Consider the following 57,270-nt stretch of genomic DNA (forward strand, 5'->3'; position numbering starts at 1 on the left):
ATAAAAGCAACCCTTTAGGGTTCATATCATCTTTCGTAGGATACATCGACATGTTATTGGTTGGAAGGTAGCTAGACTTTAGAGACTATATTTGATGATTTTCAAACTTAGTCGAATTCAACAAATTATTATTATCGGATGGAGTATAAGATTCTTAGCAAAAACTTATACTGCAACAAGGTATTTCATTCAAACACAGAAAGATAATGGCCATTTAAAATTCTAAATCCTGTATTTTTTTATAATATGTCTCAGCACAAGAGTTTTTACACTTTTATTTTCTTTGATGCTGCTTTATCATTCTGTTCCTGTTGTAGAACACTCTTTTTATATGGCGAACCTTATTAATTGTCGCTACCCTTTTTTAGATAACTCATGCACTGCAAGCCAACTCACTATGGCTTCTGGGTCATAAAGGTATTTTTATTGATCTACAATATTTTATTAATTTATGCACTCATAGATTACAATCATTGTTTTATGCATATGATTTCTCATTGTAGAGTGATTTTGAACACAAAATTATACAATACTAATAATAATATCTTTTGGTTTTTGTAAATTTTGAAATATTGTTATTCGATGAGCAGGGGGGGGGCAAGCAGTTAATACACAACACTATGTGTATTAACTGCTTTTTGAAATTTTTCAAAAGGACCACTACCCCTTGACACTTAGTACACTGTGTATTAACTGGTTTTTTTGTCCCAATAAATATATACACCACCCCCAAAGTGAGTCTGCAGCAGCCAACAAACCATCCCATGTAGGTCCACTGTGTATTTTCCTGTTAATTTGATGCAATGCAAGGGGTTTTAAACTATTTTGAGACTACTTATGTCACAGATTTCTGTCATTAGAAAATTCAAATTAAGTTTTTGTAAATTGGGGTGCAAATCCCTTGCTAGACCTAAACCATGCAACAGTTAAAAATTTTAGATTTTGAGTAAGCAGAAAAAGATTATTAGGTTTGTTTTCGCATGGTTGCTTAGTTTTAAATTTATAGGAAGTGCCAAATAATAACAAACGTCTTCGAACGTCTGAATTAAATCGAACATTTGATTGAAAGAATGAATTTTACAAAATTTTGATGCTGAGATAAGACATAAAAATTTGGGTTTGGTCTGGGTTGATGCAGCAGCTTGATGTTGAGTTCTAGAGAAAGAGCTAGCAAATTTTAGTTTTACAGTTAGTTGCAGTTAATACACTTTTTGAGTTCTAAAAATTGTCTTAACACCACCCCCTTTAACTTTAATTTGCAAATTTCAGAAAAGGACCCACCACGGTACTAAGTGTCATAGGTCTCATGTATTAACTGCTTGCCCCCCCTGCGATGAGTGTACTTTTTGTACCTTTATAATTATATACCTGAACTAATTTTTTAGGAAAAGGTGTGAAGGTTGCTATATTTGATACTGGTCTTCCCAAATCCCACCCACACTTCAAGACCGTGAAAGATAGAACTGATTGGACTGATGAGAAAAAGTTCAATGATGGTAAGACAATAATAGTTTTGTTTTCTACAATATAATACACCTATCAACAAAATTAAAATTGTGTAAGGGGACATAATAATAATACAAGCGGTTTTCAACCAAGGGTTTAGTATGTTTGTTATGATCAATTATGATTGTGTAACTTTTGGCTTTTTTATTAATTAATTGAAGCTACTATTATAGAACAATGCAGGGTATTTTCTATTTCATACTGCAAAGAAATTTTCTTGTTATTGAATGGGTTAAATTCTTTCAGGAAAACTTTTGTGATTTCTCCCTTTACTTTTCATTTTCTCTTTTAGTATTCTGTATACATTATCCTATTTTTTACTAGATGTTGGTCATGGTACATTTGTTTCTGGTGTGATCGCTAGTGATAGAGATTGTAAAGGATTTGCACCTGAAGCTGACCTGTTCATCTTTAGAGTATTCACCAGTAAACAGGTTTGTCAGTAACAGGATGTAAATCGAAAATATTGAAATATTGATTTGATGCCATTTTTAAGAAGTATTATCTAAATTTGACCACAACTAGACCACTCGCGTAATACCATACCAAGATGGGTCCAATTCCCAGGTACCTTAAATCGCTTAAGAAGTCACATTCAAGCCCAATTGACTAAGGGGCCATCCACATAGTACGTATGCAGTGAAGGGGGGAGAGGGGGACAAAAGCGTACGTCTATTGTTTAAATGACGTCATTTCTATTGTTCTTTGCGTACAAGGGGGGAGGGGGTATCCAATATTTGGGAAAGATTTTGCGTACATACTATATGGATGACCCCTAAATAAAACAATGATTTTGACAATACTTTTTCGATCATTGATCAAAATTTGATTTATCAATTCTTCTCTTCCAGGTGTCATATACGTCATGGTTTTTAGATGCCTTTAATTATGCAATTTTGAAGAAGATTAACGTCCTTAATCTTAGTATAGGAGGTCCAGATTTCATGGATAAACCTTTTGTTGAAAAGGTGAGATTTATGTTGTATCTGCTGATCATGCAAGCTATCTTGATGAAACATAAAGACTGGAAGTGTGGGATGAGTCGCAAGTCGCCTAAAGTTATCAAACAACCTTTTTAACAGATATCTTAAAGCACTGGCTTACTATAAAAAATTCAATCATGTTTTCTGGCCATCCAAACAAACAAACAAAAAGTACTTGATTTAAATTTATATTTTCTTTTTACTTGACATAATAGGTCTGGGAGTTGACCGCGAATAATGTGATCATGGTTTCTGCCATTGGTAATGATGGCCCACTTTATGGGTATGTTATTTCGACATTCTGCCTCAAATCTATTGCTTGGCTTGTATTTTTAAAGGAAAATCTATCCACCGATTTTAAGCCTTTGTATTTTCGAGGAAAATACCATTACTTCATAGAATATATTTATAATGAAATGCATGGTATTAAAATGTATATAAACTGATTCACAGAAAGAATAACATTACTTTTTCAAAACTCGATTGACTTTTTATATAATACTTAGTTAAGGGCCGGGTTTCTATGTCAAAGTGTAACAAGGGTTTCTTACAATCACAGTGAAAGCAGTCACAACACACAACATTTGGGCCAAAGAAAAGGTTTTTCCGAGACCAAGTTTTAAATTCATAAGTTTTAGAATCTTCCTGGACTTTTTTGATGAAGCTTTATATTTATAATAGCTATATACCTTTTTGTAATATTTTCAGAACACTCAACAATCCAGCTGATCAAATGGATGTGATTGGTGTGGGTGGGTGGAATAGACTTCGATGATCACATTGCATCTTTCTCATCACGCGGAATGACAACATGGGTAAGGTTTAGGAACATGGTATTATCTCACAAAATCTCACTTTTTGGACCTACCTGGAGGTCCTATAAATTAACCTTTGTTCGTCCGTCTGTCCGTCCGTCCGTCCGTCTGTTACCAGCTTTTCTCGAGATTGGCTCATTAGTTTTTTCTGATTTTTGGCACAAAGATGCAAAATGGCAATGCCCAAAATGTGACGGAGCCCGATTTTCGAAAAAAAAATTTTTCCGGCCGAAAATGCCGGAAATATGCTGAAAAAACCAGTTTTTGACATTTTCTCGAGCTTTCATCAATAGTTTTTTCTGATTTTTTCCTTAAAGATGCGTATTAACAATGCCCAAAACATGACCGGGTCCGATTTTTGAGAAAAAAATTTTTCCAGCCGAAAATGCCGGAAATATGCCGGAAATCACCGTTTTTCTGAATTTTCATTGGGCTTTTTCCTTATAATTGGTTGTTTTTTCATTCAAAAACATTATTAATAGCAATGCCCACCATCAAGCATGTTTCAATTTTCAATGAAATTGATTTTTGAACCCTGAACTATTAAAAAATTGCCGGAACAACCTATATTCGCCGGAAAGACAGTATTTCTTGAATTTCTCGAGCTGTACTTTATATTTTTTTATGAAATTTTGCACACTGATGCAAAATGACAATACCTAAAATGTGACAGAGCCCGATTTTCGAAAAAAGTTTTTTCCGGCTGAAAATGCTGGAAATATGCCGGAAAAACCGGTTTTTTTGACATTTTCCGAATTTTCGAATGAATTTTCATCCTTAGTTTTTTCTGATTTTTTGCAGAAAGATGCGTATGCGCAATACTCAAAACATGACAGAGTTCGATTTTTTGAGAAAATTTTTTTTTTTTCCGGCCGAAAATGCCGGAAATCGCCGTTTTTTGTTTTCTAGAAACCTTCTTTATTAAGCTGTGCGTTTTTCTGATAGTGTATTGTTTTTATAAAGAAAAGCGTTTAATAACTTTTTTACTTTTTTTTCATAAGTCTTTTTCAATGGTATTGATGATTTCTACCAATAGATATGCTTTCATTTTATATATTTCCATAAAAGTATCACTTGTTGTCAAGAGATTCCTTATGGTTTGTCTAGGATTCCCTCATCATTATTTGTCAAAAAATTTTATTATTTGTCAAGGAATCTCTCATTGTCTGTCAAGGAATCCCTCATTGTCTGTCAAGGAATCTCCTGCTTAGAATTATCAAAAGCTCTCAATGGAAATCTTAATCAAAATCGTTTGTTCTTGCAACTTCATTTTCAAAATGCAATCAACTAACATTTCTAATTACATTTTTACATTTCCTTAAACTTCATTCCACTGTTGAAGAATAAATAGCGAGTTTATGTATTTGCACTTTTGAGGATGGTAAAGTGACTGAAGCGATTTGGAAAAACCCCGCAAAATAGAGGACGGTAAAAGTGCTGATTTACCGTCGTCCTCAGTTGGTCATGATCTAGTCAAATTAGAACCTTACCGTCTCCGTCGCTGAAAAACACACATACATAAACTTGCTAATGGATACTATAGCGATTGTGAAGTTTTTTTGGTTTTTAGGAGGGGCATTTATTCAGGGGAGGGTAATTATCTAAGTTTTCATTCATTTTATACTAATCTTACTCAAGGGAGGGGTGTTGAAAAGAAAGGGGCGTTTAAATGAGGGGGAGCTTTTTAAAGTAATACAGAAATTGAAATATATTGTTTACTTTCGTCTTTTAGGAATTACCATCTGGTTATGGTCGAATCAAGCCAGACATTGTTACCTATGGAACTGCTGTTCGTGGCTCCAATCTCAAGTATGTACTTTTTTTAAATAATGGTTTTTGGCCCAAATGTTTCCCATATACAAACTAACGACAAGTGTTGTTTTAATGTATGAGCAACGTGACCAAGAAAGTTGTAAGTTTTACCTTCGGACGAGCTCTACAAATACTACCTCTTGACTCTCAATCAAAACAAAATCCAACTTTGAAATCTTTCTTTTCACAGAGGAGGATGTCGTACATTATCAGGGACCAGTGTTGCATCTCCAGTAGTGGCTGGTGCTGTAACTCTCTTGATTAGGTAAGAATATGTGTAAGGAAGTACCCCAAAAATGTCCCCTGTTTTGTTGTCTCATGTTTTGTTGTCTCTGACAGGTAAAATGATCCTCCCTCAGGCTGACTCAGGTCAATTGACACTTAACTACTTAAATTACAGCTGTTTTGGATGTTTCGGAAATCTATGATTCTATCTTGTTGTTTCTCTATGACAAAAATTGCACATCGTTAGATTTTAAAATCATGGTTGCTTTTGACCAGGTTTTAAATTCGAGTAGGGTGCGGTTGAAGGTTGCATTTTGATGCAGTGCTCCTAGTACATATGTCTATATTTACATGTACAGATACTCCATAGGTCCATCAATTCATATTCAATGATAAAGGCCAGGGCAAACCGGTCCAACATTTAATCCAACATGTCAATCTTCGAATGTTGTTGGATGAAATGTTCGCTGGTTTGTGCCAATGTAAGATTTTCAATGAAAAGGAAAACAGAAAAGAAGAAGAAAAACGTGTTTTTAAGTTTGTTCGCCATCAAATATTTGGTCCAACATTTGCGGCAAGATCAAATACTTATAATATTCGAAAGCTAACGTTTTTAAAGTTTTTCATCCAACATTAGAAAAAATATGTTAGATGAAATGTTGCACTGGTTACAATCCATTCACAAACTTTCCATTTCATTTTTAGCTCTGTACTTCACAAAAACGTCAGCATCAATCCTGCTAGTGTAAAACAAGCCTTAATATCATCAGCACATCGATTGCAAGGAGCTAATATGTTTGAGCAAGGTATTTATAATGTTCATTCAAGGAAAGTTTCATATTCTTGTTATTGAGTGTCTAGAGTTCCTTTTAAAACTTTAAAATATTATTTGTATTGAAGATTGTTATTCTAAAATTCTATGAATATTTGAATTTTGCTGGACTTAAAAAAATGCTGGTTTGCTGTCACCCGACCCTAGATTTTGGAGGTCGATCGATGAATCGGAAAAAGATAAGATTTTATCTTGACGATTTTATAAAAGTTTAGTTTACATTTTGTCATTTGGAAAATTTTGAAATGAAAACGAAAGAGCTACAAGCTTGAATTTACAATGCTTAAGCTTAAGATATCTTAAGACAGAAAACGAGAAAGGCACAATGGAGGTTTGGATTTCATCTTAAAACGGAATCAATTTTTTTGAGTCGGCTGGTTTCGAGGAAGCGTCGATCAGATGGCAGCAAACAAAAGTCCAGTCCAACCAAACTGAAAGATAGATATAATTTCTTTTTTGATGGTTTTGATGTATGTTGATTTTTATAGGGCACGGAAAATTAGATTTACTTCGAGCATACAAATCACTCAGCCATTACAAGCCGCATGCAAGGTAAAAATTATGTTTTTCCTTTTTTAAGGACACCAATGCTGATTTAGATTGTTGAAATGGTTAAAATTGGCACAGTCTTATAAAGTCTTTTTTTATAAACATGTTTAAGTTATAATTTGTGTCATAAAGTTAATCAACACTATAACCATTTTTCATTGTCTTACAAAATTTTAGTGCAAGTCCCAGTTATATTGACTTGACTGAATGTCCGTATATGTGGCCATATTGCACACAACCGGTATATCATGGTGCCATGCCTATAGTAGTAAATGTAAGTACAAATGATTATACAGTACAGTGCAGTAGAATCTTCATAATTCGAACACACACAGGATTATCAGATGATTTTTGATATTTGGCTTAGTGATACCTTTTGTGGTCCTAAGAAACACATCCAAAGTTTAAAATTGACCCAATTATTTTCCAAAACTGAGATATTCGACTTCGAATTCGATTTTCAAATTTTTATTTGAAAACAATAGAAATTCAACGTAAAGACTGTAAAAAGACTCATTTTTACAGATTTCAAATTCAAATATCTCAGCTTTGGAAAAAAATTGGTTAAAAAGATTTAGATGTGTCTTTCTGGACCATAAAAGGTAATCTGATAATCCCTTTAAGGAAATTTCGAGTTATAAATTAAGGTTTATAATGCATTGTTAACTGAAGGGACCATTAAACTTGTTCGAGTTAAGGAAACATTCGAGTTATAGAAGTTCGAGTTGTAGAGACTCTACTTATACTGTATTTGATAATTTAAGACTTCTCTTTGAATTCTTGTCTACTGAAAATTAAGATCTACCTTAAAGGAAGAAATATTGAATGAAAGAAAATTTGGCGGATTTGGCCAGAATCCGCCCAGAATCCGCCAACTAAGTTCCCGCCAAATCAAACTTTTTGAAAATATGATGTTTTTACATTTTTTTGGTGTTTTTACGCCATTTTAAGGATAAATTTTTCAGCAAACGCCAAATTAAATTCCCGCCAAATTTAGTTTTTTCGTCCATCCGCCAAATTTAGTTTTTTCGTCCTTCCGCCAAATTAAATTCCCTCTAAAAAACTTTTTCGGCCTTCGGCCAAATTAAATTCCCGCTAAAATTTCTTCCTTTAAGGTACAACAAGCTGTGGTGGGTTTTATTCTAACTTTTTGCATTCACGATTTCCTTTATTTTTGTTGTTTTGCTACTTATAAACCCTGATTTCGTTTAGGTGACCATTTTAAATGGAATGGGTGTGACAGGACAAATAAAGGGACAGGTATTACATTTCATTTCTTCATTAAATCATAAAATCCAGACATTGCAGCGTGTGCAATAAAACGATAGCACTCCATAGACCTGTTGTTATTGTTTTTTCCCTTTTAAAACATTATAATTTACAAAAAAATAATTCTTTAGTACAATATTTATTACTTATATAATATTAATACTCTTATACAGTAGCGTAAACAGGAGGGGCGCAAAATTTGTGTAGGAGAGCAGATTTTTTATGACACTAATTATTCATTAAATATTTCCTATTATATAGGAAATATTTGTTAAAACGGTGAAATTTCTTCTCCTTCTTCTTCTCCTCCAAGTCTAACGCTCGGTTTTGGTCAATTTCGTGAGTTTGTACATGAGTCTCTTTTTAAATCAAGCTCCGGCGGTAAAAACAGTAGGATGTTCTTTTTTCGAGGCGGAAGACGTCATTTCTCCGAGAAACGTCTGTGGTAAATATCCGTACGGCGCTCTATTCTCCTTGTCGATCGGGCAACGTCCGCCGTTTGAGAAGCGTATTGTTGGTCGGACCATACTGCTTTGTTTCTAACTGTCAAAACAAAGATGGCAGAAAATAGACAACAACTTTTGCTCTTTCGCTACTTTTCTTTGCTTTGGTTTATTGTTTATATGCTTTGATGAGTTGAATTGGATCATGATTTTTGTACGATTGTCACAAGGAATGGTCGATAGTGAACTTTTCTTAATATTCCTTTCTGGATTTGATGTTTCGTTTACATTCTGTTGGTTTGGAATGAGCTGGAATGAGAGATGATACAATCTCTTGGTCTTGGAAAAACAGGACATTTTATCAACTTTCACAACAAACTAATTCAATTTTGTTTGTATATTTGCATAAATTGTACGAAGGCAAGTGACTGTGAATAAATCTGACCATGTTATACCTGAAAAATTACATAGACTACTTGCAATATGAAAAAAGTTTGCACCAGACGGCAATGCCGTCAATGCAACAATTAATGGGAATGGTTGATGAACTGATTTTAGCTAAACATTTTTAACATGGAGCAAAATTGACTGGTTAATGATTGAATTTCCCTTGGTTTTTTTATCTACAACAATGAATTAACTGCTGACAGTTAGTGAAAACTCGTTGCGGTTATAAATTTCAAATTTTAAAGCTGATAACCGGATCCGGAACACCACGGCCCCAATATGAAGAATGTTATGTTATACTTCTTAAAAGGTTTATTGCATTGAATATGGATGTAAATAATTTGAAATCACGTCACATGTACAATTAAAATTTTTCTTGAACTTGGAGATTTTCTTCCCCGCGTGCATTTTAAAACGTGGAAAACTTTAGTTGTGAATTTAGAGATCTTTTGCAACGTGTGTTTTAAACGTGGAAACTTTTGTCGTGAATTTGGAGATTTTCTTACCATCAACTGCTCCAACTTGGGTCTATCTGACAAAACATGGGGCGGCGATTTGGTCACCATTTCTTCACCGAACCTCCAAAGTCATTTGATTTGAGTTAATGAACGGTGTATTGAAAAAATGGCAAAACAATGGAGCGTTTGACATCACTCGCGCGGAAAGTTACACACGCGTTATTTGTTAATCCCATCGGGCGATAGGCGGTTAGGCAGCATGCGTTCTCTATTCTCCAATCGTCGCTATCAGTAAAAGTTATCGTGACATGTTATGAAAGGAAGTATGATTGATAAACTTGGTGGAGTTATCAAAACAAATTTGTTGTCAAAGACAGTTAGTCACACTAGGAAATCTAGCTTTCAGAAAAAACAACATCAGTCATCTACAGGATACATTTCAACAACAAGGATGAGAGTTACCTGAATCAAGTTCGCAAGACAATATTAATTAAAACTTGAAAGTTGGAAACAAAATAAAACGTGCAGCAGCCAAAATCAACCAACCAAAATTTGTCATTCAATTCCCGAGACAGCGCTTCGATTTTTAAGGCCTTGTTTAAACGCTAAAGTAAAAACAATTACGCACATGTAAATGGGTCATTCTTTGAGGTCCGGCAAAATTTCCGGGAGATAGCTTATCCGGCAGTGCGCGGATCTAGGTGGGTTCCGCCTCCCCCGTAGATCTTTTTCTTGTGAAGTTGATCTTCAAATTAGTTTTCAAGGTTGGCTTGGCTCAAATTTTTTCATCTATGGCTCAAATTTTAGGCAATTTCTCAAAGTTTTTGAAAATGCTAATTTCATTAAAAAGCGCCGGGTTATATTTTCATGAATCCCTTTAGAAGTTTTGCGGTGCATTTTTTTGCTTGAGAGTCAAGTAAACGATATAGCGCTTTCGCAGCATTAATCTTTGATACGCATTTTGGCGGGACGCTAGTGTGGCTAACTGAAAGAGATTTAACAAGTTAGTGAAAATACAGACCAGATATCAAACAGTCCCATGTTTCAACCAATCGTCCCAAGTTAAAGCAGTTGACGGTATGTACATTTAAAACGTGGAAAACTTTTGTCGTGAACTTGACATTTTCTTCCATATGCATTTAAAAAATGAAGAAAATTCAAGTGATTTCCTGGCATGACAATTTATTTTATTTTCTGACATTTTTTTGGAAATTTTGATTGTTTCCAAGTATGTGACATTTTTTGCTCTTGCAGCATGCTTTTGGAAATCATAAAATGGCTTCTGTTAGGGGAATTTTTTCCTATCGACATTCTTTCAGATTATGAAATGTTTCCCAGTATATAAAAATGAGATTTTTTTTTTTTTGCATTCTTTCGGAAAATATGAAATTGTTTCCCTGTTGTGAAATATTTTTACTTTTTAGCACGTACATTATTTCAAAAAACTCCAAAAGTTACTTTAAATTTTTATATTTTTTACAATATTTTATATATATGAAAGTATAATGCAAAATATTTCATCTCATTATTTTGAAAATATATAAAACTTTCTTTGGTTTTCTTACTGTGAAATATTCTCCTTTTTGTCATTCTTTCATTTTAAATATTTGCCCTTTTTGGCTATATATAATATTTCTGGAAATCAGCGCTTAAAATAATTGATGTTATCTGAGATGTAAAGCACTTTGAAATCTTTTGAAGACATCAATTATTATTTTAACATTTGTAAAGGAAATATTTATCCGCATCTTTGCGGCTCTTGTTCATAATTTAAAAAGATAATTACTGTGTCATAAAAATCTGCTTTCCTACACAAATCTTGCGCCCCTCTTGTCGCTACTGCTTATACCTCTTCAGTATAGGCTCAATTTATCCACATTTTTGCATTTGTAATTTCAGCCATTATGGGAACCATATTCAAAAGATCATGGTCACATGATCGAGGTACAATTTGCTTGTTTAACACTTGAATTTTATTTGTAGGGTTCTGTCTACATTTATTGTGGTCCTCTCCACCTTTTAAAGACAGGCATCTATTATTTGTGCATTCGAGAAAGATTTCACCGGCAAAAGACCTTTCTAGTCAACTTCAAAGGAATGGTGGCAAAGGCTTTCACTAAAATGACGAAGTTTTCCCTTTAAGATCTGTTAAAAGATACTACTTTTGAGCACTGCATTTATTTTTGAATATAATATTATTTCATTCCATTTCCATTTAATTTCCAGCTTTCTTTCACGTACCCTGATCGTTTCTGGCCTTGGTCTGGTTATTTTGCCGTCCACATCAGCGCATCAAAGAAAGCATCTGAATGGAACGGTGTTGCAAAAGGCATAATTACATTTAATGTCACTTCCCCACCTGAGGTATGAATTTCTACTACTTGTCAACCCAATCTTTTCAGACATTCTTCTTCTTTTGGGGTTTCACTTCTACTCGGTAGATAGAATGCTTTTAAACATTTAAAGGTGAGCTATCCAATTTCTTTTTGGCAATTTTTTAGAGAACTTCACTTCATGGGTATTGTACTCCATGAAATCTACTGAAATCTACACTTTCTCATCGTATTCCATGGGGTGGAAGGAGGACAAGGAGTGAACATTAAGAACTTCAATTAAAAAAAACTTCAGTGAAATAAATTTACACCGTCTTATAATATTCCTTTAGGTTGAAGGAGGACAAGAGCAAATTTCCAGTATTTCCATCCCGCTGAAAGTGAAAATTATCCCAACTCCTCCTAAAAGGTTGGTTTTTGCCTTTTTTTTATTTTCATCAAAATTAATCAAATGCAATGCAATTCAGGCATTTTTTTGAACCAAAGCTTTCGAAAGGAAAGTCATCAAGAAAGTCTTTTGAACAACACTCTGCTTTTCTATACGCTCCCTTACTCGATGAAAATCTACATCCCCACTTGAAAATTGAATCAGAGAGCCTCAACTGTTAATATGCGAACGGAAGGCTTCTCTTTGGATAGCTTTCTACCTGGATGTAGGGGAGGGTGTGACTCTTTTCTTCTAGATTGTTTCACTTATCCTTGATCCTTCTCTTTAATTGACAAGAATTATTATATTAAGCATTAAAGAATCGATTATTATATTTAGCAAACGCATTTTATGGGACCAATATCACAATTTGCGTTATCCCTCTGGTTACTTTCCAAGAGATAATTTGAAGACCATCAAAAATCCATTAGACTGGTAAGTGCCATTAATTTCAAAGCCCTAAAAGGGGCTAGTTCCGAAACTTCCCGATAGGAAATGAAGATTCAATCCATCATTCTCAATGCGGCACGAATTTTAAGGTTTCACTTTTTCTTGCTTGAGAAAGGTTGAAAATTCCTCTCTAGCCCCTTTGGGGCTTCAAAGTTAAGTTGTTCTATCTACCGTCAACTGCTCAAACTTGGGACGATTGGTCGATATCTGATTTGATATCTGGCCTGTATTTTTACTTACTGTTAAATCTCATTGACAACAAATTTGTTTTGATAACTCCACCAAGTTTATCAATCATTCTTCGTTCCTCTTAGAGTGCACAGACACTCGCGTGTGTTCCAATACGGATTTTTTTCATATTTCGATTTAAAAGCCTACTCGGTGTGAAAGAGAAATTGTGTATTCTTTAATACGCCGTTCGATAACTCAAATCAAATGATTTTGGAAGTTCGGTGAAATGGTGGCAGAATTGCCGCCCCATGTTTTGCCAGATAGTCCCAAGTTAGAGCAGTTGACGGTACTCTTTATTATCCTTCTTTTATTTCGTTGTGATGAGTACCCAGGGGGGGGGGTCAGGGTCCAGGATACCAACCCAGGGCCCAAAAACCTGGCTTTTCGAGATTTGAAAGTAGTAGACACCACCACCCCCTAAGTTGGTATCAATACCAACTTGAAAACCCCAATTTTCTAAAAAAGGGGGGACCCACCCCCCTAAATTGGTATCGATACAAACATGAAAATCCTGATTTTCTGAAAAAGGAGGGATCCACCCCCCCTAAATTTGCACCAATACGAACTTGAAAATCCCGATTTTTCTGAAAAAGGGGGACCCACCCTCCCCCTAAATTGGCAATCAGTGAAAATGCAAGAAGTTATATGCATAGGATACTGCATACAAGGGAAACTAAACAATTATTAATCACTCATATTATGTACCACACTTTAGACTCCTGAAAATGAAAACAAGTTTTTTTCATATTCTAACACAACGTAAATTAAGTTTCTTGAACTAAATTGGCAAAATGTATCAAATTCATAAAACTAGTTGATATTAACTAATTGTATTAGCATTGTAACATAGCAGCCTATATGATGAACATTATGTACAGAAAAATTTTATCACGACTAAAAAAGTTCTAAGATCTGCTAAGACTTGATTCAGTTTGTTCAACTCTAGTTTTGAATGGATTTTGGTTGATTGAAAGGATTGAGAGCAGCAAAAAAAATTTCAATCATAGAATGAAAAATGCTTTTATATGGAATCAGGGTATAGTGTAAACGATTCAAATAAGTTTTTATACTTACATTACACAACATTTTTAAGTCAGATACCAATTTCAAATTCAGCAAAAATTAAAAAAAGGGGGACCCACCCCCTCATTTTGGTATTGATACCAACATGACTTTTTGAAATTTGAAAAAAAAAATTGACACCACCCCCCGGCCCTGGGTTTGGTATCTGGATCCTGACCCCCCCTGGAGTACCTCCAGCTATGTTTTCTGTATGGTTTGAGTTTAAACTCATCTTCGAATGCCCTTTTTTAAGTGACGCCAGTGGCTCCACCTTTCAGGCTGTGGGGATGAAATTTAGGAGCGAGGTACCGATGATGGTGGAAAATTGTTGGATTTTTTAAATTGTGTTTTTTACATTGTGTTTTTTACTGTTCAATACCCAGTGGGGACTTTCAAATAATTTGATAACGTGTTACGCAATGGAGATGAAAATCTAGTGTATTTTTCAAGCGGGAATCAGTTTTTTGATGATTTTAATGGAACGGTGGTCCTACCAAGTCTGTGACACGAGGGTATATAGCCTTTTACTTACACCAATGTTTTATTAGATTAAACCACTCATCCCTAACGCTTCACAATATCAGGTTCCACTGACCTATATGAAGCCTTAAAAACCTTTACACTCTTAAGTTTCTAGATTTCTAAAATAAAATGTTATTTAGGTGTGTGGCATTCGGTTGATGGATACGTACTACGTAAATGGCAATTTTTACACTAGGCTCGGACATTTATAGTATTTGAGCAATTGTTTTGATCTATTTTCTATTAATGATTTTTATACCATTGATTTTGCCCATAGTCAATAGACAGAAAACCCTGGTCGGGAAGGGCGGTCACTTCAAACAGCGCATCCTTTTGATGTGGTTTTTCGGTGGTCACGTGACAATAACAGTGCACAAAATCGAGGCGGTAAAAATGGTAGGCTCACTTCGCAGGTAAAAACATGGCTGAAAACACGAAGTTTTGAGTGTTTATCTCTCAAAGTCATGCCTGGATCCAATTGCTGCATCGTTGGATGTGGTTCTTCCAGGAGAATCAAAGGAATTGGAATCTTCAAGCTTCCAAAAGCAACAAATGAAGTAAATAAACAATGGAGGGATGATATTCTTGGCATCATACTACGAACGAGACAACTAGATGCAGATTTCAAAAACCAACTTGACAATGACAATATCAGCATATGTGAAAAACATTTTAAACCTGAAGACCTGGAAAAATGTAAGTTTCTTCCATTCTTCAAAAAGTTTGTGGTACTGGATAAAAATCTTTTTACTCTTGATTATGTTATGACATATGTACACCTATCAAAAGCTATCATAGATTTTACAAACAGTACTTATCTTCTTATTTTATATACTGCATAATTTTCTGCAAGATTATTAAGGAGATTTCAAGAGTGTAGTAACTCAACCTACACTATGCTATCCCCTTTCAAGATGTGAATCATTGACATGACATGGTGACTGAATTTACTAGTTTGTCTTCTGTCTGTGTAATTTGCAATAAAATATTTTTAATCAACTTTTTTTTTGCAGTTCCACCGATAAAAGAAGGAGGATCCGAACGAAAGAAACTCATCACAGGATGTATACCTACCATTAATCTACCACAAAGAACGCACGATAAAGAGAATTTTGCTGTAAAAAGGAAGCCACCTATTGAAAGGACATTAATACCTCCCAAGAAAAGATCTCATGAATATGAAACGTTTACTGAATTGTGCAAACGTGTTGTTAACCTATCCAAATCTATCCAGCCCTGGACGGTTCATGTTACCAATGATACATTGTTTATTGTAAGGAAGCAGGATCAACATATGATTCCTTTCATCCAAGTTGATATTGATTCCAGTCTTGGCTTTTCTATTTCTGTCTATGGTTGGCACTTGCCTGAAACCCACGATCTCTACATGGATAGTCGCCGATCGATACGAAATGTCAATGTTATTGATCTGATTGATAAATTGAATAAATCAACATTATGCAAGGGAGTAAAACACAACTCAAATCCAAATCTGATCTCCCATTCTGTTCCAATGTCATGTGACCCCCATTATGAAGATACACTCTACAAATGCATGTACTTTTATCGCCACACCTCTTGTTTCATTTTATCAGACGAAACACAATGTGAAGTGTGTTCATCATTTGACAAATCTATTGAAAAGTCAGAGCAAGCACGTTCACGCCGAATCCTCGAACCAGCTAAGGACAAGGCTCCAGTTTCTCTGACATCACCAGACCGTTTAAGGCTAACTCTTCAAGCCAAAAGACTAACTTGTAAACAACTTGAACAACGAATCCAAGAAATGAATCTTGCTTTACGTAAGAGTAGTGTTGATATTGGTGAAATAGGAGATGATATGATAACAATTATTGGTGACCTTGGAAATGATTTGAAAGAAAGAACTCCCTTTATGAATTTGTTTTGGCAGCAACAGAAGAAGCTCTTTTCTGCCTCTAAGTCTGGTAGAAGATTCCATCCCATGCTCATAAGATTCTGCCTTTCCCTCGTTGCCAAATCACCATCCTGTTACAAAGAATTGCGAGATAGTGGTATTTTAGTATTACCGAGCGAAAGAACACTCAGGGACTATCGAAATTACATTACCCCACATGCAGGGTTTAATCCTGAAGTTATCAAAGAGCTCAATGAGTTATGTGATCCACTTTTTGACGTGGAACGTTATGTTGTCCTACTTTGTGATGAAATGAAAATACGCGCAGATCTTGTTTTCAATAAAAGCACCAGGGGAAATAATTGGATTTACAGATCTCGGTGACCCATTCATAAATTACGGACAGCTTGAAGAAGATTCCATTGCAACCCATATGCTTGCATTTTTGATAAGGGGTATATGCACTAATTTGAAGTTCATCGTTGGACTTTTCGCAACAACAAATGTGACATCCACTCAGATAATGGCCTTGTTTTGGGATGCGGTTTTCATTCTTGAAAAAACCTGTAACTTGTGGGTCATCGCTTTTACTTCTGATGGAGCTTCATCAAACCGAAGTTTTGCTCGTCTTCACTTGAACTTACAGGGAAAAGAATCCCAGTCAACCAATATATGTTATCGTACTATCAATCTGTTCGCACCGAATCGTTTCATTTATCTCATCTCAGATGGTCCACATTTAATCAAGACATCTCGTAATTGTGTCAATCATTCTGGTTTTAATCCCAAACATACTCGTATTATGTGGAATGACGGTTTGTATATAATTTGGGAACATTTTTCGAAAATTTACCACTCTGATAAAGAAAATGACCTTAACATTCTTCCAAAAGTACATTTGGAACACATCAATTTAACACCACACTCAACTATGCGAGTTTATCTAGCTGCTCAAGTCCTTAGTTCTACCATGGCAAAAGCCCTTGTCCGGTTCGGTGGAGGAGAATGCGAGGCTACAGCAGAATTTTGTGGAAAGTTAGATGAATTTTTTGATTGCATTAATGTCAGGAGCTTGAATGAATATAGAGATCGCAATAAGCCAAATATGGCTCCTTACAGAACAGTTTCTGACAAACGCTTTACTTGGATGAAAAATGATCTTTTGGGTTATTTTGCAAAATGGAAGAGCTCTATTTTGAACAGGAAAGGAAATTTCACAGATAAGGACAGAAGTAGAATGTTTATATCGTGGCAAACGTTCGAGGGAATACAAATGACAGTTTTTTCGATAATTGAGGCAACCAAATTTCTTATTAAGGAGGGAATGGAATATGTTTTGACAGAACGCTTTTGTCAGGACACAATTGAGGAATACTTTGGCCACCAACGTGCTTTTCATGGCAGGAGTGATAACCCAAATTTTCATGAAGCTCTTTATACTGATAACAGTGTGAGAATACAAAAACGCATCTCACATGACAGTGGTAATGGTAAAGGGAGACATGATCATGCCAAATCGTGGGTCAATGTAACAGACGATAAACTACCAAAGAGAAAGACTTAATTTTTTAATCTCAATATTCCTTTTTACAAAATTTACTTATGTACTAGAATGTCTGAGGTATAGAAAAACAAACCGTTGTCGCTTTTGAAACTTACTTGAAAGTTTCCCTGACAATAATTGAGCAAATGAGAATTCTGAATTTTGAGACCTCTTTTTATTTCAATTTCTTTATATTTTTGCTATATTTTTGACAAAACATTCCTTGATTTCTCTACAAAACTGTTTCAGGCTTAGTTTATGTTACGAGTATGGTAATATTCTATCACTAGCATTTGTAAAAATAGGGGATGTTTTTATTCAAGGGTTTTGTTTATTTTGATGGTAAAAAGAAAACATCACTGAACTTTTTAATTAATCAATGTTTGAATGATTACCAGACCTTATCCTATTTGAAAGAATAATAGAAACCCCAAGCTAGATGACCCATTATTTCGACCATTTTTATTAAAAACCTTTCCCAAAACCGCCTGAGTTACTTTTGATTAAGATGAATTTTGATAAATCTCATAATGACAAGTCACTTCGTTTTGGTATATTGAGAAAAATTTTTCACTATCTTATAAAGTAAAAGCTTTTTAGATAATCTAAATATTGCAAACGATAGCCCTTGGTTGGCCCAGTAAGCATAAATATGGTATAATATAAGGGGTGCTCCAAGCAATTTTTTCAGAAAATGAGACAGAATGCTAAGCAACCCCCGGCCTGACCTGAAAAACGGAGTTCAGGGTGGCCAGCGATACTGGAAATACTTGAAAATACTTGAATATACTGGAAAAAAATATTGGTACTTGATTATACTGGAGTTTTTGAAAAAATGCCCATTTTTCCAGTATATACTTGAAAATGATAAATTGGAATACTTGAAAATACTTGAATTTCTTTTTTCAATCAAATCTTCTATTTCCAGGGCTCTTACAGGCTGTTTTGAAGTATAAATTTTCCAAAATTTTCTATTCGGACCCAACCATGGTGGGTCCTCCTGATAACAATGTATTGTACCCTATTTGTAAGGTTAGACATTCTTGGTTGGTCTTATTCACTTAACCTATTTGATATGGCTTTTTTAAAAAAGATGAACCTTAATGGGCATACAAAACTGTACAAAAAATGAAAAAAAGTAAAAGCAGAATCTTAGATATTCTTCAGCTCAAGTTATTTACTGCAAGATAACCCTCATTGAGAATTTCAAAAATCTAGCCTTTGGAGCATGTATTGAAAGAATATATCCAATGTGCACATTTCCACTCTTTGTCTGCCAAATGGATATCTGATATTTGCAAATCAAGCTACTGCTGAAAAATGGAGCCCATGGTAAATGAATTGTGCAGGCTAATGCTAAAGCGGTCAGGGAAAACCTGGAAAACCTGGAAAAAGGGCTATTTTTAGAAAAAGTCAGGGAAAACATGGAAAAGCCAAGGAATTTTTGTAAAGGGAAAAGTCAGGAAATTTCTTTCTATAGTCCCTTGAAATTGATGGTTTTAGCCAATCTTTGAATCCTTATTTTTCAAAATTTTCTGTGTCGGACCCATAACCATGGTGGGTCCTCCAAGTAATCATGAAACCCACTAATATCAGGACACTTGACCTATCTAAAATTGATGGTGGTATTTTTGAAAAGTCTGAAAGGTAGTGACATGAAAAGTGCTCGCCAATTTTCTATGTTAAAAACTTATGCTAGAAAATAAACCTTCTGGGAGCAGTGAGCCATAGGGAAATGATTCTAGAAATAAGAAGTTGAAAATTGGGAAAATGTCAATTTTTCAGCAAAGTTTTTGATTTGACTGAATTGACTAAACTCTTAATTACACAGTTTCTTCGTCTGCTCGAACTGGAAATGTCTTAAAATTCTTGAAGTCTGATATTTGAAGAAAATATTTCTGATAGTCTCTAGAAAACATTCTGGAAATATCGGAAAATTTCTTCCTACTACTTAGAATTGCAATAAAAGAAATTTTACCCACTTCGCTCGCACGCACTCAAATCCTCTGATTTGACAACCTTGCTGCGTAAGCTGTTAGTAATAAAATTCTAGAAATTAGACAACCGCTGTAGTACGCCATGGTGTCATAAATCCACTAGTTTCTAGAGCACATTTTGATCTGTTGTTTAATTTGAGAAAATGTCAAAATAATTCTGGCATCAGTGACATTATTTTGTGCACACAATTTTGTCATAATATTTTTAAGAAAGGGAAGCCCATAAAATTTCTGGCAAATTGAGGATCCGGATATCCCTATTCTAACGAAGCACCATACGTAAAGTTCAAAATATACTTGAATGTACTTGAATTTTGCACCTTCATATACTTGAAAATAGCAAAGATATACTTGAAAATTATCAAAAATGCTCCAAAATGTACTTGAATATACTTGATTTTCAATGACTAAAATCGCTGGCCACCCTGGAGTTGCTTATAACAAAATGAGTAGCCAGGTCAAAAATATGGAATTATAGTTTTTTTACATTTTGCCCTTTAGTTTATATAAGCCCTCCGATCGCACTTTCTATACTCTGTCTCGTTTTCATGTTCATATAATTTCCATAGTTTCTTCAGTGGTCTCAGCCCCCAGGAAAATGAAACAAAAAAATTAGCCCTCAGAAACATTTTGAAAACCTCTAGCCTCTAATAAAAAGGGGGACTGACGATTTCTTTACTTCTCGCTTTCAAATTGATACGTTATACCTATAACGGGAAGGGTCTACGGTGCTCTTTTGTGATTAATTGTAGTGGGGGTTAAATAACCAGAGAGACTCCCTAGACATGGGTGGTCACCATAAAGTGGAGTCGATAAAAAGCCTTATAGGAAAAAGTGAAGGTTTCAGCACTATTTAGGAAAACTTAATGAAATTGGAGAAGGGGCACTTCAAAGTGATATTAAGGGGCAAAAAGGGTACCAGTTCCATCCCTCTTTGGTCAGCAAGGAACTAGTAATCTCATTTTAAAGGATAATAATAAAAAATAAGCATTTTCAGGTGGATCATAATATTTGTTTTTGTATGATACTAGATATAGTATGCTTTTAAATCTCTCATCACAAGCAATAAACCTAACATATAATAATATCAGTGAAAACTACAATCACTTCTCACAAAAAACAATCAGAAGGGAAAACTCATGCTGCTTAATTTTTACAAATACAATGTGCCTGAAAAAAGTGAACAAAATTTATGAAAAAAAAAGTCCTCATATTTTATGGCAAATTTCACGATGACATTCAACAAATTCCCTGCAGAAAAAAAGCAATAAATTCTTATGGGAAAACGAATGAATAGTAATGATCAACCGTACAATAAAAGATTCTGTAAATTTATATCTAAATGCAAAAAAAACAGTAAAACTTAGTTACGACTGCTAAAATGTAAATGAAATAGAAATTTCTAAGAAAATAATCAAAACAATATATGATTTTCAGTTATCAATTAGATTGCTTTCCACTTTTTTGTTTGATGTCCTTTCTGAGGCCTTTTTCTTTTGCAGAAATTCTGGCTTTTTCTTTGTAGTCTTCTAATATTTTACGAACTTTTGAGAAAGCACGTACTCTCAAATACAACGTAAGAATTCCAAAAACCATGTCCTTTGATACCTTGAAGTCAATCTCCATTTCTGTAGATATGAGAAGTGTTTGACAGCACTGAATCACTCTATGATCTCTGTAGCATTGCAATAAAATATCATCAGTGTGGATAACCCTCAAACACTTTTTTGATGTATTTTTACAAAATATAGCTTCTACTACACGAAATAGCTCCTCTGCTGAGGTGGAAATTTTCCATAATCCACCTCTGTTTATATCATCAAGAAACGAGTCATCAATATCGTTGTCCTTTCCTGCCTCTAAAAATGACATTGCCATTTGACAGTAGGGAGACTTCCATTCCTTTGAGTTTTTTAGTTTTTTGTAAAGTTTCTTGTACACATATCCTCCAATGTATCGTAATCCGTGGCGTTCTTTTTCTGAAAGTTCTGGCAAATGTTGATATTGAAAAGGTATCCATGGCTCCTTAGTAGTATCAATTGATTCTTCATCAGATTCTTCCTCGGCTGTTTTAAGTTCCTTACGCAAAGATGTAAAACGATCAGCAAGTTTCTTCATCAGTAGAGTTGAGACATCTCTGCTCAATCCAATGTACTTTTTTGCATCCAGTATTACTTTAGAAAAGATGCTTGAATACAATTTCTCGTTATTCCCATTTTTATGATAGTTGTCATATATTGGACTGACAACCTCAAAAAACTCATCGATGACAATGACTTTATTGTCGTTCAATTCAGATTTCAAATCATCGGGGTAACAACCATTCTCACTAACAACAGTTACTATTTCTTCCATCAAAGTTTGTAGCTTCTCGATCGTAAGCACTGTTTTTGTTGCAGGTTTTGCTTTCGGTGGTTCATTCTCTTTATCTCTGTGCACGATTTGATGGCGTTTCAATCCAGATTTACTTTTACACTTTTTTTTGGCATATGTCGCAAACCAACTCACATTTCGTCACCTGAAGGGTTGAGAAAGTAAAAAAGAATTTATATTTTAGTAGGTTACATACTTTAACCAAATGGCTAACCTAAAATCTATATTCCTCTAGCACTACTCAGCCATATCACACTTAAATAGCAAGGCTGAAGGTTTTGAGTCCTCCAAATTTGTTGGGAAATTGTTATTATTTTCTCCCCTAAAGTAAACCTATATCTTATATTCTAAATCCACTTGCAACCAATATTGTTTTTGATCATTCAAAAATGCTAAAGGCTTGAATATTTTACAGTTTTCACAGTTTTCACAGGCTAGAAACATTAGTTTGGTACTGCAGGTACTTCTCAAAAAAAATCAATGAAAAATTCAAACTTAAAAAGTGAAAAAGGAGGAAGATTAACAGATTAATAAAGCTTTAGGGCAGACTCTGTATCGAAAAAAATAACTCACATCGTCTACTGCTTCATCAATTTGTTTTAGAAACTCCTCATCTTCATCTAATGCTGCCAAAATAGCATCAAAATCTTCTCCAGAGAAAAAGTCACTGTCTTTAGTAGCCATTTTTATCTATGAAAACTGTAAAATGTGACTTCCGAGAAAATGTTTGTGCACTCTTGTTGTTGTCTCGATTATTCAAACACGGGAGTTTAACTCGATGGAAAGCCGCACCAGATTTCCTTTTGATCTCACCGCGCTTTCCCGACCAGGGTTTTCTGTCTATTGACTATGTTTTGCCGTATATTTTTTCTTGGGGTTTGTTTCGTTCGTTTTTGGGATCAGTTGTTAAACATTTTCTTTTGGAAAGTTGGGTTTTGGTTTTAATTAACAGTTCTGTATTGCTTTCTTCATTTATAGGAATGCTGATCACATTCACACGAATTACAAAGACTTGTACACTCATCTCAGAAATAAAGGATATTATGTAGAAGTCTTGGGTAGGTATAATTAATTCAAATCGAAAAGGATATGTGTATGTGCCGTTCTTAAGGGTGCATTTTTCGAACCTGTTAGTCCCTTTAAGGGTTGGAAAAAATCATTTTTTGAGTCCATATAGGGTAGGAAATTTCAATTTTTTTCCACTTGAAAGATTGAAATTTGGTCGGCAAATCAGTCCTAATAAAGGTCGTAAAACCCACAAAGTCGAGCTGCGCATATTCGTCAGCTTGCAACGCTAGCACCCTCGAATGTAAAAAACCACCGACCCCTTGGATTCTTACATTACTAAGTTATCTTTGAAATATTGACTTCATGAAACCTATCAGCGGTCACTTTTCAATTCTCTTTAGGAACACCATTCACTTGTTTCGACGCTTCAAATTACGGTGTATTAATCCTGCCTGATCTAGAAGAAGAATACTTCCCTGACGAACTACTCAAACTTTACAATGATGTTGTTAAACATAAACTCTCTCTCATCGTCCTCGCTGATTGGTATAACAAAGAAGTCATGAAGAAAATCCAATTTTTCGATGAGAATACAAGAAAATGGTGGGTTCCACAAACTGGTGGTGCAAACGTACCAGCATTAAACGAGTTACTTTCAAAATGGGGAATCTCGCTGACGTCGGAAGTTTATCGCGGTGACATCACGCTAGACGGGAAGAAAGGTTTACAATTTAAATTTGGATTTTAGAATATTCATGATATACATGACGTAATGTTTTCTACGGAAGCAGCCCAATCTTTTTTCCAGTAGTGACAAATTTTAAACAATTTTTCTTTGGCTTAAATTTTCTACTAATGGAAAAAACCGGGATATTTCTATGGAAAATTCTGTTATGTCATGAATATCATAAATACATTCTTTAGGATCAGTGATCGGGGATTAATTCTACCACCCAGAGAAATTTTTTTTGCTTTTTCAGCCGTAGCCGTAGAGCATTTTCAAGTATATTTTGGGGATACCGGGTGGACCACGAAATAATATTTTTAAGGGCTTGATAGCTAACTGTGTTTACGAAAAAGTGAGATTTTTACACACGTATATTCGCATTAAATTTAAAAGCGGAAAGTCAAATATAAAATGTTGCTTGTAAATTTTTAAGTTACGTTCAATGGTTCTAAAACTATAAGTTTGAGAAATCAAATTCACTTTTGGAAAAAGTCCAAAAATACGTCGAAAGGGGTACCGAATTGAGCACTTTCTTACAATTTTGACTGAAAGTTTTTTAGGAAACTTTCTCAGATCTTTGGTTGACTATTTTCCCCAATCTCTAGTTGTTTATGCTATTCAACATAAATAAGCTTAATTGGGTTGTAAGTCATTGAAATAGTACGAATTATTCCCTTTAAAAGAATAGCGATAATTTGATACCTCTTTTTTGACTTTGCTTAAGGTTGTCCTAACAAATTTTATAACTGACTGTTAGCTCAAACATTCAAGACCAAAAACCTAATATTCTTCCCTCTCATTTTCTTCACAGTTTTGTATTCTTCCGGGACAAGCATAGGGAAATTTCCTTCTAACGGTATCATTATTGAAGCTGAGAAACTGGTTGATCAAGCAGCTGAGGTATTGACTGGTGAAACGGACAGCAAAGCTCGTGTACCCGTACTGGGTTTTTATCAGCCTCAAGACGAACCCCATGCTGGTCGCATTGTGGTTTACGGAGATTCCAATTGTTTCGATTCAGCTCAGAATGAAAGAGGTAAGATAAATTAAAATCTAATTTCGATCATTCATGTCAAACAAGCTAGATTTCCGATTTTTATTTTTACAAAGGTTAGATTTCGGCCTTCAATACAAAAATGAAGTCAAACTTATTATCTCAACGTGTATTTTTAAAGGGAATCGTTTCGTGTATTTTTGAAGGAAAATTTATTTGCCAATCGGATGTATTTAATCTAACCTTTACTTTTTCACCGTAAAGAGGAAAGTCAAGCTTAAAATTTCATGTGTCACTTTATGAATTCGGTTCAGTGATTAGGAAGTTAGAAGCTTCTATACTGAATTTTAACTAATTTTAATAACGACTTGACAATCCAGTTAAAGACCTATGCTGTATTTATCGATTTTTCTAATCATTCTAATCATCCTCTATCTTAGATTGCTTCTGGTTGATGGATAAATTTTTGAACTACACCTTGGACTTTAGCGATGCTCCTTTCAAAGGCACGCAAGAACACTTTTACAGCGACGAATCAGACTTGCCAACTCGACTTGAAGGTATGTACACTTCCCATTAGTATTTACTCTCGGGTACCTAATAGCCGGGAGGTTTGGAATAAGCGGGGGGTTTGGAAAAAATCTCAATATTTAATAAGCGGGGGGTTGGAATAAAAATATCCTAGGTAGAAAATGTTGATTTAAAGTTCGGGCGAGAATCGCTATTTCAGCACTTCCACTTTTTTTCATCGAGTATTTCGATTTTGGAGGGGTTCGGTGGTTTTTAGCCTATATTCCAAGCCTTATTGGAGCAAATTTGAGCTTTTAAATCCTAAGATCTTACTAGTAAGTCATGTTAAAACTCCACCTTCTAACTTTAGTTCAACGCACTTCAAAATCACTTGTGGTGTTCTGTGAAAAATATTGACGTATTTTTACCATTTTCAACAAGCTTTTACAGACTTAATTTTAAGCGAATGTGAACAAAAGTGATTCGTGTATTTTGGAAGGAAATCATGCTCTGTTTTTAGTTGTTTGACAACCATAAGCTTGAGATTGTTGGTTCAAACCTGCATACACCATTTTTACAATTTCTTACTCGATTATAATTTCTATTTTTTTCAGGTAACAAGCTTCATGATTACTCGAAAGTGATCGAACTTGGCAAGAATGGCGTCAAATATCGAGATCTACCATCTTGTCCTTCATTGAAATGGTCCAAACCATTCATAAGACAGGGCGAAGTACCGAAAGACCTTTTTCCTGGGGCTCCCCCCGTACCGTAAGTTGTTTTTAAGATTTGATTGCATTTTAGTGGGTTTTGAATGACATTAAATTTAGGAAAAAATTCATTTGTCTATCTTTGCTTTTGGACCTACCCCGGTGGAGGTCCTATAAATTAACCTCTGTTCGTCCGTCCGTCCGTTCGTTCGTTCGTTCGTTCGTTACCAACTTTTCTCGAGATTGGCTCATTAGTTTTTTCTGATTTTTTGCACAAAGATGTGTAACTATAAACCCTCGAATGTGACGGAGCCCGATTTTCGAAAAAAAAAATTTTTGGGTAAATTTGGGCCAAAAAACGGCTAAAAAACGGGTTTTCTGGACTTTGTGAAAAATTGGATCATTAATTTTTTCTGATTTTTTGCATGAAAGTAGGGTACCATCATATGTAAAAGATGGCTCAAGCAGATTTTCGCAAAAAAAATTTGTTGGCTCTAAAAACGCATGTTTATCTATAAGAATCACTATTAATAAGCATACATCAATGTTCTTAATCAAATTACTCAATTTGTTTTATGAGATAGATGTTTTTTTGCTCATGAGGGCTTACTTTTGAAGAATATGTGTGTTTAGACAGGAAATTTTGGTTGCTTGGCGTGTTTTTATGGAAAAAGTGGCCAAATTAGATATTTTTTTATAAGCACATTATCAATTACTTAGGTATTAGCTTTTCTCGAGATTGGCTCTTTCATTCTTTATGATTTTTTGCACAAAAATGCATAACTTTAAACCCTCGAATGTGACGAAGCCCGATTTTCGAAAAAAAAAGTTTTTGGGTAAATTTGGGCCAAAAAACGGCTAAAAAACGTGTTTTTTGGACTTTGTGAAAAATTGGATCATTATTTTTTTCTAATCTTTTGCATAAAGTAGGGTACCATCATATGTAAAAGATGGCTCAAGCAGATTTTCGCAAAAAAATTTTGTTGGCTCAAAAAACGCTTGTTTATCTATAAGAATCACTATTAAATAAGCATACATCAATGTTCTTAGTCAAATTACTCAATTTTTTTTATGAGATAGATGTTTTTTTTTGCTCATGAGGGCTTACTTTTGAAGAATATGTGTGTTTAGACAGGAAATTTTGGTTGCTTGGCGTGTTTTTATTGAAAAACTGATCAAATTTGATATTTTTTTATAAGCACATTATCAATTACTTATGTATAGCTTTTCTCGAGATTGGCTCTTTCATTGTTTATGATTTTTTGCACAAAGATGCATAAGTATAAACCCTCTAATGTGACGGAGCTCGATTTTTGAAAAAAAAATTTTGGGGTAAATTTCAGCTAAAAAACGGCCAAAAGAAGAGTTTTTTGGACTTTGAAATTTTGGATCATCTGATTTTTTGCATGAAAGTAGTTAAAAGATTGCTCAAGCAGATTTTTGTAAAAAAATATTTTTTCAGCTCAAAAAACGCATCTTTATCTATAAGAATCACTATTAATAAGCATACATTAATGTTCTTAGCCAAATTACTCAATTTTTTGACGAGATGGATGTTTTTTTGCTCACGAAGTCTTGAATATGAAAGATTATCGTCCACCTCTAAGCAAAACGCACTGTCGAATATTTTAAGATATCCGATAGCAAAATATCTCTTCTGTAGCAGCGAGCATAAAGGAAATAGTTTTTTTTGATCAAATAATTACTTAAATGTCACATAAATAAAACAGATAAAAGAAAGTTCTTTTTAACAAAAGAGAAAGGAAATTCGAACGTTTTGTAATTAAAGAGAAAAAAAAACAATGAAATTGACATCCTTAAATAAGATAGTAAAACGTTCGGAAACTCGGAAACGTTCGAAAATGTTATAAAAAGGGAGAAAGACTGAATGACAAAATAATGGGATAAAAAGTAAAATACATTTCTGCTAATTGGTGAACGATAAACCATATATTCAACGTGAAAAATCGGATATCGAAATTATTCAGTCTCGCTTTAATATCATCAAGCTCGACTGAATAATTTTCGATATCCGATTTTTCTTGTCGAATATCTGCTTAATATTTCAAGAGCATGAAATTTTGGTTAATGGTCACGTCACGTAGATATCAATTATATATGTTTTAAATGCACAACCAGGTAGGTCCATAAAAGTATCACTTGTTTTACTTGTATTGTTAAAGATCGTTTCAGTAGATCTTTTACAAATTTGAAGTACATCAGCAAAGAACATTTTCTATCAAACTTTATACGTCAGTGTAATTTGCTGTTTAATATGGCGAATGTCTTACTTCGCGGAAAATGTCTTTTGCATCAATTCATTATTTATCATTTAGGGTGCCTGTCAGCATCCCTCTATTAAAGGGGTGCACTTGACCTATATATATATCATTTAAAAAACCTCAGGCTAAATTAATGTTATTTCTAACCTGTAAGAATTTACATTTCTCTTCATAGGGATCCAACCTAGACGATTCGATGTTAACGATGGAAGGAAGGAGAAAGGCGTTGGGCGTTGATCTAACCACCGCCACGAAAGGGCGGTTTCCAGGATTCTTGTTGTTCTATTGCTTCTTGACGTTGCTCATCTTGGGGTTGTTGTTACTGGCGAGATGGAAATTGAAAAACCCACCCTGGTTAAAAGAAAGGAAGAAATCAAGACAAAAACGATTATCTTCGTATGAAACTGTATAAGTTTTGATGGTTAGACGTTCCAGCAAGGGAACCTAGGACAGGAATGCGATTCAACCGTCAGAAAGAACGCTACATTCTTCCTAAGTCAAGATTACGTCACTTTTATTAACTGAAACACCGAAAAAGCAGTAGTTTGAACCCTGATTGTTATTAAATCTGTGACCGCAGTCGGAGGTGACCCGAAGGCTCCTCTTTCAAGAGCTACTTACCTGAAGGCTCCTCTTTCAAGAGCTACTTACCCGAGGGTAGGATTACTCCACTACACTTACACTATTAAAATGAGTAAACACAAGGATCAAAGGCAACTTTTTCGGGTGTTTCCAAAAGCAAGGATGACGTAAGCTTGAGTAATAAAGGATTTGAGAACTCGAATTTTCAACAACAACAAAGATTTACAGTAAGCTCTCGCTTATTCGAGCCTCTATATTTCGAATCTTTCTATAAATTGAAATTGTTTCCAGCCCCCGTCAAGAAGAAAGCCTTTAAAATTCTTTCGATAATTCGAATCTCTCTTTTATTCGAACTAAATAAGATTCTCTGTTCGTGTTCGAATTAGCAAGAGTCAACTGTATACGTTACTGTATATCATAGGGTCCTCCAGGGTTCAGGTACCCCCAAATCTCTGGCTGACTAGTATATACTGTACTTACTGCCAAACTTTCAAAACTTCGAGTGCTGCCTTTTGAAAGACTGAAATTTCGAAAATATTGTTCCATTTTGATTTTTTGACTAATTCATCCAACTATAAGCCAAAATTTTAAAATTTTAATCCAATTTACGAGAACGACTAGCATTGATTGGTCGATTCGGATCAATTACATCACAATTTTGAGATTTAACCAATAAGGTTGATTTAAATGTTGAGGCTTTTGAAAGATAGCCGGAATTACGGTTATTTTGGATTTGGGACTATGGGGCTTGTTCCGTTGCATTTGTAGATGATTTTATCATATATTTTTATCATGTTAGATGTTTGAGATGGATAATTCTAGGATAATAAATAAGTTCTGTCATGTACCCCAGTCCTTAAATGTAGGTCGTTTTTTTACCATTTTGTTATTTATCGATTGAATGCAGTTGACAAATCAATAGGCGGACGCCGTTAGTCTCCGTTAATAGACCTTATCGGAGTTTTTGATTTTTCTAAAAAAGCGATGCATTGTGGGATTGTTTCGAGTGTATTACAATAGAATTTCCTCGAGGAATTCCTAAGAGATTTCTATTGTAATACACTCGAAACAATCCCACAATGCATCGCTTTTTTAGAAAAATAAAAAACTCCGATAAGGTCTATTAAAAGTGCCTGCCTTTTAGAGATTTTTTAGATCAATGGCAATAACTTTATCTGTAGACACTGTATTTTTTTAATTGTTGACCTGGAATTTCTTTTACGGAGGCTTTGAAAGGATTGAAACTATCACATCCCGCCATCTGCAAAGTGATAACCTTTTTTTTAAGTCCGACTTGTCAATTGTCAGAAATTTCAGAATTTTTCCAACGTTATACGTTTTCTACCATCATTTTCATTTTTAACTTATGATATTATGAATACCCATTTAAAATTTATTCCTTAATTGTATATATAGTGTACACCATGCATTCAAATGAATTGCAAATTTATCAATATTGATTTATTTTTCGTAGTTTCATAGTAGGGCGTTTTTTATCGTTTATTTTATCATATTTTGTGGAAACGTGTAACCAGAACTAAATTGAAACTTTCTCATTTACTCTTCTTTAGTTTAGATCCCTTGCCGCAGGAGTTGGCAAACGATATCATCCACCAGGATGCGAGTGAAATTTTTCAATCTGCGGACCTATGCATCCTGGTGAATGATATCGTTTGCCAACCTGCGGACCAGGGTCCGGGGGATAGGCTGGCGAGGGTACTACCTTTACGTAGTGACGGGTATGCCAAGTATGCCCGGTCATACTTCCGCTAATTCACGGTTTTTGTACCCCTATAAGTAATTTTCGAGAGTGAAGAAAAAGGAACCCTTATGACCTTAAATGGCTTAAAACTCGCCCACGCAGACGATCGCATATACCTGACACCAAGTTTATTGAAAGTACCCCCCCCCCTCGGGCAAGTCAAGTACACAAAGTACAGTCAGCACAACACAATTATATAATACCAACAAGTTTTAGAAAAAAATTTGCCCACGATTTTCGAAGGGTTTGAAACAATGCATTTCTTGTAACTTTAATTCTTGCTTAGCAACATAAATTCTTATGAGATGATTAATCAATTGTTTCTAAAATTATCTATAAATGTAAGGACTTGTTCTCTCAAGCTGTGATGGCCGAGTGGTTAAGGCGTTTGACTCGAAATCAAATGGGATCTTCCCGCGTAGGTTCGAATCCTACTCACAGCGTTTATAATAATTTTTTAGATAAATGTTAGTCCCTTTTTTATTCATGACTCTTCTTGTAACTGACAAAAAAAATTGTTTTCAGTGTTTTGAGTACTCAACTAATTTAAGGATGTCTTTTTCAAAATATTACGTAATCTAAATTTCTGCCACGCTATTCACATTCTCAACAGCGGTCAATCTGGTCATTCTCGAAAACAGATTAATTCAAGATGGCGGCGGGATTTTTTGCACGTGCTGCAAGAAGTGGAAAAAGTGGAGCTAAAATCTTTTCAAATTCAAGATATGCTAATTCTTCACGGTCGAAAGCAACAACATCTCTTCAGAGGAAGGTTTGCATAATTTTTATTGCCTTTTGTTCTAGGTTTCTAACATAACAGTCGCTGGAAGTCGAGGTGTTTTTTGTTATCCAAAAACTTGTTTCTCTAAACAACAACAACACTAATTTTTTACAAACCTAGCCTTGGATTCCCCCCATAGGTAATAAGTAGTAGTCTGGAAATCCATACTCTCTAACCAAAACTTACACTACACTGTCGAACGCAATTGAATAGTAATCGAATATAACCCGGGATTTGCCCGATCGATTGCTCCAGACCCGATCAGTCGAACTAATCGAACCGATTTTTTAATCGAACTAATCGAACCCGATCGAACCTAATCGAACGATTAGAGTTCGATTATCGAACTTAATCGAACCTAATCGAACACTCACAATTTTTGATAAAACTCGAGTTCGATTAGTTCGATGAGTCGTCAGGTGATTAGTTCGATTAGTTCTATTAATTTCGATTAGTTCGATTGGTTTACTACGGATTAGTTCGATTAGTTCGGCAACTTGACCAGTGTTGGGTTCGATTAGCTCGATTAGGTTCGATTAGTGCGATAAGTTAAACTAGCGACTAGTTCGATTAGTTCGATAACTTGCCAATTCATTAGTTTGATTAGTTCTACTAAGTTCCATTGGTTCGACAACTTGACAAGTGATTATCCCGGCCCGACGATGCTTAACTTCCGTGATCTGACGAGAACGGGTGCTTTCATCCTGGTATGGACGTGGAGCATGCCTGGAGTGCTTTGTCTGGCTATTTATACCTTGCTCGAGGCCGACTAAGCAGTCAGACTAAGTTCTCCGGCGGGACCGACTAAATACTTAGTCAGGCAAAGTTCTCCTGCGGGACCGGCTGGTCAGTCAGGCTAATTAGGCTAATTTCCCCGGTCGGACCGATTGAGGCCTCTACAGCTCTCCACAGCCCCCCATAGGCTTTCGGACCCCTTCGGATACCCTCTGCCTTGCTCTCCCTCAAAGCCACCACCTTCCATCAGTCATCCGAAGCCTTTAGAAGGCTTGGAAAGGCTTGAAACTTGGCGAAAATTGGTCAAAATCGGAAAAAAAATGAACTCCTTACGGTACCACCGCGGACGGCCCCTGGGGGTCCCGGCCGGTGTGCCGGGGGGTCGGATCGGTGCTCACTGGTCAAGGGGGATGTGAGAGTACACGTTTGCATCAGTTTGGCTCCTTCAAAGTTCCTCAAAGTGCCGTCAAAAGCCGGCAAAAATTGCCAAAAACGACCTACTCAATTTCTCACCAGCAAAATTCGGCCGCCTTCGGGTACCACCGTGGACCGGCCCTGGGGGTCCCGGCAGGCGTTCCCGGGAGTTCCATTGATGTCAACCGGCTATGAGGGATGTGAAGGTACTCCTCTGCACCGGTTGGGGTGCTTCAAAGTTCCTCAAAGTGTCGTCAAAGGCCGGCAAAAATTGGAAAAATGGTGAAAATTGGTCAAAATGGGAAAAAACGACTTCATTTGGGTACCACCGTGGACCGGCCCTGGGGGTCCTGGCAGGGGTTCCCGGGAGTTCCATTGGTGCCAAAGGTTCAGGGGGAATGTGAAGGTACTCTCCTGCACCGGTTGGGGTGCTTCAAAGTACCTCAAAGTGTCGTGAAAAGCTGGCAAAAATTGGTAAAAATGACCTCCTTTGGGTACCTGCCCCGGTTAGACCAAATTTGGCCTCTACAGGCCTCCACAGCCTACCACAGCCCTTCGCATCCATTCGGATGCCCTCTGCCTTGCTCTCCCTCATGGCCAGCACCCTCCATCAGTCATCCGAAGCCTTCAAAAGGCTTGGAAAGGCTTGAAAATATGCGAAAATTCGTCAAAATTGGATAAAAACCGTACCGCCGCGCACGGCCCCTGGGGGTCCCGGCCGGGTGTCCAGGGAGTCCGACTGGTGCCCACCGGTCGGGGGGGATGTGAGGGTAGACCCCTGCACCAGGTCCTTCAAAGTTTCTCAAAGTATCGTCAAAAGCCGGCAAAAATTGTTCTGGCTCGCTCCGTGGACCGATTTCGGGGCCTCCCGGACACCAAACGGGGGTCCTTGAACGGTCCCCCCGACCTGGGCCGAAATGGGTGGCACACATGCTTTGCATATCGACCGGTTTGGATGTCTGGGAGGTCCCGGGGGTCTCGCTATAAAGGGATTTCCGCATGCCCAAAAATCGCCATTTTGACCCGCTGGTCGGCCCTGTCCGGGTCAGGACCGGGCCGCCGAGGGTCGTACGGGTCGGGACTGATGTCTTGCGTCCATCCCAACCCATCAGAACATTAAGGAAGGCCGTCCGGCTTCAGGCGTGCCCTTAAAACCGGAGATTTAGAAAGTTGGCATTAACGGTTTTCCGGATTCGTTCCGGACTTTCGTGGCTGGAATGGTCGAAGGCACCCTTCTACTTTGCTCTCAGACCGTTTTCAACGTTAAGAAAGGCTTACAGGACTTTTCGGGGCCTCGAGACCGAGCTATGGTTACGGTACTCTTAAAAAGGGCATTTCCGGACTTTCCTGAACCAGGAAAATCCGGTATAATGCCCCAAACGACCCAAATCGCCGGTCTTTATGCCTGGACATCTTTTCCACTTTTCGAGTTCATTATAACAAGCCTTGCAGGAGCCCCCAAAGCTTGCGGAAAGTCGCGAGTTTCGGAGGCTTGCTGGGGAGTTCCGGAGGGGTTTGAAAAGTCCGGAACACCCGGATGGGGTTGGGCCACACCCAAGGAAGGTGTGGTCCAAATATGAAGCATAACGGACTAGTGGTTGGTGAACTAGGGTCGATAGACCGTCCGGCTACTGTGGCTTCGGGTGTGGCTTACTTCCCAATTCTATGCTAAACGCCCTACTTGCACTGGCTGTGACGTCATTTTAAGGCTTTCAAATACAGACGGAAATATACTATGTAGGGAATCAAGAAATTGGTTTTGATGCGAACTAATCGAACAATGTCTTGATCGAACTTAGATCGAACTAATCAAACCATTCGATCAAATCGAATTAATCGAGCTATATCTTGGTCGAACTAATCGAACCATTAAATCTAATCGAACTAATCGAACTATATCTTGATCGAACTAATCGAACCATTAAATCTAATCGAACTAATTGAACTATATCTTGATCGAACTAATGGAACAAACTCGAACTTAATCGAACACTCACAATTTTAAGGAAAATCTGAAAGTTCGATTAGTTCGATTAATCGAACTCTAATCGTTCGATTAGGTTCGATCGGGTTCGATTAGTTCGATTAAAAAATCGGTTCGATTAGTTCGACTGATCGGGTCTGGATTGCTTCGATTAGGACCCTCCTGGCGGTCCGGAAACACCAGAAGATTCCGGAGCACAATTTACAGCGATTGGTCTGCACCGGAACTCAAAAATGTTTCGAAGCAAGATATCCGCGATGTAATTACCACGTGCGATTGGTTTGGGAACGCGAAAATCTGCAAGGAAAAATAACCCTTGAGCACCAAAAACCTTAAAATCAACCAGAATTTACCATAGGATCCTATGGCTATGGCGCGCGATTAAGCGCTATAAAATACTATCATTTTTATAATACTATCTTTTCAAAAATAATACTATCTTTTCTAGTGTAATACTATCTTTTCTAATATAATACCGTGAGAGGTCCTAAAGCCGACAGCCCAGCCTAATTCCGACCCCCCAAATCACGTGCGTTTGCGTAGGGTAAAATGGTGAAATGCGAAAATCGAATTTGGCAAAAAAATTTTGAAAAATGACCCTACAAGATTTGACTATATCTTTTTATTCCATGAAGAGATTACTTTCAAATAAAAAATGTATTGACAATGAATGGGTAAGCTTTCTAGAAATCCAAACATAAATTGTATAGCTTTTACCAAAAAATAGCACTTTAGGATCAGAAACAGTCAAAAACCAGTTTTTTCCAATTTTCTTCGAGTTACAGGAATTAATTCCTTGTTTGTTTTGATCTGAAATTTTCAGTAGGGGTGGCCATCATGGTTCCCTTGCTCATATCAGGAGGGCCCGAGACGGGGGTAAGAGAATTAAAGTTTATAAGTAAAATCTTAATTATCACCCTAAAAAGTGCCTTTTTTATGTCCATATCTTTTAATAGATTGTCCTAGCCTTATCCCTCTTTCAGTAAAGCTTCCTATACCTTTTGTCCTTCAGAAAAACCAAAAATATTGGCCTTAATTGCTTGCTTTCAGTTCCTGTAGCCAGTAGTGTGACCCCCTGTATTTCTATTTGTGACCCCCTGTATTTCGCGCGGGTTTTTTAAGATAAGTCACATGATCAATCCGCAGTCTTATTGGACTAGAGAAAGCGAAAGTGAATCGCGCGATCTGATGGATGAAAAAGACCGCGGAGCTGGAAACGAATGGAATTCTCTAGAATTCTCATTTTAAATTCAGATGGGCGGCAGAAAAGCACGTCTTTTGCTTTGGACGAAAGGTTGTAAATTCTGGTTGATTTTAAGGTTTATCTTATCTTATCTCATTTAATGAATTAGTAAGGCTTCTTCAAGTTTTGGGAAGGTAAGTCCTGTAAAAGTTATTTTTTTTCGTGGAACAAATGTTTAAAAAGCATTTTTGTGCCAAGGTTTATTTTCTTCGCAAATTTTGTCTTCAATCTAAAAAGATGAGGAGTATTATTGCTCATATCAGGAGGGCCGAGACGGGGTAAAGATTAAAGTTTATAAGTAAAATCTAATTATCCCCTAAAAAGTGCCTTTTTTATGTCCATATCTTTTATAGATTGTCCTAATTATCCCTCGTTCAGTAAAGCTTCCTATAACCCTTTTTGTCCTTCAGAAAAACCAAAAATATTGGCCTTAATTGCTTTGCTTTCAGTTCCTGTAGCCAGTAGTGTGACCCCTGTATTTCTATTTTGACCCCTGTATTTCGCGCGGGTTTTTTAAGATAAGTCCATGACTCAAATCCCGCAGTCTTAGGACTAGAGAAAGCGAAAGTAAATCGCGCTATCTGATTGGATGAAAAGACCGCGGGAGCTGGAAACGAATGGAATTCCTGAATTCTCATTTTAAATTCAAGATGGGCGGCAGAAAAGCACGTCTTTTTGCTTTGGGACGAAAGGTGTAAATTCTGGTTGATTTTAAGGTTTTATCTTATCTTATCTCATTTAATGAATTAGTAGAGGCTTCTTCATGTTTGGGGAAGGTAAGTCTGTAAAAGTTATTTGTTTTTCGGTGGAACAAAGTGTTTAAAAAGCATTTTTTGTGCTCAAGGTTTATTTTTCTTCGCAAATTTTTGTCTTCAATCTTAAAAGATGAAGGTATTTGACTGATGCTTAGATTTTCCATAGAACATAGTAAACTATTCAGGAACTAGACTTTTTACAGACTTTCAAAAATCTGTTAGTTTCTGATGGATATATTGAAAAAGTTTACATGGGTAGTTTGCGTTCGGTTTCGCGTTCCCAAACCAACGCAACGTGAACTACTGTTGAAAAAAATTCTATGTTACAAACAATTCCCTCTCCAGTTGAACGAAACTATTGCTAGAACTCTCGAAACAAACATCTAAAAATAGCTGTAATGTCAAGATGTCAATTAATGTAATTAAAAAGTGGCGAGTTGTAAAAATAATTACCTTTTATTCTGGATCAGTTGCTCGTGTTTAAAACGATAAACAGTTTTGGAATAAAAGTGACGTTCCGGGAAAAATACGAAACAACTTGACGGTTTCCCAATCAAGAAACAAACAGACTAAATTGTAAAAATGGGGCGAAGTTGAAAAAAGGGCGGATGCAGGATGCACTTAATTTGAATAACAAACATCGAATCAATGAGGCGGGAACTATGAACGCCCTCTTTACCACCCATAAGTCCGGATGTTTATTTATGGAAGGCCCGCAATCGGATAGCTCTTCATTTAAGTGTACTCTTTGACGACATATATTATCTTTACTAGAATAGGAGCAAGGTGTCATGTAATACATAATAATTGTAATATACGTCGTCTATTTGTATTCTTATCATGTAATATATAAAATAATGTAATATACGTCCTCTATATGTATCCTTACACAGAGTCCCGGCCCCGCAATCAAGCCAAGTGCCAGTGTGAAGTAATAGAAACCAGACTTGATTACGTAACATTTCAAAATGAGCACGCTTGTACACAGACCTCTTTTATATTTTCGTGTGCTTTGGAAAATCAAAACATCTCTTTACTTTTTATGATGCTGTTACTACTGTTGTCATTTATGACGTTGTGCATATTGCAATAAAAAAATATGTTTTGTTATAAGAAGCAATTATTGTTATTTGGTTCAATTGGTTCAGTGTATCAAATCTCTCAGTTTAGTTGACACTTTGGTATCTTCGTTGCGTCACAGCGAAAGGTTTGTTTTTATTTTAGTTTGTATCTTTGAAAGACCCCATCGGCTTTAGGCTGGGCTGTCGGCTTTAGGACCTCTCACGGTACTATCTTTTCTAATAAATAATACTATCTTCTTCTAATAAATAATACTATCTTTTCAAATATGTAATACTCGTAAAATTCGAGTTAATAAGTTTGAGTTGAAAAACTCGTGTTCGAGTTATAAGCTGCATGTATTTTGTGACGTCACAAATATACCATTTTAACGTCATCTTACAATTTCCCAACTCGAAAATGTAAGTTAAGGGTTGGTCTAAAAAGCAGGGTAGCCAATGGGGTAGCCAATTGGTTATGGGGTACCTCTTTTTGCCTAAACTTTTGAAATCTGAAATCTGTTTTCATGTGGAAATAACTATTACAACATCTTCTTAATGATTCCATGTAATAAAATTTAAGAATCCTTTTGTGAACTTCAGCCACAATAGCCTTTTTTCCAAAGGTACTGAACTTTGTTACTTCTCAAGAGACCTGGCGCCATTTTGTCTTCCTTCTTGGCTTCGTTTGAAACTTTACAGACCTGAATAAAAAATATATACAAAACAGTTTTTAATATTTTAGTTTTAGATTTCTTTTATTTATGTTTTTAATTGTTATTTCCGTGAAGCTGTAATTCGATGATAATAGCTTTGGAATCGCCTTTGGGCCATATGATCTCTAATCTTGTCATATCTTAACAATCCTTCGTTATTGAATCTATTGTTTAATTTAAATCATGTTTAGATGTTTCAAACAATTAATTCCTTTCAAAATTTTTAAATTTGGCAGCTTATAATAGGTACAAAAAGTCTTTTGAAATAGCTCTATTATAATGAAGCTATTTCTTACTCCTCGTGCATTAACACTTGGTAATTTATATCTTTGTTTATCTTTGGAATCATACATGATCAATCTAAGTATCAATCAGATTCATGCTCCCTGGTCAGTAAAATGTGGTTCTATACATTCATTTTCGGTATTTCTATTCTGGTCTGTAAAATATTTAGGTACCCCACAACCTAGCCAAATTGGCTACCCCAATTGGCTACCCTGCTTTTTAGACCAACCCGTAAGTTAAAGACAAATTCACGGGTTAAAAAGGAGTTCTGACTGCCGTGTCAAAAATGTGATGACGTTGCAAAAAGTTTGCAGTTTTTTATATCATTAAACAAAAGAATAAAACGCGCGTAACACCTCAGTTTATTGTCAGGGCGATTTTGAAAATTGGAGCCTCTAGATGGTCTAAAACACATCAAAATAGCTTAATAGTTGTGATATAGGAAGAAAAAAATATTATTAAATTCGGTTTTTCCAGAAAACCACTTTTGAAAAAATTATTGGGGGTACATTGCCCCCCCCCCCGGCCTCGAAAAGATAGCAATAAGTTAAAGAAAAGAAAGTAATAAATTTCAAAAAAAGCAGTAGTAAATATAGTATTATATTTGAAAAGATAGTATTATGATTGAAAAGATAGTATTAATGCAAAATAAAGTATTATTTGACCGATAGTATTCTTTGAAAAAGATAGTATTATATTTGAAAAGATTTATTGAAAAGATAGTATTATATTTGAAGAAGATAGTATTATATTTGAAAAGATAGTATTATATTTGAAGAAGATAGTATTATAAAAATGATAGTATTTTATAGCGCTTTTGCGCGCCATAGGATCCACCCCCCCCGAGATTTGGGGGTACCTAGAAAAAAAAAGTGTTAAAAAAGCCAGTACCTGGAAGTATTCTTAAATTTAGGGGTACCTGATATGTTTGGGGGTACCTGCATTTTCATTAGTGGGGGCGGGGGCTGTTGTTTTTGTATGAAGTCATCACCCTTGAATTCCTTGAAATTCTCGAAAGACCCTTGAAAAGTCAATATTATTTTGGGGACCCTTGAAATGCAAGATTTATACCCTTGAAAACCCTTGAAATGCCAAATTTTGTGGCCATTTTCAGCCATTTTCAGAAATACAAAATTTTTCCCATTGCATGGGATACAAACATCACAGTGACTTAAAAATGAGAAATCATACTTTTGGAACCCCTGAGACTCAAGGGGATATTCCACGCTCATTCTTAGGGGGTTTACCTTTTAACTCGTTATGTGCCACTGGAATTATATCGGCAGGTCTGGGTGATAGAATGGGTGGTTGTAAAATTATCAATTATCAGCCAATTTAAGGGCCCTCCTTTACACAAAAATTGAAAATCCAACCTTTCTCCTTTTGTCGACAGATTTCCTTGAAATCTTTGAAAACTAGCAAAGATCAACTAAAAACCCTAGAAACCCTTGAAAGTTTGTGGTATATAACAATCTCTTGAAACCCTGGAAAATTATAGTCAAAAATGACACCCTGCTGAAAAAGAAGTGCTTGCCGCCATGGAAGTATTTTCCCAGGAATGACAAAAGAGCAAAAAATCCCTTTTTGTATTTTTAACAATAAAAAAATTAAAAATGGGGTAACTCAAAGTTGGGGGGTTACTTTAGAATTCTAAAAATTTTGGGGGTACCAAAATGATTGGGGGTACCTAATTTTTTTGGGGGTACCTGAACCTTGCAGGACCCTATGTTTACAACCTTTCATCCAAAGCAAAAGACGTGCTTTTCTTGCCGTCATCTTGTTTTACAATGAGAATTATTTTCGGTTCAGTTCCCACGGTCTTTTTTTCATCCAATCAGATCGCGCAATTTCACTTTCGCTTTCTCTAGTCCAATAAGACTGCGGGATTTGAGTCATGTGACATCTCTATTGAAAACCCGCGCAGAATAAAATAGAAATACAGGGGGTCACACTATTGGCTACAGGAACTGAAAACAAGCAATTAAGGCCAATATTTTTGGTTTTTCTGAAGAACAAGAGGTATTGCTCTAACTTGGGACAATTGGTCGAAACATGGGACTGTTGATATCTGGCCTGTATTTTCACTTACTGTTAAATCTCTTTGACCTGCTTTGACAACAAATTTATTTTGGTAACTCCACCAAGTTTATCAATCATACTTTCTGTTGATAACTTTAACTGATAGCGCGCCCCTTTTAACTTTTTTGTTTTTATTCAAAATGACCGGACGCCGATTGGAGAATTAGAGAACGCCCACCGCCTAACCGCCTATCGCCTGATCGATGGGATTAACAAATAACGAGTGTGTAACTTGTCGTGCAAGTGACGTCAAACGATCCATCGTTTTGCCACTAATATGGTCTTCTTTGTTCCAGACATTCGCGTGTGTTCCACTATGGATTTTTTTCATATTTCGATTTAAAAGCCTACTCAGTGCAAAAAAGAAATCGTGTATTTTTTAATATGCTGTTCATTAACTCAAATCAAATGACTTTGGAGGTTCGTTGAAATGGTGGCCGAATTACCGTCCCATGTTTTGTCAGATAGTCCCAAGTTAGAGCAGTTGACGGTATGCTCTTTGACACTTTCTTCTACATATGCTTAATTGTCAAATTCCCGTTGTTCTTATAAAGATCTTGTCTTTGTCAGTTAGTCACACTAGCGTCCCGCCAAATTGTGTATCAAAGATTAATGCAGCAAAAGTGCTTTATAGTTTACTTGACTCGCAGGCAAAAATGCGCCCCAAAACTTCTAAAGGGTTTCCTGAAAAAATAACCTGCAGTTTTTAATGAAATTAACATTTTCAAAAACTATGAGAAATTACCTAAAATTTGAGCCATAAATGAAAAAATTTGAGCCAAGCCAACCTTGAAAAATAATTTTAAGAACAACTTCCTGAGAAAAAGATCTACGGCGAAGACCCAACAGGATTTGCTGTTTCCCGGAAATTTTGCCGGACTTCAAACACTGACCCATTTACATGTGTGGAATTATTTTTACTTTAGCGTGTAAACAAGGCCTTAAAAATCGAAGCGCTGTCTTGGGAATTGAATGACAAAATTTGGTTTGTTAATATTCTGGCTGCTGCACGTTCGCAATCGATCATTTTGTCTCATTTTAAGTTTTCAAGTTTTTAATGATTGTTTTGGGAACTTGAACTTGATTCAGGTAACTCTCATCCTTGTTAATGCAAATACATCCTGTAGATAAATGATGTTGTTTTTTCTGAGGATTTTAGTTTATGTACAAATTGCAGACCAGGAAAGTCTTCTGATTATGAACAATAATCTCAGTTTGCTCTTAAAAATTAATGATATGATAGTACTAGGTCAACCTTTATTAAAGGGAGTCAACAAGCAATGTTCAATTTTCTTGTAATTATTCATCAATTTCCTTTTCAATTACAAAACTTTTTAACACTTTTTTTTTTGTTAAGAGGAAACTGGATGTTAGCACGTTTCGTTTGGAAAGTGAGTATGTAAAAGCATTAATGATGCTCAAGTCAAACACAACTGCACTTGTGTATTCAATTAATAAATTTGAAAAAAATTAGCATCTTATACATATTCACTATCTTTTCCTCATATTTAGGCCCTTTCTACAAAGTCTAACAGGACCTCAATTTTGGCAATAACCTCAACAAACAGCTTTAACCATGCATTTGCTAACAAAGTATCAATCGCATTTCCACCACCTAATTGTGGTCTTTTGAGTGCAGTCACCTCGTGCGGTTTGCACACAACATCTGTCAATGCAGTCGAAGGAGAAGGAAGTGGAGAAACTGGTAAGATCGCCTTGTTATATACTCAGACAGTCTGTTCATGTAAAGAATCTTTCATTATAACACGCATGTGTAATTTGTGGTTATTTTATTAGCCATATGTAGTTAATCTTTGTAATAAACAAAGAGGAATGAATTTGTAGGGGTGGATAAACTAACCGGGTTAGGATTGTGTACGGTGTAATCTGTCGTTTTTTATGAAATTCGTCGTTCTTTTTTGTCTATTTTTAGTAAATGCCGGACTCTTTAGATTACCCCTCCAGATCTAAAAGATTGTTTTTTTGAAACATTCTGTTTTTTTTCCTCATAAAAGGGAAAAATTTTGAACACGAAGGAGATCTATGTTGCAAAAAGTTCTCTTGATAATTTTTCACTTTACTATTGCTCAGAAGATTTAATTGACAGTTGTGTTATGTTTACAAATATTTTACAAATATTTTAAATAGTATTTTGGTGCAGCAACAAAATCAAAAAAAAACTTTAATAAAAATGAACTAGTGATAATATCTTCAAGTAGTCTCTGAAAACATCTTGTCCTTTCTTTCAAACACAGGTTCCTCGGTAAGTGAAGCAACTACCAATACGGACAGTGCCATTGATCCTCTAGCAGTCAACTTTCCTCCTGGTGATGGCGGGGGAGGTGGAGGAGGTATCACTGAAACAGCACAAGACATCTTCGCCAGTGGGCTACCTCTAGACATCCCTTTATCAGAGCTCGGTTTAGGAGGCTACACACCTGTAGGAGCTATCACCAATGCACTGGATTTCTTACATTTGACATGTGGTATGCCCTGGTGGGGGGCTATCGTTGCTGGAACCATTGTATTTCGAGCATTAGTTTTCCCACTGATGATCAAAGGGCAAATCAACTCAGCCAAGCTGTCAGCGATTAAACCTGAGTTGGACAGATTACAAGAAAACTTGAAGGAGAAATCGAACTTTCAAAACCCTATGATGAAAGCCCAAGCGTCAATCGAATTGCAGCAACTCTTTCAAAAACATGATTGTCATCCAGCTAAGGTATATACTGGTATTTGCGATTCGGCTTGTCTTGTACACCTACATTGCTTTGCTATTTAAATATTGTCTCGTACCACAATCTTTTACCAAGTACTTTTACTTTTTCAGCTAAATATGGTGTTGCCAATGCAAATTCTTTCACACTTGTGAGAACATCCATCATATTGAAACTCTACTTCTCAATGATTTCTGCCAAACCAGTATAAAATGAATTTCTGATTTTCAAATTTCAGGCCTTGATCACGCCACTCATTCAACTCCCACTATTCGTCTCCTTTTTCATTGCACTGCGAAAGATGTCGTACCTCCCTGTGGAAGCTTTGAAGACTGGTGGTGTGTTGTGGTTCCCCGACTTGACGGCTGCTGATCCATACTTCATTCTTCCCCTACTCTGTGCTGGTACTATGCTCGCTACTATTGAGGTGAGAAATCGTGTAGCAATCTTTGTCAGGAATCCCTATACATGTTTTTTTCGTTTATATACATGTAGGCTCAGTTTTGGGTACCTAAACAATGGCTCTATTGTTCGAGAACAATAGAATGGTAAGCATAACGCGAGCCTGATATAGATAGGAACAGACACTTGCTTATAAAAAAACATGTACTTCACCCACCAAACAAATTGATTTATTATGATGTTTGTCTAGATTTGATAATACCCTTTTGCAATCTTTCATTTCTAAATTTTAATTCACATCCATTTCTCTATTAGTTATAATACCGAAAATGTTTCTGTTTGTGTTTAATACTGTTTAATACTATATTCTGATTCAAGTTAAAGTAGTTGTAAAATGAAGCCTAAGTTTTACTTATCTACCTTAAGGAAATTAATTTTCGCTGCAACTGATTTTCGCGAGACAGCTTCCCTCGCGAAATAATTTAATTTTCGCAGGACTTATTTTTGCGACGAACTTCGACTGTTAATTTTCACGGGGATTTAATTTCGCGAATTGGCGAATTTTTTCAGATTTTCACATTTTTTGTTAATTTGATTACGAGATTTTATGTGTACAGTAGAGTCTCCATAACTCGAACGGCTACGAGGAATGAAAATTTATTCGAATTACAGAGACATTCGAGTAATAGAGACCCGTTTAAGAGTTTCTTAGCTGAAAGAATTTTTAGTGTAAAAAACTTAATTTTCGCGAGGATTAAATTTTGCGAATTTAGCGAGAGATGAGAGTTTGAAATTTTCACGAGGGATTATCTTTCGCGAAAAAGACGAAATACGCGAAAATTCGCGAAATTTAATCCCCGCGAAAATTTATACCCTTAAGGTATACCACAAACTTTACTCAGAGCTGGGTCTGATTTTACAACTACAACGGTTCTTCCCATACTTTATGAAATTTCTCATACTTTCTATTGTGAAAAACTTTTCAAAGTCTGTCCTTATTTAGACTGGTGCTGAAATGGGCATGCAAGCTAACGATCAAGCTAAAACAATGAAAAATGTTTTCCGTGGAATGTGTGTTGTCATGGTACCATTGACCTATCACTTCCCAACTGTAAGTCTAGTGTAAACAACAACACTAAGTTGACTCTCGCTGATTTGAACTCGAACGGGGCATCTAATTTGTTTAAGAATTGAAGCGAGGTTTGAACTATATAATGTATTGTAAGAGGGGTTTCTCCTTTATGGGGACTAAAAACAATTTCGAATTATAGAATTTTGAATAAGCGAGAGTTTACTTAGACTGGAGTCGTTTATAATGCGTGTAATGTAATACCAATAATACCAATACTACTAATAATAATACGGGATTTAGTTTGTATAAAACGACTGGAAGAATCCGGTGTTCCAGCCTTATAGATACCCCGGCTAGCTACGCAGAAACTTGCGTAGCGAGAAAACAATTTATCAAGCAATAACAAACTCTCAAAACAAAATCAACTCAAATGAAAAACTTTCAATACACAAATCCACAAACATTTTTTTTCAAGATTTTTTTTTGAGCGGGAAAAAATTATAATTGCAATATTGACACTTTTTTTTGTTTGGAGTTAGTGCACAAAGGTTTCTAGACGACTAAAATTGTTCCCTTTATTTCTACTATGTATGAATTAGTCGTCTAGCTTGCTAGACTAGAGTTTACTGTAAATTCATTTATTTTAATATTACTGCAGTGCGCTAGTTTCTGCCTTTCGGCCGACAAAAATGAATAGGCATTAAATTCTGATCGCGGAAGTGTGTTGTCCAACACGTCCTTAAGTCGAACATACAAGGAGACTCATAGTCACGAAATTCTGCTAGTAGCTTTATAGCCTGGCCTTATTCGCTTTCCCATCTGAAGAAAGCCTCTAAATACATAAATTACAGGTCCTTTGAAATTGTACGTTATTATGTGTAGCAGTGTGTTGTGGCTTAAAATACTTCTAGTTGAGATAGTAAAATATCCGTTGCAACAATTACTTAAAGCCATTATTTGGCATACACGTTTTTTTTTTATAAGAACGTCAAAAATTTTCGAAGCCTTCGGATGTTCTTAGTTTTTTCTGGATTTGAAGCCTAAAAATGTTCTTAAAATGTTCTTATTTTCAGCATTTTTTGAGCATTTTGATGTAATTTCTTAAGAAAATGCATGTTTTTAAGTCTCCAAAGCCTTCTTAGAAATGTTCTTAGAATGTTTATAAATTTTTGGGCCTCGAAGCCTTATTTTCTTATATAGTTTGTTCTTATAAAAAAAACGTGTAACCATATAAACAACTCCCGCTTGTAATTTGTCAATACTATTTCTCATCAAAGGCTATCTTCACTTATTGGTTCACATCCAACATTCTATCCCTGGTTCAAGTTGGTGTCATGAGAGTTCCCGGTGTCAAAGAATACTTTGGCATCCCGCCCACCATCGTCCCAAAAATTGATCCGTCCGTTAAACAAGGATCCTTTATAGAGAACCTCAGAGCTGGTATGTGTATTCTTCTATTATATCACCGTCAGCCAACCTAATTTTCTGTTAACTCTTCAACGTTTTCTTATAGTATTTTAACCTTTTTTCATCAACAACTCTACGATAAGAAATATCAAAATGGACTTTTCCAGAAAATAAAGATTGTACATATGGCTAGAGGATATAAACAATTTTAGTGACTGACCCCCTGAAGAATCATCTTCGATCTCGGATACGCCAAATTACCTATGTACACATTCACTGTCCTTAAAATTAAAGTTACCACTACAATCAGCACCAAAATATATTGTCAATTTTGGGTATTTTAACGTTTTTCAGAATTTAAAGGTCGAAGCGAGAATTGCGGTTTCAGTATTTCCGCTTTGCTTCATCGGATTTTTCGATTTGGGAGGGGTTAAGTGGCTTCCAGGCTATATTCTCAACCGTATTGGAACATTTTTGAGCTTTTAGATCCTGAGATCCTAAGGTCGTAAGTCTTAAGTCTAATGTTAAAACTCAAGAGTTTTTTTAAACTCTACTTCCGAACTGTACTTCAAAGCACTTAAAAATCACCTGCAATTTTGAAGTTTTGAGGGAATTCCCCTTTTTTGCCAAATAATTCGGCGCCGATAGTAGAAAAGGGGAACCTTAACGGTTTTATCCTACTTTGTCGGAGCGTAAGAGATTTTTGTATTGCACAATGTTTTAAGAACATTTTAAGGTTTTCGCGGACTCCAAAACACCCGATTTCTTAGGAAAACGGATAAAAATACTTACAAAATGGTGAAAATAAGATGTTCAGAATATTTTAGGGTTAAAACTCAAAATGTTAAGAACAGCCAAAGACTTCAAATATTTTGAATGTTCTTATCACATCACAGGTTACAAAGGTGCAATTGAAGCCGCTCACGTTCAACACGAAGAAAAGATGAAAGAGCGAGAATACAAATCTTCTCTCAAGAACACTTACGAAGAGACTTTCGATTACAATCCGAAACGAGTTCAACAGAACGAAGAAATATTCCAGGAAAGCAAGAAAACAGCTAAATAATTTCGCAGGTGGGCATGAAAATGAAGGTAGTCGTCGTGACGCAATCTTCTATATCGAAACGGCTTAAAGAAACGTTTTTTTTGCCACCATCTGCAAATGAAAACAATGAAATAGCTGCAAACGGCAGGTTATTTTCTGGTTTTCGCGTATTGTATGTTTGTTGATAAAGGCTAACCTTTCAGTGATCATTATCTAAAGAAATCGCATCGAACAGATGAAATAATTTCGCATCAGCATTCATCGAATTATGGATATGACATGGTCTTTGGGTCATTTATTTGATCAACAAAGTGAATTTGCCATTCATTATTTGAGACAGTTGTGTCTCAATTCTATGTCGATTACTTTGGTTGGACTTCTCAAAGTATGAAAATTTCTTGGTAGAATAAAATAATTATTGATTTTTATTTTTTAAAGCAATATTTTTTGTGTGTATAAAATTTAGTATACTTTTTTCGAATTTCGTTTTTTTTTTTTTGAAAGATATAATTTTCCTTATGCGAAAACTATTTTATAGATGGGCCAAAGTAGAAACCTTAGTACGGTATACGCGAAGCTATGCCTCGTGTATTCTTATACAGTTGAACCTCTAATCAGCGGATACTCTAAAAGGCGGACACCTCTTATTAGCGGACACTGACCTGTCTCTCTGATGGTGTCTGCTAATTAGAGGTCCCACTATATAACTGTTATAAAGACAATCGTGAAGTAAAGTATTGTTTTCTAGCGGCGGAAGTCCCTCCGATTTATGATGACGTCATCATGTTTTGACAAAAGTATTAATGTTTATATGACTTTTATAGTCTGACAGAATTTAAACAATATCATAACATGACAAAAGTGTTTGTTTTTAGAAGGAGAGCAGTTTAAGGGTTAAGACAGTAGATTATTTTGATAGAGGTTAACAGTGCTATAAACTATCAACGTGGCAAATCAGATTTTCCTATTCATTCGTAACTCGGGTTGCTTTATCATTACACGCTCAATTGATTTTGACACATGATCAAAAAAGTCTTCTTTGATAAGAGAGATCATAGTACATGGTGAGATTGAGATATAGAGTATCAGTATTTCAGTTATAGTTTGGAAAGTTCATGTTTCATTTTTATAGGCTGAAGGAACTCGTAAACGCTATGATGAAGTAAGTGGAAGTTTAGTGACGAAGTGGAAGTAGGAGAAATTATGGTTTATTGTGATATTTTTGGGTCCTTTTTTTATAAGGGCCAGTAAATATTTGTTAAGGCCTTATTTTCTTTGCACTGTAGGCCTCAAATTGTTCTTATCCTGTTCTCATTTTGTTCCTATTTTATGCTTTATACGTGATTTTTATTCAGCAATTTCAGGCTCAGCACTGTTGTGAATTTGTTTTATTGTTTGGTGATTTTGAGCCTAATTGTTCTAATAAAGTAAAATAAAAGTTATTCTTTTTTTTTGCTTATTTCATTATAAACATTGTTACAAAGTTTTTTCTTATAAAAAAACAACTGTCAGTGCAAATTATTCTCTATGCTTCAAATTTCTTAGCTCTTCAGAATTCTGTTTAATTTTGTTTAGCTCTGTTTGTTGAAGTAAATGCAATTAGTTTCTAATTAAAAAATCATCCTCAATATACGGTCTATTGTTTGAGTTGTTTATATTCAGTGTGCAATTATACTTTGAAAAAAAATTAGTCAATATTCTCCTCTATTAGAAAGCAGCTAAATTCTCCTAATTTTAGAAAGAGGCTTATAGATATTAGTTTTCGTGTTCATGATTTTTTTGATTTTATATTACCTCGTAGTTGTTGTTAGAAATGGGTAGAAAGTTTGTAATTAAAATCTTTACTTTAAAAAAAGGTAAACCAAAAATGAGAACTGTGCAATTGAAATTTAAAATAAACTTTGGGCTATTCAATTTTATATCCATTCCATACACTTTTTTTTTTATAAGAACCAGTAAATTTTTGCTGAGGCTCGGCTGTTCTTATTTTTTTGGCACTTTGAGCCTTGAATTGTTCTAATTTTGTTCTTATGTTTTCTAAGGTATAAAAAAACAAGTCTAGACTATTTACTTTACTATTTATAGGATTTTAGAAACCAGTGATTCTTTTTGCTATAACTCTCTAACTTCAGCCTCTCCACTGTTCTTAAATTGTTCTTAATTTTTGGCATTTTTGAGCCTCATTGTTCTTATAAAATTGTTCTTATAAAAAAAGGGTATGGACATAGGGGTGAACGAGCATTTCCAGGGGTGAAGACATTTCAGAGAATCTAAGGGAATTTTTTTGCATTTTTCCTAAGAAGTTTGATGGCCAAGCATCGTCCACGTATATTTCCTAGGGTGAATTTTTTTCATAATTTCCAGCAGAAGTTAAAATATATTCTCGAATTTCCAAGAAAAGTAAAGTAAAAGATTGATTGAGGAGTTTTTTTTACTCTGCCATTATTCCACAATTTTAAGAATTTTTCTTTTTGGCTTGAAGAAGTTCATCCAACCCCCCCCCCCCCTTCTGGAGCAGCCCATTTCGCGAAATTATATAATTGCTATGATCTTAAAAATTGTCATTCTTTCTTTCCAGAAAATTGATAAATAAGATAAATTACAAAAAATACAAAATGGTTGCCTGGTGGAATGGCGTTGTTTTGTTCATGTGCCTGGCATACAGGATAACATGTTATGAAGGTTTCGATCCAACTGGTGGAGTTTCAGATGAAAAGAAATTAAAAGTAAGTTCATGTTTGTATCAACGAGATATAGTGTTGTTTTTATTGGACCTACTAAATAATCCCGTCCGTTCGTCAATCTGTTACCAGCTTTTCTCGAGATTAGCTCATTAGTTTTTGGACCTACCCCGGAGGTCTTATAAATTAAACGATGTTCGTTCGTTCGTTCGTTCGTTCGTTCGTTCGTTCGTTCGTTCGTTCGTTCGTTCGTTCGTTCGTTCGTTCGTTCGTTCGTTCGTTCGTTCGTTCGTTCGTTCGTTCGTTCGTCTGTTACCAGCTTTTCTGGGGATTGGCTCATAAGTTTTTTCTGATCTCTTGCATAGTAATACATGACACTACCCAAAAAGTGACGGAGCCCGATTTTCGAAATAAAGTTTTTTTGGGCAAATTTAGGCCCAAAAGAAATTGCCTCATTAGTTTTTTCTAATTTTTGGCAAAAAGATAGAGGACATGGTTCTCTAAAAAGTGGCTTAAGCCATTTTTTTCCGGAAAATATTTTTTGACCGTAGAATAAAAATCGGATTTTCGAATTCCCTTCGTTAGTTTTTTTCTGATTTTTTACCTAAATACAGAGGGTATAGTTCTCAAAAAAGTAATAATCCGGTAAAATCGGATTTTTTATTTGAGATAATTTCCTTTTTTCATTTTTAGGGAAAATTACCATTTCTCGCGATTGGTTTGATTTTTTTTCTGATTTTTTAATTTGCACTTTCTTACCATTGCTGTCATTTTTTCTTGTCCAGAATATGACAAATTTAGGCCTGTGGGTACTAACTGCTGTAAGGGGGGGGGTGTACTATAAATTTGAACCAAATCAAATAGTACTTTCGAGTTACTAACTGCTATGCGGGATGGTGCATGCTATAAATTTCAAGACAATCAAATGATATCATAGAGTACTACTTTAATGTCAGAAATTTTTGACATTTTTGCGAGAATTAAATGGTCGCGAAAAAAATGAAAGTGCTTCAAATTTGGAATTTTTTTTCAAGCTCACTTATAAAAAATGGTCAAATCTCCCTTTCTAAAGTTTTTATAGCAAGTGACTTTAACAATCATCAAAACAAATACTTTCATTCTCTACTTTATAAGAAAACCAGGTAAAGATTTTTACTCTATTCCCATGATTCGAGTTTAGTGTCAACTAGGGTACTAAAAGGTTCCAAATAGTGGCTACCTTGAGTGCCGGCCACTCAGGACCACTAAACAGGGCAGAATAGGGGGTGGTGCTAACCTGCCTATAGTCAAATGCACTTAGTACTACAAAATTCGGTAATCCAAACCTTCTAGATGTTAAAAATTTTCCTGACCTTCAGAGCTTCTGCTTGACGGAAGAAAATTCTCCATCGAGTGCCTTCTGGTGTTGTGATTCAGTTGAGTTTTTAGTGTTTGTAGTGTTTTTAGTGTTTTTAGTGTTTTTAGTGTTTGTAGTGTTTTTAGTGTTTCATTGTGTCCCCTGATTATAGATAAAAAGATTAATTAATTAAGCAAGCCAACCTCGCTAATGAAGGATCTAGACGACGAAGGCCAATTCTCATTTTTGGCCAGAAGACTCACCTTCCCAACAGGGGATACAGACTATTTCTGGAATATCCCAATTCTATCCTTAGCTAGAAGTAACACCTCCTCAACAAAGGGGGTACAGATAGACTATATCTGGAATAGCCCAAATCCTCTCTTTTAGCAAGAACACACGCCACCCCGTACAGACTATTTCTAGAATAGCCCAATTCTCTCTTTTCAGCTAGAAGACAAATACAAAGTGGAAGATTGTAAATACCGCACACAAGAACATGACATAATACACTGGCATTACAAAGGAATGCTACTCAACGGTAAAAACTTTGGTGAAGGAAATTACCATGCACAACTGGGCCACCGTACTATCATATATGGTGTAGACCAAGGAATGAGGGGTTTGTGTGTTGGTGAAAAACGTAGAATGACAATGCACCCTGATTGGGGATACGGAACAAGTGGGACTGGTAAGTAACGTTTCAATTAGTGATTGATATTGATTGCCTTTTTCCAGCGTTGCATACCCTCAATAGATACAAATACTTTTAAATATGTTGTTACTTTTGTCTCTTATAGTGAGTATAGTATTTCTAATACTAAACGACCAATTTTAGGCCAATCAGGTGTTAGTCTGGTATGCTAGACGACTATGTAATTGAGAAAATAAGCAAAAAGATGGTGGAAGGGACAAACTGATGTTATACCTTAACTATTATCGTATTATCATATAACACCCATGTTACTGTATCACACGGGTTATAAACGACTCCAGAGTAAACTGTAACAAAATTCCAAATTTTCCTTAGATGTTTCGATATGTATACAATATATTTTCAATAAACCTTATTTTTCAGACAACATCCCACCAAATTCAGTACTTGTGTTTGATGTACACCTTCTGAAAGTTGAAAGACCTGGTGATGGTGTCGAGACTCTAGATGAAAAGTTTGAACAAAATGGTGGCGTGACTGCTGAAAATAAACTTGTGGTATGTTTCAATTAAATCTTGTCATTATACTGTTTTCAAATCAAGTGTATTTGGGCTCGAAAGCTGAGAAAAACTTTGCGGAAATGTTAATCCTGAAATTTCAACCCTCCTGGGAAAGTAACGCAATGATTTTATCCCCGTTGTAAATTGACGTTTTCATAAATTACGTCACGCGTAACTCTTGCCTCGTTTTCAAAATATTGCTATAGTAATTGATTCCGAGAGGAGTTCATAAGAAGTTTACTCTATTTATACAACTAACACTTGAGCACTCAAGAGACCTTGGTAATGGTTTCATAACGAGACAGTTGTTTCACTCAAAATAATTTATGAGAAGGCCTATTGGAAAGAAAAATTTCACTTTAGAACCACGCCTACTGGCTTTTGTGAGCTATGATGAGTATCAGATATTCTATCCCTGTAGAGATTCTCATAGTAATCTCATGGTTGATTGAAAATCGATTGACGTTTTGGCTGACGTTAATTTGTAATTTTCCTCCAAGCTTTTGTAATTTCTCTCTTAGATTTTGTAATCTCCCGCAAAAGTGAAATTTCCATCGTTTGGAAATTCATCACTTTTTACGAATTTCTTATTAACTTCGAAGACTTAAGTAAATGGAATCTATCCAATTAAAACTCGATTCGCGTTTCTATAACTTTGAGACCTCTTTTTAAAGTTTCAGATTGATTTCCAGTGTTAAATTAACCTCTTCCAGAATTGTTAGAATTTCAATCCAAACCATGAGATTAACCAGGAATCACATCGCTGCACTCGGGAATTTTCAAAAAATTTCAAAATTGACCTCGGGAAATTTATGCCGATTACCCCTCATAACCATGAGATTACTAGTGCAAATTTTCATCGCTACTAAAGGAAAGTCGTTCCAACGGGGCGCTGACACAGGGGTGTGCAAAAGTTTACTTGCCTCAAAGTGAAATGATTGTGAATATCAAACATTTTCTTTGAATGGGACAAATTCAAATTGATGACGTCATCAAATAATGAAAAATCTTGACTTTCTGAAAATTTTTATTTGCATCTTTGATCAATATTTGAAATTATTTTCATGGTTATCAGCATTTTAATTGACGTCATCGAAGTATCGATAATCCATGAGATTCGAGGTTTTTTTCGAATTACGCATACTCTCGGGTACCTAATAGCCGGGGGGTTTGGAATAAGCAGGGGGGTTGGAAAAAATCTCAAAATTTAATAAGCGGGGGGGGGTTGGAATAAAATGTCCTGGGTGGAAATGTTCGAAAAGGCGGCTGGATACATCGGCAAAAGGAAAATAGGGCAAAAAGAGGGGGAACTTTCAAAAAATAATTTCCCAAAAATCAATAAGCGGGGGGGGGGGTTGGAATAAGAATGTCCTGGGTGGAAAATTTTCGAAAAATTAATTAGCGGCCCCCCCCCCGGCTATTAGGTACCCGAGAGTAATATCATTGTTATTTTTTAGCTCAAAGACTTGTACAAGAAAGATCCTGAACTCTGTAAAATGTCATCTGGTCAGGACGATTTGATTTATTGGAATTACAAAGGGAAACTTTTAGACGGCCATGTTTTCGATCAAGGAAAATTTCACGCCAAACTTGGACACGGTCAGGTTATCACAGGCGTCGACAAGGCAATGCTTGGTTTGTGTGTCGGAGAGAAGAGGCGTATGTTTATCCACCCTGATTGGGCGTACGGAGCGCGGGGCGTTTCTGGAACAATCCCGCCTAATTCTATACTCATCTTTGACGTTGAGTTGTTGAGTATTGAAAAACCTGACGGACGTAGAGACGAGATTGATAAACATCAGGAGTTTTCGAAAAAAGCTGACCCTGATCATGAAAAATTAAAGGTATGGCGTAAAGAAATTAATCCGGCTTACCGATAGTAAGTATGGGACATAGCTCGGATGAATTGGGGTATTTTAACATCGGGGTATTGCTAAATGACGTTTCATTGAAGGTGGTAAAGTTCGAGGCGAAAGAATTGGGTGGAACAATTGAATTATTGAAAAGTATTCAATATTCGCGTCACAAACTAAATCCAAATAGAATGTAAGAGAATGGGTGAAATTCAATAAACAAAAATTAAAAATTTGTGAGTAAGATGTGCATATTTTTTAGCAAGAGCTTCCTTGCCTTGTGCTATCAAAAACTATTTGCTAAACATTTTCATACAGCGTACATTTACAGCTACTTGGAATTTAAGAATTTCTAATGGAGGGCTTTTATCTTTAAGTATGGTGTCTTTGGGTGAGTTTACCCATGTAAAAAAACCATCACATACGCTTAGAAAGACACCTACGAGGGTTTTGCGGCAGAGGGATTAAATAAAAGCCAAAAGAGCTAGATTAGAAACTTCAACCTTTCCAAGTCTTACCTTAAGATTTGCGCCGCAAATCGGTTTCTTTTTTTGTGTGATAGATCTTTTGAAATCAAGGGGTATAAATATTACTTTCGATCTGGTGTTTGTGTAAAAAGGGGGTAGAGCTTATATATACATTAATGAGATAAATTTTCGCAGAGATTAAAAGATTTCGCCGGACTTTATTCGTGGATGGCATTATAGTGGAACAATATTTTCAGGATTTTGTGCCTTTTTACGCTATATCGAAACTATGCCTGTTGGTTGTCGAAAAACGTATTATTAGCGCTTCGTTGATTTCTCGAAAGAGGTCTCATTGGGACTTAATTTCGCGGATGACATCCAAATCTGCGAAACCCGTGAAACTTAATCATCACAGAAATTTATATCATTAAAAAAAAGTATATTGAAACTAGCTTCTGATCCTACATATGAAATTCTATTCCACTCCTTCGGGCTTACACATCATTGAAACAGACATTGAAAGGACGCACGCATGACTGAGATGTATAACCCAGCTAGGGTTTTTTGTAAATTAGATTTCCAGGCATCGTCGTATGATGTCATAGAAAAGACGCAGCATTCTCTACAAAATCATACTTGACTCCACAGAGATGTAGGCTGAGGCCCATCCCTCTCATACACATTGACTGCGCGTTCACGACGAATGTCTCTTACACTGAAACAAAAATCTTTTGTCACTGGAGATTTCATATTCCCAGCTGTTTTAATCAACGTTTATCACCTTCATGGACTTCGTGAACTTTAAAGCATTATTGAAGATTAGTGACGCCTCCATAGTGAAAATACTGTTGGATATGACCGGGGGCAGTCAGGCAAAATGACCGACGGGTATGTGCGGTGGTTAAGGGTATGTTTTTCAAAATATCAGAAATGCACTGTAAGGTTGGACTTTTGATAAATGCACTGTAAGGGTATGAATTTCACTGTTTTTTTTCTGGACTGTAAGGATGCTATTCTAAAAGCCATTTTTTTCGCCGCGCATACCGTCAATTTGTAAACCCACTGCCCCCCCCCCCTCACGGGATACTGACATGGTAAAAACATTGACTTCCATAAGCATTGGACTAAGTTATATCTGCTATTGTTGATCTAGGGTTTATATAAAGCTCAGTAGGTGGAAGTACCTTGGTGACTTTTAGAGAGATATTAAGGGGTTGCATCGGTACAGCGGCTACCATACACGCTTTTTCATAAGAACATTCTGAATTTTTGAAGCCTATGGATGTTTGTAACTCGCTCTTAATATTTAGGTCATCCATTCAAACCCAAAAAAACGTGTGCTACTGCTACTACTAGTGTCCATATTACTTCCTTTTTAAAATCTGAAACTTCATCTTTTTTTTCAAAAACAGATCGAAGTGACTTATACGGTAGACAGTGACAAATGTGACAAACAGACACGTAAAGGGGACACCATTAAATGGCACTACATTGGAACGTTCACTGACGGTACTGAATTTCATTCTGGAAACTACACAGCTAAACTCGGACACAGACAAGTTATAACGGGCGTCGATCGTGGTATGTTGAATATGTGTGTGGGCGAGAAAAGGCGTCTGACGATACACCCAGATTGGGCTTACGGTAAATCAGGGCGTGAAGGTTCAATTCCGCCCAATGCCACCCTGATATTCGACGTGGAACTTTTTGAAATTGACAGACCTGAAGATGAGAAGGAAGAACTGTAGATTTAGAAAATTTTAGGCAAGGCTATTTTATTTTCCCGCTAATCCAGTGAATTTAGGAAAATTATAAAATACCATGCGATTGGTAAACTCTTTTTTTAGGGTTTTCTAGATTTTAAAACATAGAATTTTGAAATTTTTATATTTTTATACAGATATTTTTTATTTATATGTTCATGAATTTTTTCAAAACAAGACTTTACCAAAAAAGCTGAATAATTATTTTTAAGACAACCATTGTTCCTGGCCTCTCTTTTTAAAGGCATTGCAAACCCTTCCACGCTAAACCTTTTTTTTTATTGGAACAAATTATACCGGGTGCGCCACAAAAAAGCTTCTCTCTTTCAAGTAAAAGAAAATTTTATGAAAATTGAAAATTTGAATAAAATTTTATGAAAAAACGTGGATGCTTTTGACCAGCAAACATGATGCCAAGAACTTATCAACATTCTTCTTTCATACCGAGTAGCCGGTCCACACAACGTTGTTTCAACGTTCATGTAACTTACATAAAATGGATGTTTTTTTACACTTTACACTTTTTTCGAGCAG

The 57,270-nt window shown here is 35.8% G+C and overlaps 4 protein-coding genes and 1 non-coding gene across 5 annotated transcripts; all 5 read left to right on the plus strand.

Moving 5' to 3' along the window:
* Positions 1-368: 368 nt before the first annotated feature.
* Positions 369-30,083, plus strand: LOC136812519 (membrane-bound transcription factor site-1 protease-like; the record flags this gene model as incomplete). Its single annotated transcript, XM_067069025.1, is given in 23 exon segments — positions 369-417; positions 1,386-1,496; positions 1,831-1,940; positions 2,358-2,474; positions 2,705-2,772; positions 3,198-3,237; positions 3,239-3,304; positions 5,037-5,113; positions 5,307-5,381; positions 6,047-6,147; positions 6,662-6,725; positions 6,900-6,996; positions 7,935-7,982; positions 11,239-11,283; positions 11,566-11,703; positions 12,005-12,081; positions 12,439-12,534; positions 23,132-23,211; positions 23,563-23,883; positions 24,700-24,924; positions 25,323-25,442; positions 26,007-26,163; positions 28,560-30,083. Coding segments are annotated over 23 exon segments (2,295 nt in total), but the record flags the coding sequence as incomplete, so codon positions are not given.
* Positions 14,775-18,155, plus strand: LOC136812435 (uncharacterized). The gene is made up of 2 exons (XM_067068933.1): positions 14,775-15,060; positions 15,378-18,155. The coding sequence occupies exons 1-2, from the start codon at positions 14,829-14,831 to the stop codon at positions 16,622-16,624; spliced, it is 1,479 nt and encodes a 492-aa protein (XP_066925034.1). The 5' UTR covers positions 14,775-14,828; the 3' UTR covers positions 16,625-18,155.
* A 1,006-nt stretch (positions 30,084-31,089) lies between the features above and the next one.
* Trnas-cga (transfer RNA serine (anticodon CGA)) lies at positions 31,090-31,171 on the plus strand. Its single transcript has one exon. It is a non-coding gene; the product is annotated as a tRNA-Ser (tRNA).
* A 104-nt stretch (positions 31,172-31,275) lies between these two features.
* On the plus strand, positions 31,276-47,956 carry LOC136812444 (mitochondrial inner membrane protein OXA1L-like). Its single transcript, XM_067068944.1, has 7 exons — positions 31,276-31,500; positions 42,291-42,483; positions 43,034-43,500; positions 43,734-43,922; positions 44,901-45,008; positions 46,247-46,409; positions 47,273-47,956. The coding sequence occupies exons 1-7, from the start codon at positions 31,381-31,383 to the stop codon at positions 47,440-47,442; spliced, it is 1,410 nt and encodes a 469-aa protein (XP_066925045.1). The 5' UTR covers positions 31,276-31,380; the 3' UTR covers positions 47,443-47,956.
* Positions 47,957-50,001: 2,045 nt separating this feature from the next.
* Positions 50,002-56,952, plus strand: LOC136812455 (peptidyl-prolyl cis-trans isomerase FKBP9-like). Its single transcript, XM_067068956.1, has 5 exons — positions 50,002-50,147; positions 51,889-52,129; positions 52,517-52,650; positions 54,111-54,497; positions 56,386-56,952. The coding sequence occupies exons 1-5, from the start codon at positions 50,037-50,039 to the stop codon at positions 56,719-56,721; spliced, it is 1,209 nt and encodes a 402-aa protein (XP_066925057.1). The 5' UTR covers positions 50,002-50,036; the 3' UTR covers positions 56,722-56,952.
* The last annotated feature ends 318 nt before the right edge of the window (positions 56,953-57,270 follow it).

This window comes from Clytia hemisphaerica, unplaced genomic scaffold (assembly GCF_902728285.1).
Source record: "Clytia hemisphaerica strain Z4C2 unplaced genomic scaffold, Clytia hemisphaerica genome assembly, whole genome shotgun sequence".
Lineage (NCBI taxonomy): Eukaryota > Metazoa > Cnidaria > Hydrozoa > Leptothecata > Clytiidae > Clytia > Clytia hemisphaerica.

Excerpts from the sequence above, each read along its gene's own strand:
- LOC136812435 (XM_067068933.1), top strand. The coding sequence starts at position 14,829 with ATGCCTGGATCCAATTGCTGCATCGTTGGATGTGGTTCTTCCAGGAGA. Across the intron at positions 15,061-15,377 it reads ACCTGAAGACCTGGAAAAAT|TTCCACCGATAAAAGAAGGA; the intron begins GTAAGTTTCTTC and ends TTTTTTTTGCAG.
- LOC136812444 (XM_067068944.1), top strand. The coding sequence starts at position 31,381 with ATGGCGGCGGGATTTTTTGCACGTGCTGCAAGAAGTGGAAAAAGTGGA. Across the intron at positions 42,484-43,033 it reads AGAAGGAAGTGGAGAAACTG|GTTCCTCGGTAAGTGAAGCA; the intron begins GTAAGATCGCCT and ends TTTCAAACACAG. Across the intron at positions 43,501-43,733 it reads ATGATTGTCATCCAGCTAAG|GCCTTGATCACGCCACTCAT; the intron begins GTATATACTGGT and ends TTCAAATTTCAG.
- LOC136812455 (XM_067068956.1), top strand. The coding sequence starts at position 50,037 with ATGGTTGCCTGGTGGAATGGCGTTGTTTTGTTCATGTGCCTGGCATAC. Across the intron at positions 52,651-54,110 it reads CTGCTGAAAATAAACTTGTG|CTCAAAGACTTGTACAAGAA; the intron begins GTATGTTTCAAT and ends GTTATTTTTTAG. Across the intron at positions 54,498-56,385 it reads CTGATCATGAAAAATTAAAG|ATCGAAGTGACTTATACGGT; the intron begins GTATGGCGTAAA and ends TTTCAAAAACAG.